This window comes from Podarcis liolepis, assembly GCF_965112155.1.
Source record: "Podarcis liolepis genome assembly, chromosome: 17".
In the NCBI taxonomy this organism is placed as follows: domain Eukaryota; kingdom Metazoa; phylum Chordata; class Lepidosauria; order Squamata; family Lacertidae; genus Podarcis; species Podarcis liolepis.
The window spans coordinates 34,713,185-34,782,263 of record NC_139571.1 but is presented as its reverse complement, the minus strand read 5'-3'; the positions used below and the strand labels follow the sequence as shown (position 1 = coordinate 34,782,263).

At 44.7% G+C, this 69,079-nt stretch overlaps 2 protein-coding genes and 2 long non-coding RNA genes across 11 annotated transcripts in view; 3 read left to right on the top strand and 1 right to left on the bottom strand.

Moving 5' to 3' along the window:
• Positions 1 to 14,506: 14,506 nt before the first annotated feature.
• LOC310696660 lies at positions 14,507 to 20,676 on the top strand. Its single transcript, XR_014520679.1, has 2 exons — positions 14,507 to 14,787; positions 14,838 to 20,676. It is a non-coding gene; the product is annotated as an uncharacterized lncRNA (long non-coding RNA).
• Positions 20,677 to 21,338: 662 nt separating this feature from the next.
• LOC310696277 lies at positions 21,339 to 24,439 on the top strand. The gene is made up of 2 exons (XR_014520508.1): positions 21,339 to 21,862; positions 24,093 to 24,439. It is a non-coding gene; the product is annotated as an uncharacterized lncRNA (long non-coding RNA).
• A 1,469-nt stretch (positions 24,440 to 25,908) lies between these two features.
• On the bottom strand, positions 25,909 to 53,043 carry KEL (Kell metallo-endopeptidase (Kell blood group)). Of its 7 annotated transcripts, none has more exons than XM_083481431.1 (19): positions 51,845 to 53,043; positions 51,411 to 51,557; positions 48,908 to 49,040; positions 48,305 to 48,508; positions 46,888 to 47,012; positions 45,882 to 46,028; positions 45,047 to 45,112; positions 42,256 to 42,444; positions 40,147 to 40,292; positions 39,661 to 39,790; positions 38,996 to 39,106; positions 36,284 to 36,382; positions 35,226 to 35,303; positions 33,617 to 33,720; positions 32,261 to 32,371; positions 31,858 to 31,925; positions 30,129 to 30,295; positions 28,346 to 28,438; positions 25,909 to 27,316 (listed from the first exon to the last, which is right to left on the bottom strand). In XM_083481431.1, exons 2-19 carry the CDS (start codon positions 51,426 to 51,428, stop codon positions 27,140 to 27,142), a joined length of 2,166 nt encoding a protein of 721 aa, XP_083337557.1. In that variant the 5' UTR covers positions 51,429 to 51,557; positions 51,845 to 53,043; the 3' UTR covers positions 25,909 to 27,139. The 7 variants fall into 7 exon arrangements, with proteins under 7 accessions (XP_083337557.1, XP_083337563.1, XP_083337561.1 ...); XM_083481437.1 differs by having other exon boundaries at positions 42,256 to 42,423; XM_083481435.1 differs by having other exon boundaries at positions 46,888 to 47,009.
• Positions 53,044 to 58,571: 5,528 nt separating this feature from the next.
• The window catches only part of OR6V1 (olfactory receptor family 6 subfamily V member 1), a 30,292-nt gene continuing 19,784 nt past the window's right edge, over positions 58,572 to 69,079 (top strand). Inside the window, exons 1-2 of one of the 2 annotated variants that reach the window (XR_014520497.1) lie at positions 58,572 to 58,717; positions 65,072 to 65,249. The gene's annotated coding sequence lies outside the window, so the exon portion shown is untranslated. Of the gene's footprint in view, positions 58,718 to 65,071; positions 65,250 to 69,079 lie in introns of those variants that run through there. The other variant, XM_083481556.1, reaches the window with a different exon arrangement.

The following is a 69,079-nucleotide window of genomic DNA, read 5'->3' as shown; positions in this document are numbered from 1 at the left end:
TTACAAAAAAAATTGGTGCTACATTCCTGTTAATAGCAATCAAGATACATGTAAAAAAAAACCCCCGAATAAATATAGTAATGTTTTCCTATATGATGTCAAAGGTATTTAATATTTTTGTATCCAGTTTTACCCATGAACTGATGTAAAAGTTTTATTGTGAGATCTGTTAACTAGACCAATAAATTCATTCATTCGTTGAGACCACAGCGCTAGGGGGAAACAGTGACTTAACTCTTCTCAGTTATGGGCACAATGAAAAGCATTGCTATTAGTCTGAGAGAAGCTCTACAAATCTTTAAGCAGAGGTGTTTTGCAGACCATCCGTTTGCAGACTTCAGACTTCTTAAAAAAAAAAAAGATTAAATTAGATAATGGTTTTAGAATGTATGCCTTTTTCTTCTGCTGGAACTTATGTTGCTGCTTTATATTTAACTGCCCTGTGCTTTTTTAAAAATGGCATTGCATTGCTACTATCTAAATGGTTTTTTCCCTTATTGGACTGTGTTTTTTATTACATGTAAAAAAACAAAAACCTGCCATTTGGGATTTGTGCCTAAAAAAGGCTGCCTGGATATAAGCTTATAAAGGAAGGAAGGAAGGAAGGAAGGAAGGAAGGAAGGAAGGAAGGAAGGAAGGAAGGAAGGTCCCATTCCTGAGTCCCGAATGACTGGGCAAATGAAAGAGTGGATTGCTGGGAGACAACATTAACTTGGCTGTCCTGATGTTTGCAAGAAGGATGCCTGCTCATTGTTCTGGCACGTGAGAAAATAGAAATATTTATTTTATGTTTACATGGGTAGAGTGTGTGCTTGTATCTTTCCAGTTTTAATCCAGGGTGGGGAATGTGTGGCTTGGGTTTGGTAAATGCTGTCCTCTCTCCCCCATCTCTGCAGCTGGAAGCGAATGGGATCCATTCCGGAGCCCCGTTCACATCCTGAAGTGAACGCAACTGGCGTCTGCACATGCGCGGTCGCGATTCGCCGCTTCCGCGCATGCGCATGATGTAATTTTGAGCATCTGCGCATGCGCGAGTGGCAAAACCTGGAAGTAACGCGCTCTGTCACTTCCGGGTCGCCGTGGAGCGTAACCTGAAAACGCTCAACCTGAAGCACATTTAACTGGATGTATGACTGTACATCACAAGATGTGTCATTCAATCAATCAATCATTTTATCTGTATGTCGCCTTTCCAAAGTGAAAACTATGCTCAAGGTTGCTTGCAACGTATGAAAAAAACACATAACTACAAACATAAAAGCAGTTATAAATAATAAACAAAACTTCAAAAAGCACACAACCAAATTGAACAATTTCATTGCTAATTAGTGGTTGGTTTGATTGCCACCATTTTCCTTCTCTTTTAGATCACTGCTGGGTGCCTCTGACACAAGTGCCCCTACTTGACCCTGCTTATGAGAACTGACAAGATCACAGCTCTAAGGTGATTTTGTTTCTGGAAAATGCAGCCCCACAAAATGCCACTATTCTGGTCCTGTGTGACAAAGCCACTCAGCACATCAAGAGGGGGACTGCTGCCCTCTTGTGGAGCACGCCGGGTATTTGTCATTTTCTCCTCATCAAAACAACAAGGCTTTAAAAAGCAAGAGGTGGTTTTTTTTAACTCAACACACTAGCGTCCAGCTTGGCTCGGATTATGTCTTTATTTCTCCTTGAAATAAATACCTATTTTGGTCTTCCTTTTTTGTAATAGTATTTTATTATTTTTGCCGTATAGAAAGTTGTTTACTTAACAATTGTATTCCAATTCAACAACAACTAGTGACTTCCTGCTCAGCAAACATCGATGTTCATAAATCAAATTACATACAATTGCAGGTTATGGTTCCTCCTTATCTAATTTCATCTTTAAAATGTTTCTTAATATATTCTGCTATTTTCTTACACTTTGGACCCCACTGTGATCTTCATGTATGGAAAGCAACTTTTTATACGGACTAGAAAGGGTTTTCAGTCTTCTTTAAAAGATTCCAAATTTAGATCTTTTATCAATGCTGTCAAGTTTGCCATCTTGGTCTTCCTGATATAGCAAAGTTAACAAACTTACACTACCATAATCTGCGTGCAAATTGTTTGCTGATCTTGCAAGACTCATTTGGAGACATAAACATAGGACTAGGAACACAGGAAGTTGCTTTATACCGTCAGACAATTGGTCCATCTGTCTCAGTATTGACTCTTTGTTGTTGTTGTTTAGTCATTTCTGACTCTTCATGACCCCATGGACCAGAGCACGCCAGGCACTCCTGTCTTCCACTGCCTCCCGCAGTTTGGTCAAACTCATGTTTGTAGCTTTGAGAACACTGTCCAACCATCTCGTCCTCTGTCATCCCCTTCTCCTTGTGCCCTCCATCTTTCCCAACATCAGGGTCTTTTCCAGGGAGTATTGGAGCCTCAGCTTCACGATCCGTCCTTCCAGTGAGCACTCAGGGCTGATTTCCTTAAGAATGGAGAGGTTGGATCTTCTTGCAGTCCATGGGACTCTCAAGAGTCTCCTCCAGCACCATAATTCAAAAGCATCAATTTGTTGGCGATCAGAGTAACTCAGAGTAAGATCAGAATAACGCAGAGAAGCTATGAGCTATGCCGTGCAGGGCCACCCAAGATGGACAGGTCATAGTGGAGTGTTTTGACCAAATGTGATCCACCTAGAGCAGGAACCGGCAAGCCACTCCAGTATCCCTGCCAAGAAAACTCCATGGAAAAAAACAACAGGCAAGATCAATAGGCTTTATTAACTTCTCCCTCCCTGCTTTCTTTCTGCTGCTGAATACTTGAGGTTTGAATGGGCTTACTTTTGAAAACCCATCAACGTTTCATTTTGATGACTTTTTTCTTGCTGTTGTAGTTGTCTACAAGGTGTGATCGGAAAGTTTGGTGAATGTTCACAGAAACCGGACAGTGAGAAATATTCCAAAATACAATCGACATCAGAAATCCACAAAATGCTCACAATTGTGTACAGAGATGAAGCTGCAACTCAAAAGACAGTGTACAAGTGGTTTAAGCGTTAAGGGCGGCAAACCATCGAAGATTACGCTCATTCTGGCAGACCGCCGATGAGCAGAACGGCAGCAAGTGTCGACAGAGTTTGTGAGTTACTGATGCGGGATCGGTGTTTGTCCATCCGAATGATGGCGGAAGAATTGCATATTCCGCATGAAATTGTTACTGAGGTTACTGAGTTGTCCCATCCTCCATATTCTCCCCATCTGGCCCCACCAGATTTCTTTCTTTTTCCAAAACTGAAATCTGCACTGAAAGGGTACATATTTTCCAACATTTCACACGTCCAAGCTGCTGTGACGAGGGAACGAAAAGCAGTGTGAAAAGAGGACTTCTCCAGAGGTTACCAACAGTTCTACGAATGTTGTCAATGGTGTACTATATCAGAGGGGGCCTGTAAGGCATGTGTGTTCAAATATTTCTTGCTGTCCGATTTCTGTGACCATTCACCAAACTTTCCAGTCATACCTTGTATTTATAGTTCACTGAGACTGCACATTCTGTGTTTTGTTGACAGGACCCCCGCCCAGAGCAGCTAGGGTGATCAAATGCATAGAAGGGATGCAGGTCTTTGAGAAAAGCTGTGTCTCTTTTATGCGAGGGTTAAACATAGCTGTCAACCGTCCCTTATTTGGCGGGAAACTCCCTTATCCCAGCGCTGTGTCCTGCTGCTGCCCCTTATTGATGATGTCCCTTAAATTTCCCTGGTTTCAAAGGAAGCATCTCCCCTCCCTCCCTGCCGGCCAGGGAGGAGGGAGGCTCCAACTGTGTTGCTTGGCTGCCCGGCCCGCCCCCCCCTCCAGCCTCCTCTCCGGCCTCGGCCCCCAGGAACCCCTCCCCCGCTGGGACTGGGGAGCCTTGAGAGGAGAGTGAGGGCAACCATAGAGAAAGCAGTTCTGAGAGAGGAGTCGGAGGCGCGGGCAGGTGTTCCAAGGGCTAACCATAGAGGGGGAAAGTGGAGGAAGGACCGCAAGTGCTTCCCCCATAGATTTATAGTGGTAGATGGTCTGATCTGTGGGTCTACTTCGGGCGCTACCCCCCCCCTTCATCCTGCCCCACCTGATGGAACTGAGAGCTGCAGATGGAGCACAATAGAAAAGATACAGAATTGCAGCAGCATCTTCGTAGCTTGGACTTCGTTTTGCACGAAAAGTGGTTGCGGATTGTAGTTATTTAATTGCAGTGTTTCATCGGCTGGTGTCTTGAGCAGCAACCTCTGGAAACGAAGGGCTAAAAACCGGCGCTGCTCTCCAAAATTATCTGGTCCCTTTTAACTTCGTATTTCAGCTGGTTGACTAAAATCCCTTATTTTGGCTGCCGATCCCTTATTTTCGAGGCTGCTGGTCCCTTATTTTCAAATCTGTAAGTTGACAGCTATGGGGTTAAAGGGAGAGGAGACCTATAGAGCCTAAACCTCGAACGAACGAACTGTGCAGAAATAGGTGGACAAGGTCACATCAGACGCTCACCAGGGTCTACGGCTGGAACAGTGCCTAGCAGAGAAATAATAGGGGGTAGTTGTTTCCATTTGAGCATCCTCAGATGACCCAAAGGCATTTTCCACACTAAACCCTTTGGTGTCACTGAGTTTATCCTGAGGCACATGGTCAGCAACTTCACAGCCAGCCCACCTTGCCCCACCTAGTCAGCAGAACCAATGGCTGGCATGCAGAGTTATCAGCCAATTCTGCTGAAAGCTGTGTTTCTCAGATGTTTTGAACTTGGAACACACGCACACCTCTCTCAGAACTTACCCTGGGGCCCCAAGCCCGCGCCAGTAATGTGTTGCATAGGTAAACATGTAGGGATGCTTGCATCAGCTGGCTGCATACAGACTGCTCAACTATGCAAGGAACTGTGGACTAGAGCAACAGTCCAGCACTGGCAAATGGAGAGGAATGGAGCAAGATATCTCTCTCTCTCTCTCTCTCTCTCTCTCTCTCTCTCTCTCTCTCTCCCCCCTCTCTCTCTCACACACACCACAAAACAATGCATACTGACACATTGTACAAACAAAACTGCAGCCCTTTTTAAAAAATATCAAATTGTGAGTCAGTGAGGTCCTAGTGTTGATCAACGAAGTTCATCTGCTATAAACAGCCCAGCTCTTGGCTAACGCAAGGGTAAATGAAGGCATCCCATGCCTCAGGATCTTATCCCAACCTGAAATTTCATACAGTCTCTTCTCCACGTTCCCCTTAAGTCTAAAATGCAGCCACCAGATCAGTGGCTGGGGGTTCCTTTTAAATCTCATATAAACCCCTGTTTTAAAACAGCTGCACTGGTTGCCAATTGGTTTCCGGGCCTAATTCAAGGTGCTCATTTTTTTCAGCAGCTGTTCTTCTGTCTTCCGCCATCCCTTCCCTTCGAATGCAGGTGTCTGTAGCTGCTTTTGGTTTTTTAAAAAATTGGGTAACGTTTGCCTGCTTGCTTGCTTATTAAATTTAGATACCTCCCTTCATCAAAATATTTCAGGGTGGTTCACAGAATAAAATACAAGCTGAAACAAAAGTAAATAATTTCTAAACCAAAACATCAAAATAAAAACTCCCCTTTCTAAAGACAGATTTTAAAAGGCTGTAGGATACGAATCAGGCAAAGGCCTGGTTGAAGAGGAATGTTTTTGTCTGGTGCCTAAAATATATATATAATGAAGATTAGGGAGGTCATGTTTGCTACTTTACAGAGAGAAGCAGTTCCATGCCTTCCAACATTTCTCTGAGGAAAATAGGGGCGTCCCATTCCATAATAATAATTTTACTACTAGGTTGCCCCAGCACTCTGGGCAGCTTCCAACATACACTTGTACCTTGGATCCCAAATGCCTTGGTACCTGGATGTTTTGGCTCCTGCATGCCGCAAACCTGGAAGTGATTGATCCGGTTTCCGAACATTCTTTTGGAACCCGAACATCTGGTGGGATTTCCCCGGGAGCTTCCTGCAGCCAATCCGAAGCCGCAATTTGGTTTCCGAATGTTTTCGAAGTCAAATGGACTTCCAGAACGGATTCCATTTGACTTCCAAGGTATGACTGTATATAAAAACTTGTCTTCAGACGGCTCTGGGGTCAGATGGTCACTGGCGGAGTAAGGGGGTGCGGTGGGTGCAGTCCGCCCCAGGTGTCATCCCTGAGGGGGGGTGATATCACCCCGCTGCCCCCCTGGGACGCTCGCCACAGGCAGCTGGCCTCCCCTGGGTGCATAGCATTTGTGCCACTCCAGGTACCGGAGCAGGTAGTTCCACCTCTGGCCAGTGGTGCTTGGAGAACTGGGTGTTCAGCCAGACACGCCAAGCGCCGGAGCTGCTTTTTTCCTTTTCCTTTCGAGTCTCCTCTGTAACATGAGCGCAGCAGCTTGATGAGTTTGGGGAGAGAGAAAGAGAGAGAAGGAGGCTCCGCTCGGCAGCGGACACGGAACAGGTTGCCGCTTGCGCATGCAATTTTTGCGCACACTCAGTTTTGCAGCGAAGCCCCACCGTGCAGCCCTTTTCCTCCCAGGTGTGCTTGACGGATTTGTCAGCCAGACACCTCCGGGGAGGAAATTCCGTGTGACCTCTTTGGCACTCGGAACCTGCCTTCCGTTGTTTCTGCCTTAGGTCACATTCTCACGCCGCCAGCGAACTCGCCTCGCTCGACAGGAGGCACAGCACGGTCCCCACCCTGGGGAGGAGTTTTGCTTTCCATCGCAGGATGGTACGGACGGAAGTTGCAGCTATGGCAGCTTGTAGCAACTCTGGTTGAGGTGCATGTGCGACCAGCATATAAGCAAAGTGGAGTGGTGGGGGCTCTCCAAAGTAACCTGTGGGAGGGGGAGGCACCGAGAAGAGCTTTTTAATCAAGTTTTTTAGGGGGCGATGGTGAGATATGTGCGGTTCTGTTATTTCCTGGTGTCTGCCTTACGTCGTCCCTCCCTTCTAAAGCAAAGAATGGTGTTACGTAACGGGGAGATTTCTGAAGGTAGCAGAAGGAGACTTGCGGGGACTCAGGAAAGCAAAATGCCAAGCCCTGAATCACTCCACGGGGCGGGGGGCGGACCCCCGGGGTGTTATCGCTGAGGGGGGTGAAACTCGGTGCACCACGTGCCCACGACTCCCGAGCCATCGATGGGGGGGATGGCAAAAAAAATTCTACACCGGTTACCACATGACCTTGCTATGCCTCTGCAGATAGTTCTCTTTTTTCAAAAGTTGTCAGAGGACAGCCTTCTTGATTGAACAAGTCCTTTATTTGGTGGACTGTTTGGTCCAATTCCTGTTTAAAGAGAAAGAACCATAAGGAGAGCAGAGGCCTTGAAGTTGCCCATCGACGGTCATCACCTGAACCACAGCGCCTGGCCAGAGCCTTCCACCTTATTTTGAGACGAACTGAATTTCCATTAAAATTATAGTAACCATTTCTTCATTTCCACATGTACATATAAGCTAGCCTATGCAACTTTCGTTGCATAGTTCTGTGTCCTCTTTCATCTTCTTTCCTCGATGTGCATTTCCTCCCATATTTCTTTTTCTTTTCGGCCATCTTACGCTTCTGTGTTAACATGGCGGCAAGATCTGAGGCCAACAAGGCCAAGAACTGCCTGACCTCTGATTTCCCAGCTAAACTTCACCTTTTTTGGATTCTGTCATCACCGTTGGAATGAAGCAGCAGCAAAATAACCTGTCTAGATTATGTTGTTTCCTGGAGCAAGACTCTCAGGCAAATGATCTCAGCACAAAACCAAACAGAGGCATTGTTGTGTAGAGTGAGGGATAAAATTCTAGAAAGGCTAGATCAGATTAGATAGGGCCAATGGGCCTTAACATTCCTAAGGACACAATGGTCAGGGGAGTCACATTGGGCAATAGGCTTAGCAATGCATAGAAATCATATTTATTGCATGTTGTGGTACAGCAGTGTAACTCGTAGGCTAGGCATGGGTAGGCAACCTAAGGCCCAGGGGCCGGATCCGGCCCAATCGCCTTCTAAATCCAGCCTGTGGACAGTCCAGGAATCAGCGTGTTTTTACATGAGTAGAATGTGTCCTTTTATTTAAAATGTATCTCTGGTTATTTGTGGGGTATAGGAATTCATTATTTTTTTCAAAATATAGTCCGGCCCCCCACAAGGTCTGAGGGACAGTGGACCGGCCCCCTGCTGAAAAAGGTTGCTGACCCCTGGACTAGAGGGTATTTAGAAGAAACATGGAGCGTATTTTGTACACTTTTGCCTGTTCAATATCTATTAACGACCACACATCAGCCGAGGAGAGAGGTCTCAGATGTGATTTCTTGTTGATTTCATACATTAGTGTTTTGGAGGAGGCGGCATTGCCAAGTACTTTCTCCTTCAGGGCCATTATAACCATCTCAAGGTTAATCTGAGGCCAGAAGAAATTGAAGACCGCATGGATGGTCAAGCTGCATAATAAAATTTGAATCAGCTAGCAGTAAAAGTCAATTTGGATGTAGAAACAACGAAAGGGGGGTTGGGGGTGAGGGCCAGGACTAGAACAAAACAGAAAAGGTACAGTAGAACAAATAAATCTTGACATCATACTGACAGGCCAATTGTGTGTATGTGTGTAAGTGAAAGAGAGCGAGTGAGAATGAATCGGGCTTCTAATGAAAATGTGGAAGTCCATTATTATGGCGGCTTCCAACACACATAAAAACATAATAAAACATTAAACGTTTAAAAACTTCCTTCTACAGGGCTGCCTTCAGGTGTTTTCTAAAGGTTGTATAGTTACTTATCTCCTTGGCTCGGGGGTTGCATAACTCCAGAAATCCCACAGAACAAACAAGGGGCATTCTACGGGGGGCGTTTTCATCTGGAACTTGCCAGAACTCAGTTAAGGCACCTCTCAGGTGGGCGCCATTGCCATTATAAAAGAACAAGGGCAGAATCCCAGCACTTTTGGGGGCGGGGGGCGGGGAGGAATAGCACTGCTTACAGGCCAGATCCAGCCCTGAAGTGAATTCATCTGGTTCTTGGAGGTTCTGTCAATTATAATCAATGTGTTGTAAAGCCTTGGCCTGTGATTTCCCTAATAGGGAAGATCTGAACACTAGGAAACAGAGATAGTCTATGCTTCAGTGTTACAGCTCTTGTGTGGATTTTGTGCACATATCTGTGCACTCCAGAACCCCTTACTGCCCGTAGACTCCAACCTAACTTGCAGAACTTGATTACTCTTAGCCCCCCCAACGGTTTTATGCAGATTAGAGTTTTTGCTGAGGACATACAAGGTGGTAATCTCTGGCATAAAATAAGGGAAACTTGGCAACTAAACTGCGACTCAAACCTCCTCCAAGAAGAGCATTAATGTTGCAATGGCCTGGAGGGAGCAAAGCTCTCTGCTCGAGACAAGGAATAGTCGGCCTGTTTGGCAAGGCTTAGAATGCACAGGTCAGGTATTAAAAATAGATTCTGGCAGTACAGTGTGTGTAACACCTTGATAATAGTAATAAGCAAGACGCAGAAATGTGAGGGACTGCCTGCCTCAGGAAGAATGACCGCAGAGACCTCGCAGTGTACTCAGTGACATGAGAACGGCCGCAGTGCTGCGGGGCAGCCCCAGTCACCACTCCCAGTTATCTGTGCTGTACTTTTTTCCAGAACGTTGTGGTAAGTTTGGTGGCAATTGCAGAAAACAGCTGAATCGCTACAAATCATTACATTTTCAGCAGCAGCCCATGTCTGTGTTCCCTTCCCTACCCCAGGCCACTCCTGCATACACGCCAACATTTCTCCTATGAAAACAGGGGTCTACTATCTAATAATCATAATAATAATTTTATACCCCACCCATCTAACTGGGTTGCCCCAGCCACTAAGGTTACACGCTTGATCCATTTGGGTAGAAAGTAGACATCTCCAAAACCATCTCAACAAACAGGCTCCCCTTTAAATTAAAAATAAAAAGCCCACCTGTACCCTACTCTGTGCATTTCCAAGCATCTGATGAACACTAACCTTTCCATTTACAGATTTTCATTCGGATGCAATATTTATTCTAACGAATTGTTCTGACATGCTGCCATTTTAAACTATCAAGCTGTTTTCACGCTGCTGTTCTCTACTGTCTTGGATACAATCAGTCGAAAGGCAATTTATAAAGGTTAAAAGCAAATACATTTTTCGAGTGTGTTAAAGAGACTGACAGAGATTGTATCTGTTTTGGCAGCTCATTTCACAGCCTCGGGGCAACTCACTGAAGGTTCCTCTGCTTCGGCTATTCTAATTTCTTTCGCTGGGGGAATTCTAAGCATGTCCGCACTATCATCCATCCTGACAATACACAACTTCTGCTTTTTCTGACTGACAACAGTTCCTTGCTGGGGCCTGGGTTTGTACATTCAGCTGCTACAGCATGATGTGGAGGAATGATACAAAAGCCACATGGAAGCCCATTGTGGGTGATTCTTCCCACTCAAAAAGCAGGGGAAGATCATGTGAACAGTACCCAATTGGGTATTTGCCCTGGGGACTCGAATCAAATAATACCTGCATTGTGGAGTGGAGCCCACCTGCTTCTCCGCCATCCCAGTTTTACAAAGGAACCAGGCGCTGCTACCTCTGGCTTGCCCTGTTCATCAGAACATTCTTTTCCTGGATTTAGGGAGGCTCTTAAACCTGTCCTGTAAACCTGTAGTCACAGATGAGGTTTACAGAGATATGGGTGGCGCTGTGGACTAAACCATTGAGCCTCTTGGGCTTGCTGATTAGAAGGTCGGCGGTTCGAATCCCCATGATGGGGTGAGCTCTCGTTGCTCTGTCCCAGCTCCTGCCAACCTAGCAGTTCGAAAGCACACCAGTACAAGTAGATAAATAGGTACTGCTGCAGCGGGAAGGTAAATGGTGTTTCCGTACGCTCTGGTTTCCGTCATGGTGTCCCGTTGCGCCAGAAGTGGTTTAGCCAGCTCCCTCGGCCTGAAAGCGAGATGAGTGCCACAACCCCATAGTCGCCTTTGACTGGACTCAACCATCCAGGGCTCCTTTTCCTTTATCTTTAGTCACAGAATAGCTTTGCCTGTGATTTTTCTACAATCTCTTTTGTCCCAGCGCTGGGTTGCAAGGGGTTGGACTAGATGAATTAATCCCTTCCAACTCTGCAATTCTCTGCCTGCCCTTCCTTTGTCCTCCATGACCTTCTCTGCCCAAGTCCTGCCCTGCAAGTGGAAAAGGTCTTTCCTTGGCCTAATCCCCTCCTCCTTCGCAAGGAGCCAAGTCTTGGGCACCGATTAGCAAGCAGGCCGATTAGGATCTTTCATTCCAATTTGCTTCTTCCCTTCACTGGCTCCTTCTTGCCTGGGGGTCTTCACGCCCACTCTTGGGAATGAGCTTACACCCAAGGAGCTCGATGGGGACAGTGTTTTGATGCGGAGGGCGATAACCTCTTCTGTGCTCCGCTGGACCGGAGAACTGCGTTAGGCGACAGGCTCATGTGACTGCTTGTTTGCCCTGGCGGGGGGAGCATTAACCCATCTGCCTCATCTGCACACACCTCATTTCGGATATTAAGAGGGGAAAAGCTGGCCCTGAAATCTGGAGCAGAAGTTCTAGAAGCCAAACAGGGTTGCTTGCAAAGTGGCCACCTTCAAATGAAAACTAGGCTCCTATGCCTTTTATTGTTGAACAGAAGAGGGAAGGGCAGCATGGACAGGTTGTTTTGGAGCATGCATAGGCAAACTCCAGCCCTCCAGATGTTTGGGACTACAATTCCCATCATCGCTGACTACTGGTCCTGTTAGCTAGGGATGATGGGAATTGTAGTCCCAAACATCTGGAGGGCCGTAGTTTGCCTATGCCTGTTTTGGAGGCATGAGACCAATTCCAGTGGAATTGGAGAGCCAGTGTGGTGTAGTGGTTAAGAGCGGTAGACTCATAAACTGGTGAACCGGGTTCGCGTCTCCGCTCCTCCACATGCAGCTGCTGGGTGACCTTGGGCCAGTCACACTTCTCTGAAGTCTCTCAGCCTCACTCACCTCACAGAGTGTTTGTTGTGGGGGAGGAAGGGAAAGGAGAATGTTAGCCGCTTTGAGACTCCTTCGGGTAGTGATAAAGTGGGATATCAAATCCAAACTCTTCCTCCCCTTGCTAAAATTCGTCTCCGTTTTCTCTCCTTGGCTATTAAAGGTACAAGAATCCCGTCCTCCTTTGCAGCTGATAAGCCTATAACCAATAGTGGTGCTCTCCATCCTTTGGACTATAAGTCCCATTAGCTCCAGCCAGCATGGCCAAAGGTCTAGGATAATGAGAACTGTAATCAGCAACATCTATGTCGGATACTCTCCTGGCCTATGTGTTCCTTGATATCTGGATAGCCAGATAATGATTTCCAGATCACCCAAATAGTCTCTTTCTGATATTTATGTCTCTCAGAGTCCCCCTGAATCAACCTAGGTGATGTCTGCCTGATGTCTTTTGGGGAAGCTAGAAAACCAAACTGCAAAAACCCTGTGGATTTTTAGAAATATGGGGTTGAATTAGGAATTGGAAACAAAATATTCCTGTTAACTGAGCCGTATTTTAGCCAACCAGTACAATTTCTCCCTCCCCTAGAGCACTGAGCAACCTACCCCACAAATCCTTGCTGGTCAAGGGATCCTTGCTTGTCCTCCATTTTAAGATACCCTCATTTCATAATTTTTTTCCCTATTGAAAGGAAGTTAAGAGTTTTTTGGAATACGGACTTGTGCCAACTGGCTCCATATCATAGTGGCCGAGGTGCCTTCACCATCTCCCCAATAAAATATTTGAGGGGGCTGCCTCCCCAAAAGTTGATGGGTATTCCCATTCAAATAGTGTGTGAGCACTGTATCTTGTGATTGATTATGCAGGATTGGGTTTACCTCCCCCCCGCATTCCGCAATTTTTTTTTATTCAAATTGGCACCCCTGCTCCATATTGTACCATGAATGTGACAGGAATGGAAGGAACCAATAGGTGGTGGGAGGGATGCTCAGAATTACCCTGCCCTTTCCAATGTGGCTCCTGTTTACAGGAGTTGTATGAGAAGCCTCCAGAGATCGGCAGCTGTCAGTCAGAGACCTGGTGTCATGTCAACCAAGTAAAATGCTAATATGCTTGAAACTGCAAGGTTAATGTTACCACAACTGAAGGAAGAAGGCTTGCATTTTTAAGAAGCTATGAGTATTGACTTTTGGGAATTCCCAGGTGTCAAAAAAAAAAAAAAAAGGTTATTATGCTTTTGAATTCTGGTGCTGGAGGAGACTCTTGAGAGTCCCATGGACTGCAAGAAGATCAAACCTATCCATTCTGAAGGAAATCAGCCCTGAGTGCTCACTGGAAGGACAGATCCTGAAGCTGAGGCTCCAAGACTGTGGCCACCTCATGAGAAGAGAAGTCTCCCTGGAAAAGACCCTGATGTTGGGAAAGATGGAGGGCACAAGGAGAAGGGGACGACAGAGGACGAGATGTTTGGACAGTGTTCTCGAAGCTACCAACATGAGTTTGACCAAACTGCGGGAGGCAGTGGAAGACAGGAGTGCCTGGTGTGCTCTGGTCCATGGGGTCACGAAGAGTCGGACACGACTAATCGACTAAACAACAACTACTGTGGCCTGTGTTTTGTTAGCCCAAAAATGGAAAACAAGTGAGGTCCCAACTAAAGAAGAATGGCAACTTAAACTGATGGAATATGTGCAGCTTGCAGGCTTAACATATAGAAGAAGAGAACAAGAAGAACCATGGAAAGAGAAGAAGCGAAGTCACTGATATTTTAAGCTTTTTTAAAATGAACATTCTAAAATGTAAAACAGAAAAAAATTAATATATGTTTTTACAAAAAAGAAAGTATTGACTCTTGGAGAAGCTTCCCACCCAATTTGTGGTCTTGGGGGTTTTTCAACTAATTTTCTCCAGGTGTACCTTGCAGCTCCTGTCTATTGGTTGTCTAGCTCAGTATTGTCTAGTCTATACTGGTTCACAGGCAGGGGACTTCCCCAGCCCTAACTGAGGTGGCTGAGGGATTGAACCCTGGCCTTCTACATGCAAAGCAGATGCTCTCCCTCTGAGCTATGGGTCTTCCTAGGCTACAGGCTTAGTAGAGGACCTAGGCTAGATCATGCAAGATCTTTTTCAGTCTGGGATGACACGGAAAAATAAAGATGATGCTCTGCAACAAGGCGTCACAGAGGAGGTGCCTGTCAGACGTAAATAAAAAGCAGTACTGTATTGATTCACTTGCTGATAGTCTCCTTTCCCGGGACTAACATATCTACTATGTTAGAGCACCATCTGGAGGCTATCTTAGTGAATAAGTTACAGATAGGTAGCCGTGTTGGTCTGCCATAGTCAAAATAAAAAAAATTCCTTCCAGTAGCACCTTAAAGACCAACTAAGTTAGTTCTTGGTATGAGCTTTCGTGTGCATGCACACTTCATCAGATACACTGAAACAGAAGTTGCCAGATCCTTCTATATAGTGAGAAGGTGGGGAGGGGTATTACTCAGAAGGGTGGTGGGAATGGTAAAGGGAGATAGGAAAGGTTTCTCTCAATATTTTATTGTGTTGCTCTCAAATATTATCTACACATAGTAAATTCCTGCACTCTGCTAGGATGGTTAAAAACAGCCCAAAATTGCAGTTGCTTGCAAAAGTCTAAAACAGACAGGTCAGGAGGTCGTTTTCTGCCTAACCAGCTATTTGAAACTGCTGATATTAGCTACAGGTCAGAAGGTCGCTTCCTGCCCAGCCAGAAACTGCTGTTAACCGAAAAACCACTAGCAAGATGTTTCCTGCCTTACTTCTGCTTTTAAGTAATGCAAGAATAAGAAGAGATACGAAGGGAAAGCTTAGCTAGCAAAAGAAGACACGTGTACAAGGAGGTGGGAGGGAGTGCTTGGCTTAGCAGAAAGACAGGAATGTTTAGCAAGCAATAAAATGTGTTTAGCAAGCAATATTTGCTAGCCGATTGGGGAAGTCTGGGGGTATAAGAAAGTCTGTTGAAGTGTCTTGCTTTACAGCCAGTATATTTTTAGGAACTATCCAGTTGGCTGTCTCTGAGTACAGACCCTGACTCTGTGCTCAGATCTCAATAAACTCTTTTTCTCCAAAGAAGATTTTGCTTTCCTGGTACTTTTGTTCCCTCCGAGGTCCAGGGGATGGCGTGGCTAATGGATCCCTAGGTAAATAAGGCTTCATCTCTCTGGGGGCTCGTCCGGGATTTGCCCCCTCCCCAAATACGGACCGGAGGGCCAGGCTCAACCAAGGTGAACAGCTCCGATCGGCGTTCGCATTTCCAGTGCACACCCTGCCAGTTTGTAGGGGGAGATTGCCACACCGTCCTGGAGCGGAGACATCTAGTTGAGGGAGAACAAGAGGACAGAACGGCGCCGAGGGGACAGGTCCGCAGCGGAGAAAGGTAAGCCCGAAGGAAAGGGCTAGGGGCCCGAGGGAAAGGGCTAGGGGCCCGAGGGAAAGGGCCAGAGGCCTGATCAGCCTCACCTGGTAGTTGGCAGTAGAGTGCCCGTGCAGTAAGAGTGCCACCAGGAAAGGAATTGGTAAAGGTTTGGGAAAGGGAATGGGGCAGAGGGAATTGAGTGTTTTGTTGACATGTTGTGTGTCAGATACTCCAGTGGATGAATTGTTGAATGAGGGCCAAGGCTTAGTGTCCCCTTGGCCGAGCGATTGTAGGGTTGTGCATTTTCTGACAAACTGTAGCATGTGGAGTGTGAGAGAATTTTGAAAACCCAGTTAGGAGGGGAGTATCTGAAAAAAATAGGGTCTGGAGCAAGCCAATGTATTCCTCTGGAATGCTTTTTAAATAACTGGAAAACAGCCACGAAGAGTGATGATTCAAATTGAAAAACAGAGACTCAAAACTTTATGTGAGGTGGACTTGCCAACCCAGGGAACTGCGTGGCTTTGATTTGCAATTAATCAACCCCCTGTGGCAAATCAACCCCCTGTGGCAAAATATATTAAATGTCCACCCAGACCAGATCCCCTATATCTCTACATGGAAGACCAATGTAAAAAAAAAGAATCTACCATGGCTAAAGTCTTGCTGTGACAGCAACACACAGAACAGGATTTGTACAGTGAAGCCTCTGGTGTTAGAAGACCCAGAAGATGAGGAGGGGGAGTGATTAAGCCACCACCTTACACTCCACCAACAGCCCCTCCACCCCCCCCAGGCCAAGATCAAGAAGCACAGGGAGGTGCTGGTGTAGGGGGAGGAGGACCTGCGAAGGAGGATAGTGAGACGGAAGAAGAGGAAGATGAGGAAGAGTTTAGGAAGACACTAGATGATATGAATCAAGGAAAGAAAAGGTGGACAGAAAGACAGAAAAAGAGACTAAAGGAGTTTGTAAAGCCATTTGAGGAAGAAGTTGGATGTAAGCCCCTTGTTAGTTGAGGCAGCAGAATGCTGCACCCCTGAAAAGAGGAAGAGATGGCAACGTAAGTGGGGACAGGCGGCGAAGAGAGTTATGTCTCACAGACAGTATGAGAAAACCAGGAAGGATCAGGCAACTGGAGAAATGCCCCTTCAGAGGGTTTATGATCCACCAGCCCCTGTCCCAGCTGGACAAGCGAAGGCACCACAGACAGCATATACCCTTTTCAAGTGCAGATGTTTGTAATTGAAGAAATCAGAACCCCTCTTTTGAGGAGAATCCAGCAAAGATTGTAAAAAATTGTTTGAAGGGATTTTTTTAAAACCTATAATCCCACTTATGATGATGAACAATATCCCCTGGACTCACTACTAACTACAGAAGCATTGCTTGGCCCCTGCATGAGTCAGCTAGGGGAATAGAGAAGGATCCTTTTATATGGGGCAGGGAACAGCAGCAGGCTTTTCAGGATCTCAAAGTGACATTACAACAAGCCCCAGTGCTTGGCATCCAAACCCCAAGAAGCCTTTTACCCTGTTCACAGATGAAGACCAGGGGGGTAGCCAAGGGAGTCTCATGCCAGAAACTGGAAAATTGGCAGCAACCTGTCGAATACTTGTCAGAGAAGCTAACCCCAACAGAACAGAGGTTGCCCCCCCCCCCCCGTATGAGAGTGATTGTGGCAGTGGCTACCCTACTCACAAAGGCAGATAAATTCACGTTTGGACAGGACACTAGCTGTGTGACTCCAAGAGGAAGTGCCAGATGCTGTTATTACATTCACGCCTGAAGTTTCAGGTTACCACAGCCCTTAACCTAGCTACCTTATTACAGGTAGGAGAAGGTGAACAAGGGAGCTGCCCACTCAGTCTTACCTGTGCCTGTAACAAAACCCACAAACCAAGTGGTTAATATAATTGGAGCTACAGGTAAATCACAAAAGGCCCCGTTTTTGCAGTCTGTTACCTGCTGCCTAGGTGGCCAAGTAGTCCAGCACAATTTTTTTGTATATACCAGAGTGTCCCATTCCTTTATTGGGCCGAGACTTGTTAACAAAATTACAAGCCCAGATTTCCTTCCAACCAATGGGGGAAGTAATGATGACAACTGGACCAGCAGGAGAGTTTTCTTTAGACATGCCCCTGAGAGACCATTGCTGCTTGATGATGGTAAAAGAAGAGGAGGGAATCCTCCCTGTTAGCCTGCTTCATGATGTTGACCCTGGACTATGGGCGGAGGATAAAAACCAATACCCCATCCCACGACAGGCAGCTGAAGGAGTGTGGGTGCATTTGAAGCGATTGCTTCAACATGGAATCTTGAAACAATGCCAATCACAGTGAAACACCCCACTGTTGCCAGTGAAGAAGGAAGATGGTGGGTACTGCATATAGGCCCCAAAAGTTCTGGAAAATAGGAAAGGATGAACAGGACTTTGAAAAACCATTGACCCAAGAAACAGGGTCTAATTGGGTGTTCATGTTGCCCTTGGCTTTGCTTAGAGTCTGTAGCCTCCCATTGAAACATATTCACTTGTCACCCTTTTGAAGTGATGTTTGGGAGACCGGTTCCTTATGTGTGCATGCTTTCACCTATCCCTGCTCAAGATGTGGAATTGAACAATTATGTACAGTCTCTCTCTCGAGATTCTCTCTCTCAACCCAGGCCCGAACTCCTTGCGTGACCAGTTTGAGCCAAGTGACGAGGTGTGGATAAGACTGGTCCCAGGCACCACTGCAACCGTGCTGGAAGGGCCCATCTGCTCTCCACACCCACAGCTGTGAAGATCGCTGTCACCACCCCTTGGGTCCACCACATTCAAGTGGGGAAAGCTGCTTCAGATTGGACTGTGTCTCAGCATCCTGAAGATCCCCTCCAGTGACGACTGCCTTGCTGATATCACTCCAGAGGCTGATATCTCTACGCACGGTGAAGAATTGGATGGGAGGGGCGCCCACAGGCAGCGCCCCCAACGTAGATTTAGAGGCACCACCAGAACTTTTGATATTGGTACCAGAACTCACTCCAGACGATGTGGAACCACGTTACACCCTTGATGAACATCAGTGGACCAGCCAAGAAGGAGCAACGCTCCAGGAAGGACCAGACAGCCGTGTTTTTGTGCCCCAATATCTGGCCAGCACAATTGTAAAGAATTACCACAAGTCCACCCATTTGGGAGGCCCAGCTGCTAAAGCACACCTTGGGAGAATATTCTACCTCAACTAACTGCTGCTATATCCCAAAATATGCCCTGTGCGCCAACCAAGAGACTGAGAACTATCACCCTTTGAACTTCTATATGGCAGGCCAACCCCTTTCGTCCGAGGCATCCCCGCCAGTTTGGGGCAGATGGGAGATCACATCACCCAAGAACAAGTGCAATCCCTGTGTTTGTTGTGTGTGTTTGCTTCCTTTCCAGGTATTCCCTCGAGCGTACACCTGCAGTCCCGCGGCAGTCTCGCTGAGCCGGTTCACCAGTTCCTCTGGGTGACAGCGTCTGGCGACCCCCTCATCCCCAACTGCAGAGAAAGTAGTCGAGGTGATCCCCTGGGTACATCACACGCATCTGAAGAAGGGTGTCTGGACTTGCAAGAGAAATCCTGCTGACCCTCTGAAGTTGATCATCACCTTGTGTCTGACGCTACCAGGAAAAAGCGTTAGGCCACGGGCAACAAGATCCTGCGACTAATCATCACAAGGACAGTTACAAATACTTTCTCTTTTCTCTCTTATTTTCTTTATTGACGTGCTCTATGTCTTATTGCCCTGACCCTACCGAACCATACCAACCCTATTGGCCTGCTGGCCTCTGCTACGACTGGTTCGTCTTGCCGGTGGTAAGAGATGGCGTGCTCCTTGGCTATTGGAAACTGGGGTTTGATGAGATTACCGTATTGAGACACCCCACTGCCCCGTTGTGGCTCCTCTCCCACACCACTGACCAGCACGCGTGGACAGTGCTCTTACGGGAAGCTGCAGAGACGATCGAAATCTATCTAGTTCTGTACCGCTCTTGCTGTTGTGGGAGGGTAGTAAACTGTTATCTGGAAGGTAGAGCACTGTACCAACCTCATTTGATAGACCAGGTCCTACTCTTAACCCAGGTGATAGATGGGACGGAACCTATCTTAATGCAAGTATTGCAGGGGTGGGAGCCTTAGCCAGGTGTGCATTGAAATTACTAAACAAGTGCCAGTAAGAATTGCCACCCCAGGATTTCAGCTTCCATATGCTCTGGTCACTAGGGAGGCAGCACGAGAGTTCAATCCACCCAACAGGGCTAATCGAAAAATTGACCCACATAGTGGGAGCATCAGCTCACCGGTGGGCTCTCATCCTTGAGGCTCAACAGGTAGTCGGGCACAAATATCAGTGGGCTCTTCAACAATGAGCACACCCCCTGAATATTGGTGGGAGGAACCATGGAGATATTGGGTTTGGTGGGTAGGAGTGATATGTACCGCCCTTGTCATATGGATGCTCTCGTATTTCTGTTGGCATGAACGGTATCGTATTTGTGGGAAGAATAGGCCCAATAATGCTTCTATTGCTTTTCTGCTTCTGTATACCCTGCTTAATGCAATGCCTGCAACATATGATGGGAAAGATGATGTCTCGCATGATGGAACCTCGCGTGATTGCTGTAATGAGAGAATATAGACCCCTACCCCAGAACGAATCTAAGTAATAGATTGTTCAAAAGAAGAGGACGGAGTAAAGGGAGATAGGAAAGGTTTCTCTCAATATTTTATTGTGTTGCTCTCAAATATTATCTACACATAGTAAATTCCTGCACTCTGCTAGGATGGTTAAAAACAGCCCAAAATTGCAGTTGCTTGCAAAAGTCTAAAACAGACAGGTCAGGAGGTCGTTTTCTGCCTAACCAGCTATTTGAAACTGCTGATATTAGCTACAGGTCAGAAGGTCGCTTCCTGCCCAGCCAGAAACTGCTGTTAACCGAAAAACCACTAGCAAGATGTTTCCTGCCTTACTTCTGCTTTTAAGTAATGCAAGAATAAGAAGAGATACGAAGGGAAAGCTTAGCTAGCAAAAGAAGACACGTGTACAAGGAGGTGGGAGGGAGTGCTTGGCTTAGCAGAAAGACAGGAATGTTTAGCAAGCAATAAAATGTGTTTAGCAAGCAATATTTGCTAGCCGATTGGGGAAGTCTGGGGGTATAAGAAAGTCTGTTGAAGTGTCTTGCTTTACAGCCAGTATATTTTTAGGAACTATCCAGTTGGCTGTCTCTGAGTACAGACCCTGACTCTGTGCTCAGATCTCAATAAACTCTTTTTCTCCAAAGAAGATTTTGCTTTCCTGGTACTTTTGTTCCCTCCGAGGTCCAGGGGATGGCGTGGCTAATGGATCCCTAGGTAAATAAGGCTTCAATGGGAGATTGGCAGATAGCTGAGATGAGCCTGTTTGGATTCTGTGGCGGAAGCAGTCAATGTACAAGTCCAGTGTGGTATTGCGTCCATCAGGAGGGGTCCATGTGGAGTCCCTTTTTGTGTAACACTTTTTCGGTGGTAGTTGGTGGTCAGTGTTCTGTTGGGAGGGTGGTTGTTGTTCTCCAGTGGGTTGAGAGGTGTTGTGTTGTGAAGTTGTTGTTTGTTCTGATTTGTCTTGTTGTTGTGTGTGTTGAAAATACTCCTTTAATTTAATAAGAAAATTTTATAAGAACACAGACCCTCCAAGTGTCCCTATTTTCCAGGGACAGTCCTGGATTTACAGAAGCTGTCCCAGTTCCTGATTTGATCCTGGAATGCCCCCCTTTCCCCAGGACATCTCTGTTTTCATCAGGGTATGGAGTTAAGCGACCCCCAAACCAAGGCGATAAGTATCTATACAACCTTTAGACATCTGAAGGCAGCCCTGTATAGGGATGTTTTTTAATGTTTAATGTTTTATATCTGTTGGAAGCCGCCCAGAGTGGCTGGGGCAACCCAATCAGATGGACAGGCTATTATTAATAATATTAATATCAATTGAATAGGGTGCCCCTATTTTCATTGGAGAAATGTTGGATCGCTTCCTGTTGGATTGGTATCTACATATAATAAACACCAGCCAGTTGTCTTCCTGGCCCAAACCTCAGCCCCATTCTTTGTTCTGAGATTTTCTCTGTTCAACGACAACTGCGTTTTCATTATTTGTTGTCCCCTTCCCTTTGTGATCCTGCTCACTGGAGGCATGCAGAAGAAGTGTGTGAGCTCGTATTATGTCACAAAGGTCTGGTGATGTCATGAGCCCTGTTCAGGAGTGAGAAACCTGACACAGTGCTTCATTAACTCAAGGGGGTCCATGAGGAGGGGTGTCTCCTGTCCTTTCAAATGGTAGAGGTGGAGAAAGGGTGATCTGGTCCCAATGGTGTCCCTGGAGGGTACCATCGGCCTGTTGGCTGTGCTCTTCACAACCCACTTCCTTGTTTACTCTGATGGCTTCATCAGCCAAGCTGTCCTCCAAGCAACCATGGACAAGAGACAGGGAGGAGGTAAGTAATATGATAGAGCCACAGGGCATAGCAACCTGAGAAATCAGTGGTGTCAGGAACGGAGGCAAAACAGACAGAAGGTGGTGACATAGCAGTAGGAAGATGGCAACAGTGAGAGTGAAAACCTGTGCCTAAAAAACCCACACCACGAATGTGGAATGTCCCCCTCCCCCCACCAGCTGTCTTCATATATTGATAGGTAAAGGACCCCTGGACAGTTAGGTCCAGTCAAAGGCGACTGTGGGGTTTAGGCGCTCATCTCGCTTTCAGGCTGAAGGAGCCAGCGCTTGTCCACAGACAGCTTTCAGGGTCATGTGGCTAGCATGACTAAACTGCTTCTGGTGCAACGGGACACCGTGACAAAAGCCAGAGCGCACAGAAACACTGTTTACCTTCCTGCCACAGTGGTACCTATTTATCTACTTGCACTGGCGTGCTTTCAAACTGCTAGGTTATCAGGAGCTGGGACTGAGCAACGGGGGCTCATCTTGTTGCAGGGATTTGAACCGCCGACCTTCTGATCGGCAAACCCAAGAGACTCAGTGGTTTAGACCACAGCTCCACCCACCATCTGCAATAGCTTTCCCTGGGCTGAACGCGGAAGCAGGATGTGCTGGTAAATGGGCAGAAAGAGTTGCCTATTAAAAAATCCTTTGAAACGTTTCATAGAAAGTTTCATCTCACAGTGGATGGTGTGGCACTTACAGAACAGCTACTGCTGTTCCAAAATATTCAGCAACATTTGGATAGATTTGGATAGGCAAGTGGCCCCACTGGCCCCATACCCTTAAAGCAGGGTCATATCCCTTTAAACAGTCGTGAATTCCCCCAAAGAATCCTGGAACCCCAGTTTGTTAAGTGTGCTGAGTTGCTAGGAGACCCCTATTTGATTCACAATCCCTCCTCCCAGGGAACTCTGCCCTGGGAATAAAATTGGGATGAAGGGATTTTCTCAGGATGTTGGAGGGTGTATGTGCTGTGTCCTGTTGGCCTAGTGGTGGTGGCACTCACCCTTCTACTGATAGGAAATGCTCTGTGGGGGGACGGCAAAAAACGGGGGGTTTCGGAGGGTCAGTTGCAAGGGAGTGAGAAATGTCCCTCTTTTCATCTGAGGAATGTTGGAGGGTATGTGAGTCACAAGTTGTCCAGGCTTGTTTACCGGGCAGAATGTTTCAAAAGCCAGGATCTATCTACGAGAACCCCAGGTTTGTCCAGAAATCCTCAAGGAGATTGATTGTGGCAGTCATGCTTTTGTTAAAGACAGATCGCTCACTCGTTACCTAGAAATGGAGAGCCATTGTGAAGTGTGAACTCTGTGCCCCAGAATTTCTCCTCTGCCCCAGGATTTCGTGAGATGCATTCAGTGGTTCCTCAGTAACTGGCAATTGCTAGAATGCATAGAAAACTAAATAGGCATGCCCAGCAGAAGTGGGGTGCAGTGCACTGTCCATAAAATAAATTTGTTCACAGCTGTTTGCAAGGGGGCAAAGATTGTCTGGAGAGGTGTCAATGTGGTGGGGAAGAGGGAGCGCATTCACCTTGTGCATTGAACCATGGGTGCCATCAGCACACACTGCATTGCTTTCAGATAGGCATGCATACATGTGCATTGACTGCAGCTGGATTGGACAAAAGGCTTTCTGCGCAGTGCAGGAGAGCAATGAAACTGCCAGTACAATGTGGCACAGCAGGGAGAATTATTTCCTCCACATCAGCCTCCAGCGGTGAAGCAGCAACAGTCTGAGAGACACGTCTGCAAATAGCTATATCAAATGCACCAAAAGTAGCATGCATGTGCGTGTGTTGCAAAACATTTCCATTCCTCTTGAAACCACCACTTTCTCAGGAAAACCCGGTTCTCATGAAAACTCAATGCAAATTTGCTAGAGGTAGTGTCAGTATAAACTAAGGGACTCAAATATAACGTTTTAAGGGTGTTTTAAGTGCATGATACAAATGTGACACTAGTTGGCGATTGTGAGCGAATGGGAAATTCAATATATATTTTAGAACATTTCTTTAAAAAGCATTTCCACACCGCTTTTTTAACTATATGTCTAGATTTAGCCTAAGAAGGGAATGTAAACACATTTCAGGGGAAGGGGCAGAATGGAGTGTCAGCACACAGAGTGAATGAAAGAGTGAGAATCATAGAAAAGAGATTTTTGATTCCCCCTTTATGTTTAAGGCGGGGGGAAGATGGAAGAAACATTTGTGGCTTCATCAACAGGGGAAGGCATGGAGGTGATCGACATGGCTGAGAGCGAGGACTCGCAACTGCTGGGGAATGCGGCCGTGAAGGACATGTTGCTGGACTTAGCCGTCTCTCTGAACACAGCCAGTGTCATGCTGTTTTTTTTATGCGTGACATAGAGCCCGAAGTCTTAGCCATGGTAATGGACGAAGACAACATGAACATCTACTTGTGCTTCATGATTGCCTTCTGAGAAGCAGCTGCGGCTTCATCGCTCGTGTCCAGGGACTTTTGGGGCTCCACCGGAGAACAGGGGCTTTTGTACCAGCTACACACACCTCCACATTCATGCCCCCCCGAGAACAATAAAACCTCTGACCAAAGCTTGTAGAGTTTCTTCTAAGTGAGAAGTGTGCCTTTTGACCCTCCCCTGGTGACACCTTGTCACAGGCTCTTGGGCTTTGAAAGCTTTCTAGAAAGATCTACCTAATCATGAGGTAAAACGGTTCGATTACAGGCAAGATACTGCATGATGGAAAATACCTCAGATTTGTTTTTTACATCTTCCGCCTGCACATAGAAAACCAAACGTCCGAGAGAATTCCAGCATAGCCTCCTCACAGATATCCTAGTTTTCTATGCGCAGAAGGGTTTGATGTTTATTTTTGGAGGAGGAGTTTTCAGTCATGCAATCGCCCACCTGTAATCTGAAGTGGGACACTTCCCATAGTTTCACCACAATGTGTTAAGTTCTGAAGAGAAGATAGTTTGGCTCCATGTAAGCCTCACCATTTGAAAAGCAGCTTTGCTCCGTCTTTTAAGAATTCAGAAGGCTCCCTCCTGATTGCTGAGGGAAGTTGCCTGGAGAAGCTTGCCTTGAAGTTATACTGAGGAGGCGGGAGATGTCTAATCTCAGCTACTACGGCCATCTCTAGAGGTTTTTAGAGCTAAGTGAGACTACAGTAGAAAACAAAAGGGAGAGGCCTGCTACCAGCCTCTCACATCTCCTTCGCTCTCATTATTAGTTAGAGGTCTGCTCCTCCATCTTTCTTCAGTCCTCAGGAGACAATTCTCAGAATTCAGGTCAGGGCCAAACTAGATGGGGAGAAACAGCAGCTTCAGAGAGGTAGTTTTTGTTGGCACCATGACTCTTTTCGGGAAGAGCTAAACTGCCTCCTCATGTCTCACAGCCCCCTATCCTGGCCAGTGTGAAAAGCCAAATCACATGAGCAGACTATTTTGAGATAGCTTTTTGCCATCTGCTCCATTCCTGGCACAAATAGGCTCTCCTCTTGAACTGCCTGGAGCCATCCTCTGCCTTCACCACTACTAGGTTCTGTCCCCCCTTGACTCCACCTGAGTTACCAGACATTATTGTGGTTGCATCCCATGAGTTTCAGGCTCCATGCGCAGCAAGTTCCACAATACAGTTGCAGCCATCTAGCAGTATTGAACACAGGTGTTTGGAGGGCAGATATTCTTTGGCTGTGGCGCTGAATAAATAATTTGCTCCCTAAAAGAATGCCTTGAGAGGCAAATTAGCAACAATTTCACCCCTTTCCTCAGAATGAACATGAGTTGGCAATGCAATAGCATCCATATGAAATACACGTGAAGACTATTTTTCCCTTTAAGTGAAACTGTGAGCCTTTTGTTTGTTTGAACTACACCTTGATTAAAATTTGCTAGATCTTTAATGGACCACAGGCCAGGTGACAACCTGTTGATTAGGCCTCCAGATGATGGAATAAAGACAACACAATTTCACTCCCTTTGACACATACAAAATCTTAAGGCTGTATCTCATATATATATATAAAGTGTAAAATAAAAACACATTTAGGAAACAATGTACATTCATCTAGGTTCAAGTCAAACATCACACCAAACCTTAACTTTTCATGGTTTTGGTGCGATGTCTAAATTGACAGATGATAATTTATTAACAGTCAGCAAACCAGAGTTAGAAACCATGGTTTGAAGTGGGTTTGGAAACCATGGTGTTCCCTAACTATAGTTTAGCACAGTCTAAATTCACAAAACCATAGCTATCACCATTTTTTGGTCACTACACCATGGAGGTGGAGGAAGACATATGAAGCTGAGGGGACAAAAGCAAATAAGCAACTTTAAACTATGGCTTGCCTTTGGGGATTTAGAAGATCAAACCATGGCAGGCCTAGTTCTCAATGAAGTGGTCAACTTGTGTGTTCAGTGTACAACTTCAGACTTCGATGATGGAATACTCTTTAATATAGAATAATCCCGGAATTTATGAAACTAGCATGTAAAGGAGAAGGCAAGATGGAACTCTGTTCTGGTTTTCTATATGGAAATAATTTTTTGTATGGAGAATAAACAGTCACATGAACCCTTGCTCGCATTCTGAAGTAGTACAGACACAGATTTACCACCTTAATGAAAGGGATAGATAGTTTATCACAGCAAAAACAACAAGTTCTGTAGCACCAAGAACTAGGTCATGGTTTGTGTCTAAACTACAGTTAGCACATCCTATGTTTGACATGAAGTGAATCTTAGTGTCTCATTGTTCCATGTGGTTATAGTCAGGACTTTTTTTTAAGCCAGAACTTGGCAGAACTCAGTTCCAGAACCTCGCAGGTGGGCGCCATAGCCATTATAAGAGAACAAAGGAGGCGTTCACGGTTCCGACACTTCTCTTTCTAGAAAAATAGCACGAGTTATACTATTCAGAAAGTCTCTCACTGTTATTTTCATCTTTGATTAGAAAAGAGCCACTAAACACAGTCACCAGAGACTTGTCAACTGATCTTTAGTTCCTCAGTTCCAAATCATCCCTAAGGCGTTTAGGGTATTATTATTTTTTTAAGAAGTAGCAAATTTCTGCAACACAGTATCTTCTCTGTATTCCCTTCCTTCTTGATGGAAGGATGGAATCTTCTTCCACCTTGACCCCTTGGATGGACGTAGTGGAGGAAGAAGGGGCATTGCACATGGAAGGAATGGAGTAAGTGGCTGCTGTGCACATCGCTGACACCACTAAATCTGTCTCCATCTTTTTGCACCAACAGTCCCACATGGTCTTCAGCATCTTCTTCTTTTTACCAGATGTGGCACTTCACAGCTGGATTCACTGGTGATTTACTCGGACAGTGGAAGTGCCTGGAGAAATCTTCGCTGTTGCTTAGGGACCCAAGGACACGGAGTGGCGGGGGGCTGTGGGGATCTCTGTGCAAGAAGCTTTGCAGTCCTTCAGGGCTCTGGTGCCCACACATTGCCTGCAGAGAAGACAGGGGTGTGAATAATTGACCTCTGGTTAACAAGTGAGTCATTTCTCCTCCATGTTTATGTCACATTTCCGCTCAGCTTTCGTTGTGGGATAGAAAGTTTGGGGGCAGCGGAACCACACATATTCTAGAACAAATTGGCTTGTGGAATTTCCATGTAACGTAAAGTAGAACCTTTAGGTCCTGATAGCTGCACAAGTTAAGGTCTTCTTTTACATTACATGGAAAGTCTAGCCTTGAGAGAAGCACCCAAATAATTGTCAACTCTTTGGGGTGGTATTATGGGGCAGTTGTCCGTGTTCGTTTTAGTTTTCTGCTCCACCATGGTCTCTTGTCAAAGAAATAAGTCTTGCAGGTTTTCATCAGGCTTCAAACATTACTCGAAAATATGTTAAGCCAGCTCTGAGCAGCATAACCTACACTGGTGGAAAACACCCATGTATAAATGTTGTTAGGTCCAGTGGCTTGTATGGGTCCAAAGTAGACAAACTTTTTTCTGTCGAGGACCATATTTTTTTCAAGGGTAATCTGTGGGGAGCTTCATGCAAGTGGTGGGAAGAGCGAGAGTTGACAATGGGCAGACAAAAGGTTTTCTGCATTACATTAACTAATCTGGAATAAAGATTACCCTGCTGCAGTTTTCACAATGACTACCTCAGATTAGAATTCCCAATCCCATGCAGATCTACTCAGAAGTAAACCCCACTACATTTGATGCAGTGACTCTCAAATAAGTAAAGAGATGAAAAGCAAGTGAAATTAATCCCTTTCTGACTTTAGTGTGCTGTACTATTTTAAAAAAAATATTTTTATCATATGATATACTGCCTCTTGCTTTAAAAGCCCAGGAGAAATGAAGAGTGACTGCTGTTGCCCTACAAAAAAATAGTTTTGTACTCGCTTCCAAAAAGAATGGAGGCAGTGTGTAAGGATGTGAGAGCTGAGATGGGACTGATGTAGCTAAAAGCCAGCCAGAGCAAAAAACAGAGGAAAAAGAAAAGGTAGCAAAGGGTACATTACATGGGCAAAGCTGATGAAGAAGAGCTGGTGGTGTGAGACCTCAGGCCAAGGTAACTTCACTTCTCTGTGTTTTTCCAACCAGTTCTTATATGCCTGTGGGCAAAAGGGGAGAAAAGAACTCTCGATTACAAATCTCAAAATACATTTCCCTATTTCAAGCATGACTTTCCAACAGCATCCTCTGAATGAGAAACCTCCTTTGCACTAGGACACCCAGGGAACTTCAGTGGTTACTGAGAAATGCACTAAGAAACTCTGCAGTGGTTTGCTCCTGCCTCTTCTTTCCTCGATCCTTCTGGTTGTCGTCTTCCCCTACCTGTTGCAGCAGGAGGGACTTTTGTGGAGGGAACACCTGCCATAAACAGAAAGGCACCGGATCTTCTGAGTTGCACTCTGCTCTTCCCTGGTCTGGCTGGAAGATGCCCAGTGGGAATGGAAGACCTGAGGTCCCAGCATCATTGCAGAGCCCCTTGTTATGACCTCTCATTCCCCAAGGAAGAGAGTGCCCATTGGCAGAGTGAGAAATAGCCCTCTGTTTGCTAAGTCTTACAGGTTTACTGTATTTTTCGCCCCATAGGGCGCACCAGCCCATAGGGAGCACCTAGTTTGGGGGGGAATAAAGAAAAAAAATGTATTTCCCCCCCAGACGCGGGGCTGGGGCAGGGGAAGCCCGAGCTTCCCCCAACCCCAGCCCCCAGAACAGGCTGCTATCCAAAAGCCTAGGGAGCCCGCAGGAAGTCGCGTCGGTCTCCCCAGGTTTGCAGAGAGCTGCCCGAAGCCTGGAGCGCGCTTCTCAGCGCGCCCTGGGCTTCGGGATGCAGGCAGCTCTCCAGAAGCCTTGGGAGACTGGCGCAACTTCGCGCCGGGCTCCCACGGCTTGCAAAGAGCCGTACCGACCCCTCTCGCTCTCCAGGCTTCAGCGAAAGCCTGCATTCACCCCATAGGACGCACACACATTTCCCCTTCATTTTTGGAGGGGAAAAAGTGCATCCTATAGGGCGAAAAATACGGTATTCTCCATTTCTCCTCTGCTCCATCCCTTTTGCACGGTTCTGTTGATTACATCTGCATATAAGCTTGCCCAGTGTAATCAATCTTCGTTTTGTATCATCATCACTGTATGTCTTGTATGACTGTATAGGCAGCAGTTTGACTTCACCCCTGTAGGCATACTCCATTGTCTCTCAAGACAGGCGGATGCCAGCAACAGCAATGTACTGCCTTAGACCACACAGTCTTAAGGCAATTTACACCACGGAACAGAAAAAGATCTAAAAAACAAAGACTAAAAATGACCATGCATAAATTCAAAATTACAAAGAAGTTGGTATTTTACATGGAGTTTTCACTCCAAGAGAGCATTGTACCCAAACCACTGAACACGTGTACTTGGGTGAAATTGTGTTTCCGCATGAAAATCTCCCCCACCCAGTTTTTCTTAAGCTGAAGGGGAAACATCTAGCAGAAATGCTAATGGACAACATCATTGAGAGCAGGCACTAACACTCTTAAGATGGTAAATTATGATCCATGAAAGCATGGAAACACACACAAAAAAAAAAACCTACTCACTGTGGGGTAAACAATTAAGAAAGGTAAGTTCAAATGGATTTAGCAAGAAGCTATAAAAGAAGAAATGAGGCGGACCATAGTGGGGTGATGTGAAGAGGACCACCTACGAGACAGTGGCAACAAGGATACGTGGAGAGGGAAAACAGCATGGTGGCTGCAAGTGAGGACTGAGGAGTACCTGCAAGCTCTGATGATTATCAGATTTTGGTACCTGGTAAGCCATGGCAAGTCCCCCAGTATCAGCTGCATTCTCCAGGAGGGTGAAAGAGCCATTGATGCTGTGGCCCTTCAAGGAGTAGCTCTCGTACTGTTTCACAAGACAGTCTATACGTTGTGCCAGTGTTTTCATATCACAGGCAAGACAGTTCTCGGGTAACACTGTGAACCGAAAGGAAATCCAGGATGGTTAAGTCCCAAGTGGTGATCACCAGCAATGCGTTCCTTGGGAATCGTTCATTAGGCTAGAGTTCACATAATGAGTCCATGATTTCCATTAATTCCTATGGGGAAATTATTAATGCGTACCTGACCATGGAATTTTGCCCTCCAGAAGCCAAAATAAACCAGCAAAGCCCAGAAAAAATGCTCTCTGATTTGTTTGATCGCTCCCCCTCCCTCCGTTCCTCAGTCAACCAGCATGTGGAGTGTGTGCAGCAAACTTTGGGTACTAACTGCTCATGTTTGGATTAAGTGATTTTTTTCATAGTGAATGTTGGTAAAGCAAGACCCACGTGTATAAGCTCTGTACTCTACAGTCCCTAAAAAAAGGGGGGGGCGACTGTATCATCTATGTGGTTACAAACAAGTCAAGGCCAGACTTCGTTTCTCCTTGGGCCTCTACAAATATAGAGTCTACGCAAACCATTTACCATTCAGAGCTCAGTTATTATGACATCATCAAAAATGGAAGATGCCGGGGGGGGAGGATCTCATTCATCCTATTTTTGTTCCTCCATTTAATTGAGGTGGTTGTGAGTACCAAAATAGGGCAGCTTTAAATGCGCCTGAGGATGGGTTAAGGATTGGGACATGAGCTAGATTGCTTCTACCCAGACACCGAGGTCCAGCGCCGAGGGCCTTCTGGCAGTTCCCTCACTGCAAGAAGCCAAGTTACAGGGAACCAGCCAGAGGGCCTTCTCGGTAGTGGCACCCGCCCTGTGGAACGCCCTCCCACCAGGTGTCAAAGAGAGCAACAACTACCAGACTTTTAGAAGACATCTGAAGGCAGCCCTATTTAGGGAAGCTTTTAATGTTTGATGCATTACTGTATTTTAATATTTTGTTGGAAGAGTGGCTGGGGAAGCCCAGCCAGATGGGCGGGGTATAAACAAATTATTATTATTATTATTATTATTATTATTATTATTATTATTATTATTATTGGGTTTCAACTAAAAGGGAGGCAAAGGAGTCAATACAGAACTTGCTGGGTTTTTCAGTAGATTTAAATTCTGTCTTAACTTCAGTTTGCATTTTACACTTTTGGTTAAGAATTGCTACCTGGCTAGCTACCCAATGTACTTAAGCCTCGGCTTCTGCTTCTCCTTTGCAAAGCAGCACTGGGAAGGGGCAACGTGCAATGGCCAGGAGAAAGCTGCTTTCCCCCCTTACCTCTCCTAGTCACATTCCCCACTGCTAGGCTTCCACATTGGTGAAGAAATAAACATGGCTGGAGCAAAGGAGGCTGTGGAAGGGGCAAACAAAACCTGAGGGTGCGTTGCTGGGAGAAGGGTTAAGCACCTCCCTCCTGCCTGTTACTTCTCCAATGAAAATTGCCTCCTTCCAAAGCCACTTTGCAGTTGAGAAATTGGTGCCTTGGGTTTCAGCACACAGAACAGCTGGGCAATAATGAGTTGTTCTGGCACTTAGGGAAGTAAAACCCCACAAGTTCAAATAACTGAAGGTGCAGCAGATTATCTACAATGCCTCCCACTACATACCATAATCGTAGAAGGAGTGCAGCAGTTCGTGTGCCATGAAAAACCCCATGGCTCCAAAGTTCACAGCGCTGAAAAACACACAAGACAAGGGCTTAGTGAAACCTCCATGGCTTGTAATCTACAGGCTCTCTATGTGGGAAGCCTGCAAAACATCAGCAAAGGGATGTAGGCTTTGTTTCCCTCCCCGTGGACTCCGTATTCTAAGTAAGGTTACAGGGTTTTTTCAGATTGTTGAAGATAAGCATGGGAGAGCCATCATTATTTGTGCTCACATTTCTGTCTCTCTAGACTTTCTGATCAAACTGCTTTGGCGGGTTTTTGGCGGTTTTTTACTGCTATTTGCAGCATGGTGCAATGGAAGGGCAACAGTTCTGCGAGCAATTCTGCGCCACTTAGTCCTTACCTGGGAAATTCGGTATGGAAGAAAGGGTTGCGGAACATTCCAGCAGGGAAAACGACAGCGTGTCGCCTCAGTGAATAGTATGAATGAACAGACCACAGGGGAACTTCCCAACTGGAATAGAACATTAAAAAAAGAAAAGAAAGATGGTGAAGGAAGGAATGACTTGGGCTATGATTTTTATTCCATATCTCGTTCCTCCTGATCTACTCAACGGGCCTCACCTTTGTAGTACAGTGGTACCTCGGATTACATACGCTTCAGGTTAAAGACTCCTCTAACCCAGAAATAGTGCTTCAGGTTAAGAACTTTGCTTCAGGATAAGAACAGAAATCGTGCTCCGGCGGAGCGGCGGCAACAGGAGGCCCCATTAGCTAAAGTGGTGCTTCAGGTTAAGAAGAGTTTCAGGTTAAGAATGGACCTCTGAAACGAATTAAGTACTTAACCCGAGGTACCACTATAACACTGTAGTATAGTCATACCTCGGGTTGAATGTGCTTTGGGTTGAGCGCGTTCGAGTTGCGCTCTGCGGCAACCCGGAAGTAACGGAGCGCATTACTTCCAGGTTTCACCGCTCGCGCATGCGCAGGCGCTCAAAATGACATCACGCGAATGCGCAGAAGCACCAAAACGCAACCCACGCATGCACAGATGCACTGCCACATCTTACGTTGCGTTCAGGATGCGAACAAGGCTCCGGAACAGATCCTGTTCGCATTCCGAGGTACCACTGTACTGGTTCCAAAAGAGATGCACTCATTACATTATAGCCAAAACACGAAGGGATGAGTTGCAATTGTGAATGAGCTATCATGGGAGCTTTTATATCACTGGAAATTATCTCATATGCGACAATTTTTCACTGAAGTCCTCTCTCATCTTCCCCTTCCTGCCACCAAGTGTTAAGTCATTAAGTATATCTGATTCAAGGATGTTTCTAAAACGAGCCCTATCTGAATGACTTCACTGCTTTTGGAAGTTCCAAATTATTTGATCTTGCACTACTGAGTTAGCAATCTGCTGGACTTTCTTCAGATCACAGAGCATGAACTATGATTTTGCCGACTACCACACATGTACATTGGTTCAATTACAGTGTAAAGAAGATCTTGATGCTACCACATATATGTGCTAGTGGATTAGTGCAAAGATGCATAATTAATGCTGTAGCAAATTGTGATGTGCCAGTCCTGGAATTAATTTTTGAAACTCTCTATATTAAAACAAGACACGTAGAATGGGAGTGAATCCACAAAACAGAGAAAGGACTGAATGGAGCAAAGTCACTTCTCCTTGTTATGAATCACTGTCTGTCTTGCATTCACATAATCTCTCCTTCATTGTACAAGAAGAACATACTTATCCTGTAGATGGGGATTGATGAGTCTCAGGGAGAATCTCTTCCTCAGAGACTTCAGGCAGGCAACTACATTATGGAAGAAGTGATCTTCATAAATCTCCAGCTGAAAGAAAAATCAAGCAATAGGATTAGAAGGGGAGACGGAACAAAATTTATTGGCACTCTTAATATACAGACAAAATGTAAAAGTCAGGTGCATTAAAAACGCACTAAAAGTTTATTGAATATATTGTAGACGAGTCATTTTAAAATACGGCAAAATATAAAACTATGGAACGCAATAATAAAATATAATAGTGACTGAAAGACAGGCGGAAGAAGGACAAAACAATCTGATGTGGATTAATAGCACCCCGAGGGCACAATCCCAAACCCTGGTGGGAGCTTACATAGTGGATGAAAACTCTGGTTTGCAGCTCTTGCTGCAGGCTGGTGCAATGAAGAGTCTTGGATTGGGCCCATTTCCACAACTTGCGGGCAGCTGGGCTGACTTTGCATTCAGCAGATCCTTGACTAGCCCACCCCCCTCAACACTCCATTTTCAGAGTATATGCTAGTGGGAATATCACCTGCAGTAGCTTCAGTCAAATACAGTGGTACCTCGGGTTACATACGCTTCAGGTTACAGACTCCGCTAACCCAGAAATAGTGCTTCAGGTTAAGAACTTTGCTTCAGGATAAGAACAGAAATCGTGCTCCGGTGGCGCAGCGGCAGCGGGAGGCCCCATTAGCTAAAGTGGTGCTTCAGGTTAAGAACAGTTTCAGGTTAAGAACGGACCTCCGGAACGAATTAAGTACTTAACCCGAGATACCACTGTAGTTTAGATGGGCAGAGTCAGGTGTTCCATGGTAGTAGACACACACACACACACACACACACACCCCACTGCCTTGTCCAACTCCCACCCTGCACAGCAAACTGCAAGTTTGGATTGCTTTGTAAACTGACAAACATGTTTCACTCACAAGGCAAATATTAATAAGCAGATTAGCTGCTCCACTGTGGAACCTGAGTACGCAGTCTATCAGGCAGGCTTGTCTGAATATGGTTTCATGTTCGTCTGATTTAAGCAAATACTGCGAGAAAATCCTCCAAATCACCAGACTGTTAAGATCTAAGCAAAAAACATGCTCTAGTTGAAGTTTCCAAAAATCCACTGTAAATTCCTGGAGTATCCAGCCACACATGAACAAAATATGCCTACTCCCTGTTTTTCTTGCGCTGGATGATTTGAAACTTTAACTAGAGGATCTCTCGCCATTAGCAGTAGCAGCAGCAACAACAACATGGCTTCTTTCTTTCCCCCTAATTGTGTTGGCAGTCTGGCCACCATTTTGCACCCCCCTCCCAGTGCCCCAGAGCTAGCATCCTACTGTGTATATGTGGGTGGGAAGGTATGGCAGACGCCGTAAAAAATGGTTGAGGAGTATTTGAGGAAAATGTCAAACTCATCTCTCTTGGGGAGGAGCCACAGGCTGGATTCAAATGTCACTGGAGAAGCATGAAACAGAGTTCCAGGGCAGTGAAACTGAAACCTTTCTGTACCACGGGAACCATCTTTCAGGAGGCAATACCGTGGAACTGCAAGCAATGTTTGATCCACTCACCTCTTGATACTCATTGTCAACTTCATCTGTTTGGAGGATGCTCTCTGGGTAGCCAATCTCCACCTGGAGGCTATAAATCTAAAAATACAAGAAAATTATCAAGAGGACTGATGTTGTTTTGCTTTGAACATCCAGTGGCACCTTTTAAATTATATACATGAATGTCGGGCTTGGGGAATTCTCTCCCTCCCCGGGTGGAAGCAAGAAGCAGGGAGGAAACAAAGATAGTCCTTCCTAATGAGTTTATTCAGTCATCACAGTGGGAGACAAAGAAATCCAGTCATTCCCCATTAACGAACGCCGCATTCTGCACTCTTAACGAATGCTGTGTTCTGGGAGAAGGGGGCATCAGTTATGCTTTCCAGTGACGTGTCAGCTGGCTGCTCTGCCTTCCCCTTCTCCTAACACCTCATAACCCTGCTGTTCCATTGTGACTGAGATGTGATCTTCCTCAGAGCCCTACTGTAATTTGATACTGCTTTCCCCTTCTCTGGAAGCTACAAGAGAAGGGGAGGGCGATCTCCACCATTCCTCCTCCTCTTCAGTCCAGTCCCTGACAATGAATGTGGAATGTAAACAAATTCGTCCTCCTGAGATTTAGATATGTGACTATTACTCAAGGCCTGGTCCAGAATACACCTCCCATATCCCTTCACTAAGGTGGATAATGCAAGCTCAGAGGTACGCAGACCTCTGTCAAGGACTGTGGGGCTTGAACCAAAGACCTTAAGAGTCCGTTGCTGGAACTTAGGCTGGTGAGCAATCTAGGGCTATGTAGCTTCAAGCTCAGATATTGAAGAAAAGGAAGTATGTAATATCAGTCCCTGTGACTAGTAGACATCTAGTGAAGACTAGTATAAATACTAGGAGCCTGGTCAGCTCTTGACTTGTCAGTAAATTAACCCTTCTGCCTGCTACATTCATGGATCCATCTGTGGCCCAACCACTGATCTCAAGGACTTTGAGCTGGAGAACACGGTTGTTCTCCAGATTTGGATTCTCATGAAGCCACATACCCACACCTTAGTCCTGATAGCTATCCAGGCACACATACATACTTTCTCCTTGGCCTCTTGGCGGGCCTGACTTCCCATCCACTCCACTTGATCCAGATGGCTGTGGATGGCATCTCGGATCTCAGAGAACATCTGCTCAGCCTGGCCAGAGAAAGTACGGAAATCACACGATTAAGGAAACACAACAGTTGCGTTTAGACATAATGCTACACCATAGTTTAGTGTTACATGAAACAAACTGTTACAATATGAGAGCAATGCAGCTGCAAACAGCCAGCTTGAAAACATCACATGATGGGGCTGTCTGCGGGAAACAGTGTTACAGTCAGTTCACAGGGCAATTCACCGGAATTTGCTCAGAGTGTAATATGAGACCTTCCTCTTGCGTATGTACAGGAAGTCTCTGTCTCTTGCTGGAAGGAGTCTGAAGTGATCGGACATGTTTTATGTAGTGCTGCAAAGTCAGAAATAAAGCGATGTAAATAGATATCTGGTTATCTCCTTTCCCTGCTGGGAAGCAAGGAGGGAGGGGGTGTGCATTTTCCCACGCTGGGAGATGTCGCCTATTGAGACCTATCCTGGGCTTGCGGGGATTGCAGCCAGGGAGGTCACTGGTAAGCAAGCCGGGAGCCTGGGAGAGGAGCCAGTCTCTCCCGAAGAAGGCTTGTTTTCCAACACAAACATCAGGTTCACGAGCTTCCCATGCAGCTGCGAGGAAAGGACTGGAAGATTTTGCTTCAGTTTTCATGTAACTGCTATTTGTTTTATATATTCCGTAAACTGCCCAGAGTGGCTGGGGAAACCAAGCCAAATGGGTGGGGTATAAATAATAAAAATATTATAATTATAACTATAATGATTTACAGACCTGGACAATTTGTGGTTAATCTTTGGGGGGGGAGAGCTAACTTTAAATCATATTCAATTAACTTTTATTCAGAGCAGACCCAGGGAAATAAATGAACATGACTAACTTAGGGCTCTTAATTCCAATAGGTCTACTCTAAGTAAAACTAAGTTGACTAGCGCCAAACATTTCTGATCCTGTCTTGTTTCCCTAAGCCATAGTTAACATTAACATCAGTTCAGGGTTCATACATAACAAAAAATGGTGGTTAGTCAAAATGGAAGCAAAAGCTTGATGTTGGACAGGAAGAGGAAATGGGGAGCCATAATTCTGAGGCTCCCCATTGCACATAACCCTAAACTATGGTTCGGCCAAAGGCATTGCTATAGAAATGATGTGTCACTGACATTATTATTATTAATTTAATTTCTATGCTGTTTTATATTTTTTTTGGGGGGGGGCAATCTCAAAGCAGTCTACAACCTAAATTAAAATATCAAAACAATCCAGAACAAAGCATTACTGAAGAAAGTCAGATATAAAGTATACATTTAAAGACAATTAACATCCATTCAAACATAATTAACAGGAAACTAAAATATCCTAAACATTTGTTAAAAACCACGACAGAGGAGGTCAGTTGTAGAATGCACATTTAGCAAAAAATCTTAAACCTTTCAAAAGAAAGCATTACTGAGTGAAGTCAAATACAAAAGGAACATTTGAAACAGCATAACTAGCAAAAGAATAAAATGTTCTCATAAGCATAGAACCTATCTACTGCTGTAGGGGAATGAACCCTGTTTTACTGAGCTCGTTAACCTGCCTCATCAATTCAATATCATTCAACATCATACTGTACTATATCAGCCCACATGGCCTGGCCTACCATACAATGTTAAAACCTTCCAGAGCCACCAACAATGGCAGACACCACTGTGCACTTCCCTTTGTCCTCATAAAGGTAGCACAGCTGACTCACATCAGGATAACGTTGCTGTGGACAGATATTTTATCTAGACATAGACTTCCTGCATCAGTTCTACAGGAACCACCAGAACAAGCAATAAGAGATGCATGGAGGGATTTGCGAGTGGGCAGAGAAAACCAGGCAGGTTTTCAAAGCCCAGGTGAAACAGCCAGGAGATGGAGAGATTGTAGAAGCTCAGCTAGAAATAAAGAATAGATATGAAGCAGAGGGGAAAGGAGAAGGAAATGCTGTAAAAACAAGACTGGGAGATGTAGATGCTTGGGAGCAGAGTAATCAAGGTGACCCTGGTTGGCATAGAGTTGGCATAGAGTTATTGTTGTTGTTGTTGTTGTTTAGTCGTGTCCGACTCTTCATGACCCCATGGACCAGAGCACGCCAGGCACTCCTGTCTTCCACTGCCTCCCGCAGTTTGGTCAAACTCATGCTGGTAGTTTTGAGAACACTGTCCAACCATCTCGTCCTCTGTCGTCCCCTTCTCCTTATGCCCTACATCTTTCCCAACATCAGGGTCTTTTCCAGGGAGTCTTCTCTTCTCATGAGGTGGCCAAAGTATTGGAGCCTCAGCTTCAGGATCTGTCCTTCCAGTGAGCACTCAGGGCTGATTTCCTTCAGAATGGAGAGGTTTGATCTTCTTGCAGTCCATGGGACTCTCAAGAGTCTCCTCCAGCACCATAATTCAAAAGCATCAATTCTTCGGCGATCAGCCTTCTTTATGGTCCAGCTTTCACTTCCATACATCACTACTGGGTAGTGGATGTGAATTCCTTACTCTCCAGCGGTGTTCCCCCTGCCAGAATGTGTTCTCCCCAGACCAGTAAGAGTCAAGAGCAGCCATTGCACTTAGGTAGGATATTAGTCGAGAAGGGCAGCAGGATAAAGGAAAGCGAATCTAGGTCTGGCATTGTTGAATACCTACGAGATCCTTGGCCTTCTGGGGGAAAATCTCCTGCACAACCATCTTCCCAAGTATAGGGCCAAAGAACATGCTGGTCTCATGTAGGCATTTTCTCCAACGCTCAGCTCTTACCTAAAATGGAAAGAAAGAAAGAAAGAAAGAAAGAAAGAAAGAAAGAAAGAAAGAAAGAAAGAAAGATGAACACATGGCACAATCCACAGGGAAGCTCTCCTGAATAAGTCCAAAGATTAATAAGAGCTACGCAAGAGTCTGCTGCAGCTGTCCATGCGCCCTACAACGCTGACATTAAAATATCTAGCTTGGGAAAATGAGAGCAAATGCTGAACTAAAAGTGCCCCCCCTTGTATGTATGTGTGCGCACACACACACACACACACACACAGTCCAAGCAGTTTTCCCCTTGCCCTGCCCCTTTCTGAGCAAAAACATGCTCCTTAGTGCTAACTGGAGCAAACATCTATTTGGGGAAACCGAAATTGCTGTTTGCTCCAACTGAGCACTAAAGAGCAGTTTTCCCTGGGGGAAAGCAGTGGGGCAACAGGAAGTGTGGCTAAGCCTTTCGTCCCTTCCTTGAGCGCCAATGCCCTCTAATGCCCAAGTGGAAGTTTCTAAGCGGAACTTCCAGCTCACTGTTAAAATGTGGGAGATAAGGGAACTAAGCTCACCGTTTCTGAGTTTGTTGCCCTACTATTCAACTTGTCTGTCAGTTCCTGATGAGCTTCCTCGAATTGTCTGTCCAGAGCTGGGGACAGATTCCTAACCAGATAGAGTATCATGTAGATCTGTAGTACATCCCTGCAAAAAATTAAAATAAAATAGAACGTGAGCGGTTCACTTCATCACAGGTGCATTTCAAATGTGCAAGAATAAGAAGGCACAGGTATGAGCAGAGCTTTTTTCAGGCAGTGCTCACAGGAGCTCAGCTCCAGCACCTCTCAGGTGGGCGCCATTGCCATTCTAAGAGAACAAGGGAGAAGTTTGTGGTGAGCTCCAGTACCTCTTTTTCCAAAAAAATAGAATTGGTTATGAGGTTTACAGAACCCTAAGAGAATGGGTTTTAAGTTATCCAATAGTACTTCTGGCCCTAACTATTCCCTTACCAAAAAAAATCACTGCACACCACTGTGTAGCCCCACACACCAGCTCCTCACCTTTTGTGCCGCCATTCTCCAATTAGTTGCGACATCCCTTTCAAATATTCCATGTCATGCACAGCAACTGGTTGATACATGTTCAGCTGCACTGGGTAGAAAGCAGCCTGGAGGCACAACAGCCAATCAATGGCAGGAGCCTTTTCCTTAAAAGAGTTTCAAACAGAATTAAATGATTTTACAGGGGAAAATAATTACAAAATGCCCAGTAAGCATTGCTTAGTAATGGTTGTTGAAGTGAAAGGTTCATACTGTGGATGAATGAATGAAGAACATACCATGCACTGGAATGGGCAATTAGATCCTATGCCCGTGTTCATGTGAAAGTTCAATAGTGCATACTTCCTTGTAGGGGCAAATGGGAGAGGTAAACGGAAATCTACTCAGAGGAGACCCATGAAGTGCATGGACATGACGAACTTAGGCCCATTAATGGGTCTACTCTACTGTAAGTAGAATTTAGTTGGATGAAACCCATAAAATAGAAAGCACCCACCCAACCCTCGCAACCAGAACATGAAAATCTTATTGGGAAGTGTCTCAGTAAGATGCTGTAGGTCTATAACTTATGCCAGGGTTAGCCTCCAAGGATTGCGCCTAAAGCCAAAATCACATATAGTCAAAACCCACTGGGTTCAATGGCAGGCAGGATTGCCAAAGTCATTTTTTTCCAGAACCCTGCCCACTTCCCTCCCACCCCCATATTTATATTTATATTTATATTTACATTTACATTTATTTTTTATATTTATATTATACTGTATGCATAAAGCTGAATGCACACAAGTTAAATGCACGTAAGTCGCAGGCTTACTGTATAATGAGTGCAAAACCAAAAGAAACTTGCTGAAGCAGACCAAAGATCCTTCTACAGTGGTACCTCTGGTTACATACTTAATTCGTTCTGGAGGTCCATTCTTAACCTGAAACTGTTCTTAACCTGAAGCACCACTTTAGCTAATGGGGCCTCCCGCTGCTGCCGCGCCACCGGAGCACGATTTCTGTTCTCATCCTGAAGCAAAGTTCTTAACCCGAGGTACTATTTCTGGGTTAGCGGAGTCTGTAACCTGAAGCGTCTGTAACCCAAGGTACTACTGTAATCTAGAAGTGGCCGGCTAGATGCTTCTGGGGATCCCACAAGCGAGGCATGAAGGCAGTAGTACTCCTCCACTGACTATATGCCTCTTAACTCCAGTTTTTCAAATGAAAGCTACCTCTGAGTCCTCCTTTTCCCAGACCCATGCTTCTTCTCTTTCTCCTTCCATGGCAACCAGACACCCTTCTACTTAGCCTGCCTCTCTATGATATAAAGAAGACTCAACTGATCAGTGCCAGACATTTCAAAAACCTCCTAGTGCATTATAATATAGATTACTCATGAACAACAAAAAATGGAACCATTTCAGGGGGGGAAAGACCAGTATGTCCTGTAAGGGCAGCCTTCATCAGATCTCCATGATGGATGGGAGCGATTCAACAACACACTGTGCTGAATGTGCCATCAGCACCAGAAATTCAGCTTGCCAGATTACATGATGCCCTTTCTCCCCACATACTGGGGTTCTCCGGACACACACACAGCAAACCAGTTTGGGGGGCACTGGGATACATGAAGAGAAACTCGCATTGTGCAACCAAACATTCTTGTGCAGGGTACAGTATCTGTTGATGGGACTTGTTAGGTGAATACCACCTGACATATTTGTTATTCTCCACTAAAAGGTAAAAGGTAAAGGACAGTTAAGTCCAGTCAAAGGAGACTATGGGGTGCGGTGCTCATCTCACATTCCAGCCAAGGGAGCCAGCGTTTGTCCACAGACAGCTTTCTGGGTTATGTGGCCAGCATGACTAAACCACTTCTGGCACAACGGGACACCGTGACGGAAACCAGAGTGCACGGAAATGCTGTTTACCTTCCCGATGCAGTGGTACCTATTTGTCTACTTGCATTGGTGTGCTTTCGATCTGCTAGGTTGGCAGGAGCTGGGACAGAGCAACAGGAGCTCACCCCGTTGCGGGGATTCGAACTGCCGACCTTCTGATCGGCAAGCCAAGAGGCTCGGTGGTTTAGACCACAGCGCCATGTATGGCTGCAGGATGTATATATACCTGCAGCTCCTTGATGGTAGTGGAGTAAAATAGCATCCGTTTTTCCTTTCGCATCTTCAAGGGCGTAACTGCCTTCTGGAGGTTGGAGATAAAGGAGAATGCCAAGGCGATGTAAGTGGTGGTAACGTCTGTACGCCCTCCCATCAGGTGTCCTAGCTTTGTGAGGTACTGGAAGTACAAACGCAGAACCTGTAAACGAAACCTTGCTGTCAAACAGAATCTCCATCTCTGAGACATTTGATCCACAAGACCAAAGTATAAAACTCTTCAGATACCTCCTACCCCTTTACTATCCACCCTTACTATGCACTATCCTTGAACCCAACCCATACTTAAGATTAAAGGGAAAGGGTAAAGGGACCCCTGACCATTAGGTCCAGTCGTGACCGACTCTGGGGTTGTGGCGCTCATCTCGATTTATTGGCCAAGGGAGCCGGCGTACAGCTTCCGGGTAATGTGGCCAGCATGACTAAGCCGCTTCTGGCAAACCAGAGCAGCGCACGGAAACGCCGTTTACCTTCCTGCCGGAGTGGTACCTATTTATCTACTTGCACTTTGACGTGCTTAGGAACTGCCAGGTTGGCAGGAGCAGGGACCGAGCAATGGGAGCTCACCCCGTCACGGGGATTTGAACCGCCGACCTTCCGATCGGCAAGTCCTAGGCTCTGTAGTTTAACCCACAGCGCCACCCGCGTCCCTTATACTTAAGATTAAGCACTCTTAAATATAATGTAGGTTTCTCTGGCCAAGATTATTTGAATCAATGCAGACATTGGAAGGTGACACATGCCTTTTAGTTACACCATGTTTGGATTACTGTAATGTGCTCTATGTGGGGCTGCCCTTAAAAAGTGCTCAGAAACTTCAACCAGTGCAAAGAGCTGCAGTCGGATTGTTGGCCAGGGCTGGTTATAGGGAGCATACGACTCCCTTGTGAGAACAGCTTCACTGGCTACCCGTCTGTTTCCAGGTGCAATTCAAAGGGAAGGTTGTGACCTATAAAGTCCTACACAGTTTAGTTCCAAGCTATCTGAAAGACCGTATTCCTTCATACGAAGCTACCCAGGTTTTGAGATCTTCAGGGGAGGCCGCTCTCTTGATCCCGCAACCTTCCCAGACATGCTTGGGGGGGTCACAAAAGAGGGAACATAGCTGCTCCCAGAATTTGGAACTCCCTCCCTAGAGAAGCTAGACAGGCGAAGAGACTTCCGTGTTCCACCAGACTTTTGTGAATTGACTGGATTTAATTCCAGGGTGAGTGCTGTACTGTTTTTAATTCTCATTATTGGTATGTTTTAAGCAGATTTTATATATGTGTATAGTTTAAATTCTGCCAGTGTTTAATTGCATTTTAACGATGGACTTTTCTATCTTGTTTATATCTGTAAATTGCCTTGAGTCCCATCAGGGTAAAAATAAATAGATAATAATATAGCATATGTAGCCTGGGGTCTGAAACCAAGTTCCTGGCGGTGGGACCCCAGCATCTTATCTTCTGTGCCACAAGGTCAACCTGTTAAATGACGAGCAGCTAGCCTGCCACCTCCTGCTCTTCCAGCACTGCCACAGCTGATGGCCAGAAGATGGCACTGAAGATACAAGTTCCATCAGGTGACACCCCCAAGCCAATCCAGTTCTATTTGGCCCTGTAAAGGCCAAACTGACTCTGGCCTGATTTCCCCTATGTGCCGCTTTTTGAATTTCTATTTATCTCCAGACTAGCAGCCCTGGCACACAGGCATGGGCATAGCCAAGGGGGGCAGGGAGGGGCAGCTGCCCCCCTAAATCAATAATAATAATAATAATATTGGGTGGCTCCCAACAAAATATTAAAAACATCATAAAACATCAAACATTAAAAACTTCCCTAAGTTTCCCTAAGAATTCCCTAAGAATCTGCGACCAGAAAGAAGAGGAGTTTCAAGAGGACTGGAGGAAATTCAAGGACTATTTGAATAAATATTGTAATATAAAAAATTAGAAATTACTTGAAAGAAACAAAAATAGGCCTAGGATTAAATTAAGTCATAATTAAATAAACGGGATTTAGAATGTTAAGAAAAGTGAATAAGATGGACTATAATTGGAAATTGTTTTAGTTTAATAATGATATTGGAAAGCTGTTACTTTTAATTACAAGGAAACTCAGAAGGGAGGGATTTGAGGAAGTCAACCAAGATGGTTAAAAGGTTGGATTTGTGAAGAATTAAGTTTGTTGTTATTGTTTATCTGTTTATTGTTCCCCCTTCCCCCCCTTTCTTCTTTTTCTGTTATTGTGTATCATCTCGCTTTGTGGTTAGTGTTATCACGGTGTAAAATCTAATAAAATTTATTAAACAAAAACAAAAAAAAAACTTCCCTAAACAGGGCTGCCTTCAGATGTCTTCTAAAAGTTTTGTGCTCATTATTTCCTTGACATCTGGTGGGAGGGTGTTCCACAGGGCGGGTGCCACTACCAAGAAGGCCCTCTGCCTGGTTCCCTGTAACCTCACCTCTCGCAGTGAGGGAACTACCAGAAGGCCCTCGGAGCTGGACCTCGGTGTCTGGGCTGAACGATGGGGGTGGAGGCACTCCTCCTGAGGTTCTGCCCCCCATAACAAAAGGCCTGTCCCCCCCAAAAAAAATCCTGGCTATGTCCATGTCCAGAGGATATGTTTGCGCATGCAAATACACTTCCTCGATTCTCAGCAGTTCCATAACTTTCCAAACAATGGTTTCTCATACAACACCAATGAAGGCTGGCTGTGGAAATATTCCACCAGTGACCCAACTGTCATGTAGGACTTTTTACCTGGGAATAAGTCCCTTTTTTCTTGAACTGTGTTTCTGGAGGCAGCTCAAACTCTGGATGGTCAATCTGAGATAGGAAGACATGGACGGAATAAATATGAGTTATAGGTGGGGTAACAAAAGAAACCAATAGCCAGAAGATTGTGGGGGTTTAATGATGCCAATACGGGACGGGAATACGGTGAATATTGAACTCTATGGAAATCCCTCCAATGGAAACAGCAGGGCCCGCAGCAAATGTCCACCATGTCAGCGCACGCTGTTTTTAATTGCATTTGCACAGGTGGCCATTTGATATGCATGCACATTGCACACATGTATAGAGTGGGATCTGCCCCAGTGCTCCCTTATCAACTCAAGTCCAAATTGTACCAGAACTTGTACTTTCTCAGCGCTCTGTATGCTTGGCTGTGTATTGGACAGCACCAAAAGGTAGACAGTTCTAGACCTGCTCATTGGTTTCTGATTCGCAGTTGTTTAAAGGCTGAACAAGGCTGATGAAATGAAGGCAGCTAACCAGGCGTAGAGTGTTGGGTGAAAGGCTTGTGGGCTTAGTTCGACTTGGGTACTAAAAACAAAGAGCTAGACTCTGAATATGACCTGTCAGTGGTGCCTTGTTCTTTAATTCTAGCTCTGTATCTTTTGCACTTGGCTCAGTTTGTGGATTCTCTAAAACACAAAACAGATTCAGAACTCTGCCCACCCACAGCATGTACTGACTGGTAGCAGCTCTACGGGATTTCGGGCAGCAGACTTTCTTAAAATGCTCCCCTGTATGACTGTACTTCTCATGATCCAACTCTGACAACTAACTTTTGCCTGCTGGTGTTCCCTACCTGGATAATATTGGTGCTTGGATCAGAGGCATTGGGTCCCACATAGGCTTTGAAGAAAGGGAACGTATTGTATTTTCCCATGAGTATCTGAAGAGTCTGGTTAAAATCTGTCTCCTTCCAGGTTCCTGTGATATTCCAGCCACCAATCTGTGCAAAGACAAAATGAGAGAGTTGGGTTTTGTTTTTCACAATTTCGAATAAATTCCACCTGAGTGATGTATGAGGAATCAATGTTTGATTGATGTGAATGTTCTGATCACTTTATCAGTTACAGAAAAAGAGAGGAAGATTTGTGATTACTATAGCACCATTAATATGCATGGCACTTTGCAGATTAGCAAAAACCCAAACTTGAGAAATCCTTTCCCAAAGGTCTTGCAATCTAAATTTCAGTAGTGGGAGGCGCCGAAGGAGGGGAAGAGATGAAGGTAACAAGGACAAATGAGAGCAAAAGCCAAAAGGTGCATTAGCCTCAACTTGAGATATAACAGGAAATAAGGGTAGAAAGATAGGATAGGGCACATTGTAAGGAATGCTGGTGTTTTATGGATACATGCCAAAAACGAATACAGTGGTACCTCGGGTTACAAACAGTTTGGGTTACAAACACTTCAGGTTACAAACTTTGCTAACCTGGAAGTAGTACCTTGGGTTGAGAACTTTGCACCAAGATGAGAACGGAAATCGTGAGCCAGCAGCATGGCGGCAGCAGGAGGCCCCATTAGTGAAAGCATGCCTCAGGTTAAGAACGGTTTCGGGTTAACAACAGACCCCCGGAATGAATTAAGTTCGTAACCCGAGGTACCACTGTATTGATACAACCTACCAAACAATCACCAGCTCATTAGGGACGTGAGATGCAGGTTGAATATGAGTTGAGCTTTTCCAACTTACTTGTTGTTTTATTCTACTGCTGGTAGGAAGAGGATGGGCCTAGATATATTCAAGGACGTATCTGTGCAAGGGGGGGGGGGGTAATATGTGCACTTCTGTGTGCAGTCATCACCTTATCTATGAGCTCCTCCAAAGGCTGAGCACCTCGAGCTTCAATCTGTTCTGTATTCATGCAAGAGGTGTAAAACTGTACAGCTTTCTCCTTTGCTGAGCTGTTAAAGCCCAGGTGTGGCTCTTCTGAGGAAGAGAAGGCAGGTAACATACAAAAAACGGTTGGAAGTTAATAAGCAGAGCAAATTAACATGGAGATGGCAGAAGATAAAATGCGCAGTGAAACAGCAATGCTGGCAGCTTGATCAAGAGGCAGAACCAATGCCGCTCTTAGTTATCCTGCTTCTTGGCCAGTCTTTCTTTTGCCTCTGTCTATATAGTATACAAAGGGACGTGGGTGGCGCTGTGGGTTAAACCACAGAGCCTAGGACTTGCCGATCAGAAGGTCAGCGGTTCGAATCCCCGTGATGGGGTGAGCTCCTGTTGTTCTGTCCTGTTGTTCCGTGCACTGCTCTGGTTCGCCAGAAGCGGCTTAGTCATGCTGGCCACATGACCCGGAAGCTGTACGCCGGCTCCCTCAGCCAGTAAAGCGAGATGAGCGCCGCCACCCCAGAGTCGGTCATGACTGGACCTAATGGTCAGGGGTCCCTTTACCTTTATATAGTATACATAGCCAAGATGGGCTGCATACTACACTGGCAAGAAGGCAATAGGAAGGTATGGGGACGTGTCATTGCTAGTTCTGAAGTCTAGACCCTGATGGGGAATTTTGCCAGTTGTGGCTTCTATTGTCACTGTAGTTTTGTGACCTGACGGTGCTAAAAGGGCAACAAGAAGCAGAACACAGTGGGTGCTAATGATGGGGCTGAATTTCAAATGTAGCGTAGAACTAATTAGCTATTTCTTATGAGCTATAAGAATTCTAGCCATTTACTTAGAATAGTGCAATCAACGTGGCCAACACTTTGCACAGTTCCATGATTAAAAAAGGACAAGTCCCTAAACTGCAAAACATGCAATATAACTTTTGACAGTGAAGAAGACATCAGGGGGAGGGAAGGGGGCAAGAGGAATCAAAATAAGCAGGAATTAAAAGGAATGGATATATGGGCATGTATAGTCACATGTGCTTAGGCTCAGTATATATTAAAAACAACCCCCCTTCCCCTTAAAGTACATTTTGGTTCAGCACATCGAAACAGCAGGAAAATGTTACCTAGTGGTGGCATTACCACATCAAAAGTTAACATCTGAAATGGTTCTGCGCAAGGTATGGTTCTATTAATGATGGATGGATGCACCAGTTGGATGAACCTTCTTATGATGGCACAGGGTGAACATTATTAGTGCTAGTGGTGCATATGTGTTCTTGTGATGGATGATGTCTTGACACGTCTTATTGGAATAGGTTCCTCACCCCCCACCACAATAGTAAAGGATTCCGAACACAGCAGCCACCATCTGTCTCTTCTCCTTACCTAAGAGCCGCCTCATGATCAGCTGGTTTTCTTCCAAGAGCACATCAAAGACATTCACCAACGGCATGTTTAGCCCCCGCGTATGGTTAGCTTCCCAGTTGCCACAAGTGTAGCTGTAGAAATCGTCACAGGGATCAATGGTGTTGTTGTGGGAATTCAGCAACCTCAGCAGGAACGCAAGGCATGTTGTAGTGTTGCATGTTTCTGGAGAAATGTAGAGACAACGTTTAGCAGAGAATAGGCAACGGCTGTAGGGAGGACAAGGGAAGTGTGCAAAATCGATGTTTTGCTCAGGCTTGTGCTGACTTGTCAAAATAGTACTAAACCAGCGTTGAGGAACTATGCAGTTACACTCCAATTTCCATCAGCCCCAGCCAGCAGGGCCAATGGTCAGGTGTGATGGGTATTGTAGTCCAACAACTTCTGGATGGCCCCAGCTTCCCCAACACTGCGCTAAAACCATGGTTTAGCATTACATGTGGACACAGCACGTGGTCCCAGCCACTGGCTGCCTACATTTCAAAGGGAGCGAACAAGTGATAAGGGGAAATCCCTCATATGGACAAGAAAAGGGTAAGTCAGAGGGAAGGAGTATTCTAGTACCTAGGTTACGTGTAACAGCAGTGAAGATAATGACTAGCAGGAGGCCAAGGAAAGCGATGAACAGCAGAGCACAAAGGAACATGATTTTGGCTTTCTGATGTCTTTTCACAACCTCTCCTGAGTCCTCATATGCCTGAAATTACAAGAAAAAAAGTATGTGAAAACAGAGCCATCACTTCTTCTCACTTAGGGGATGCGGTTGTGCTCTTCTCTTCACATCACATAGAATGTATTCATGAAAATGCTTACATGAATGCTTACAGTGTTTGGAACATCTCTTTTTAGAACAATATGTTGTTGTTGTTGTTGTTGTTATCATCATCATCATCATCATCATCACCTCTGCTTCATTCAAACTTCTGCTCTTGTTTTAAACAATCACTTTCCCCCTCTTAAGGTCTTTTCTTCACATTCCCATGCAATAGTTTGTTGTTGTGCAAACTGCATTGATTTTTCCTCCCCAACCCCTCCTTGACTTCATGCAAATCCAGAATTGTGATAAGGCACTACAAACCCTGTACGGGTGGGAGGGGGGTGTGCACAGTGACATTCTTACATTTTTATTATTTAAGGAAGAAAAGTCCAAATTCATGTAAAAATTATGTTTCCCGTATGTGACCCATTCTGTACCTTCACTCATTCAGAGAAATAAATAGCTCCGGAATATCAGCAATGCCCAAGTGCACTGCAGACAGCCCCAACACAGATCTGAATGATTTCAAGACTTCCAGAACTTACCTTGGGTTGCAACTTGTAGTTTTTTCATACTTGCCCTGCAACATTTCCAAAGAAGAAAATATGGATACCCTTATGGATCTCTAAAACCCCATTCTCATACCCAAGGATCGCTGCCTGAACTCTCTCTCTCTCCCGCAATTGTGCGTTTTGGAATTTCCATCTTTTATTCTGAAAGTTGCATTTTAAAATGCAAAGACATTTAATGCAATATTTAATATCCAATACAATCCACCGTGGATCATCTGGCAATACCATATAAAAAGCAACAATATTTACTGTCCAGATAAGACCCTACTTTGTAGGGTGCGAGGCAGGACACTGGAATTTTGTAACCATGTATGTGTGCATGTGTGAGAACATGTACAGAGTCAAGATGCATCTCTCCCACCACTCAAATATCTAACATCAAGGAACCTGGGAAAGCAGGCTCAACCTGAAAAACTCAAGTGCATGTGTGTGCCTGCTAACAAAATTGTTAAAAGGTATTTCTGGCATCTTCCCAAACGGAAAAAGAGTTATAGCCTTCTACAAGAGACTGGTACCAGAAAACAAGATAAACAGGGACAGTTGGAGTGTATCTTTGACATAAATCAAATCTTTGGAAAACTAGGACTAAAGAAACTTAATAGACTACAGCAGTACCTCGGGTTAAGTACTTAATTCGTTCCGGAGGTCCGTTCTTAACCTGAAACTGTTCTTAACCTGAAGCACCACTTTAGCTAATGGGGCCTCCCACTGCTGCCGCGCCGCCGGAACACGATTTCTGTTCTCATCCTGAAGCTAAGTTCTTAACCCAAGGTAATATTTCTGGGTTAGCAGAGTCTGTAACCTGAAGCATCTGTAACCTGAAGTGTATGTAACCTGAGGTACCACTGTACTCTATAATGACTGCGCAGGTGCACCAGAAAAAATGGCAACTTTTAAAAAAAGTAAAGAAAACATTGCATTCATATATCTCTTGGAGCAAAACTATTATAAGAATAAAAGGTAAAGGTAAAGGGACCCCTGACCAATAGGCCCGGTCGTGGCCGACTCGGGTTGCTGCGCTCATCTCGCTTTATTGGCCGAGGGAGCCGGCGTACAGCTTCCGGGTCATGTGGCCAGCATGACTAAACCGCTTCTGGCGAACCAGAGCACCACACAGAAACGCCGTTTACCTTCCTGCTGGAGTGGTACCTATTTATCTACTTGCACTTTGCCGTGCTTTCGAACTGCTAGGTTAGCAGGAGCAGGGACCGAGCAACGGGAGCTCACCCCGTCGTGGGGATTCAAACCGCTGACCTTCTGATCGGCAAGTCCTAAGCTCTGTGGTTTAACCCACAGCGCCACCCGCATCCCATATTCTAAGAATACCCATTGCTTAATTTCTAAAAAGAGAGGCCTCTGGCCTAGTATGGCTGTAGATGACCCAGGGGGGTGGAACGGTATTCTGTACATGCTCAAATGCACTACCATCTTAATCATTAATTAATCTGTCCTAAAAAGGTGGGCCTGGCATTGAAAACTCACAAAATTCATTATCGACATGTGGATCGGGATGCTGAAAACAAATGCTGTTTTGAAATTTCAAATTCTGCATTCCACAACTCGCAACGTAAAATCTTAATGTCAGAAGTCTAGGAAAAGCCGTTGTCACCCCTGACCCAAGTTATTTTGGAGCACGTAGACATGTACCAGCTGGGAAGATACGCAAACAGAAGAGGAAATGCAATTGGGTAAAAATAATAAAAGCACAGAAAGAGAGGAAAGCTGGCTTTTGTACTACCTGCTGTGGAGTCCTCATGATTTCACTGCAGAGTCTTTAGCGAAATGTGTGCTCCTGAAGATTTCTTCCTTCCTTCCACCTTCCCCTCAAGGGCTTGCAAAGAATATCATTCCAGATCAGAGACAAAGCCTTCCTTTCCTTCCCTAGCTGGAGGCACAGAGGAGGAGGAGAGGCAGAGAGGGTTGGTCAAAATAACATCTTTCAAGAAAGCAGAACTTGGAAGCTTCTTCCAACCCTCCCCTTATGACACCCTTTCCTCCTAGAACATACAGCAGGTCATAGCCACTTTTTCCCCCTGCCCACCATTTCCTTCCTCTTCCTGCAGTATAACTCCATTGTCTCAGGATGGATTCAATACTGCATGGAGCCTTTGCCTGCCCCTCTCCTTCCCGTGCACAATTATCTTGTGGGTCACAAACATTTGACGTTCATACCTTGGCAGCCCGTGGCTCACGCTATCCTTCTGCTGCCTCTTGAGTCCTGCCCATCTTGCAGCAGCTTCATGCGCCTGCTTTGGTCTGATATACGGGCTGCTGCACGCTGCTTGTTTCAACCTGCTACAACGGGGCCCTCAGGCCTCTTTTAATAATCAAAGTAGGAATAAATGGGAGGTGCGAATTCCATTGATCCTTCTTTTTCTCCTCCACTCCCCCTAGAAGCAGGGGTAATAAGCTAAATGCAATCACCCAGACCTTCCAAGTGTCCCGGTTTTCCAGGGACAGTTCCGGATTTACAGAAGCCGCCCTGGTTTCTGATTTGATCCCAGAATGTCCCACTTTTCCTTAGGATGTCCCTATTTTCATTGAAGAAATGAGGGTATGGAGTCATGGGCCTAGCCAGGGGGGGCAGGGAGGGGCAGCTAAATCTATAAAAATCAATAAAAATACATAGCAAACTGTTCTGCTCTCCTAACAAAAATCCTGGCTCATGTATGGAGTTATGCAATCCCAGAGCCAAGGAGATAAAATAGCTATTTAACCTTTAGAAGACATCCAAAGGCAGACCTTTAACATTTAACATTTTATTATGTTTTTATATATGTTGGAAGACGCCCAGAGTGGCTGGGACAACCCAGTTAGATAGGCGGGGAATAAAGACAATGATGATGATTGAATTTGTTGTTGTTGTTGTTTAGTCATTTAGTCGTGTCCGACTCTTCGTGACCCCTGGACCAGAGCATGCCAGGCACTCCTGTCTTCCACTGCCTCCCGCAGTTTGGTCAAACTCATGCTGGTAGCTTCAAGAACACTGTCCAACCATCTCGTCCTCTGTTGTCCCCTTCTCCTTGTGCCCTCCATCTTTCCCACCATCAGGGTCTTTTCCAGGGAGTCTTCTCTTCTCATGAGGTGGCCAAAGTATTGGAGTCTCAGCTTCAGGATCTGTCCTTCCAGTGAGCACTCAGGGCTGATTTCCTTCAGAATGGAGAGGTTTGATCTTCTTGCAGTCCATGGGACTCTCAAGAGTCTCCTCCAGCACCATAGGATGAATAGGATGTCCCTATTTCCATCGGAGAAATGTTCAAGGGTATGCATACTTTCCAAAAACAATATTAAATACAGCATTTGGGTAGCCTCTCTCTGTACACTGGTACCTCGGGTTACAGACGCTTCAGGTTACAGACGCTTCAGGTTACAGACTCTGCCAACCCAGAAATAGTACCTCGGGTTAAGAACTTTGCTTCAGGATGAGAACAGAAATTGTGCTCCAGCGGCGCGGCGGCAGCAGGAGGCCCCATTAGCTAAAGTGGTGCTTCAGGTTAAGAACCATTTCAGGTTAAGAACGGATTAAGTTCTTAACCCGAGGTACCACTGTACTTTTCCTTCTCTGGAGATTATTTTGAAAGCATTATGAGCGGGTTTTGTTTTCCTGGTGTGGGTGAATCCACTTATTTGCAATGGAAAGAGGCTCATAAGACCTGTTGCTGGAACCAATAAGTACACTGAAGGCTTCTGGGAGTCCTGAACCTGAGGAAGGCGTCAAGTTGTATACTCTTTCCCCTTGAGCTTGGATGGTCTGGCAAATGCAGCATCTCTTACAGAAACCTCTTCCACGGAAGCAAATAAGCACAGGATTATATTTAACTGTTTTCTGCAGAAGTTGTAGGTCACACCTCCAAACCTCTCAGTACGTGCTTATCCTCAAAGTGCACATGGAAACTTGGGCTTTTATGGTTACGAGATAAGGATTACTATTAAATACAGGCAGTTGTCTGCTATGCTGAGCATAACTTTCAGAAAGGCTGCTGTTGTTGTTTTTAGCTATGGCAGCTTGAGGCACCTTTGCAGGACAGCACAGGGGAAATTGGTTAAGTCAGGCATTTGTAGCTGTCACTGAAGCAGTAAAACTGTCTTGGCAATACCACTTCAGAGGGCAGCTGTAAACTCTTGGGGTTGAATGCTTTCCACACACAAAAATCACACTACAGTACATAGAAAACCAGATGGAATCTGATCTTCTGACAGAGAAAGGAGTTTGGTTTTGGATTATTATTTTTTAATGGAGGGCTATTCAATTATGCAAACCCTCACCCTGCACCACGAAACTGTACGGCCTGGATGGAAATTCACCACCTCAGTGAAACTAGGCCTCAGTTTTTATATTAAGCACTCTTCCTACAACATTATTCTTTTTTAGGCAGATAGGTTGAAACTCAGATGTCGTTCTCTTTTTGCCCCATTAGATCCTTGTGTTTTCCCTCAGAGTCCCTAAAATACAGGCCAGTTCACAAAAACAGCATCTCTGGAGAAGTGCAGTGGTGCCCCGCAAGACGAATGCCTCACAAGACAAAAACTCACTAGACGAAAGGGTTTTGCGTTTTTTGAGTCGCTTTGCAAGACGAATTTCCCTATGGGCTTGCTTCGCAAGACGAAACGTCTTGCGAGTTCTTGCGAGTTTGTTTCCTTTTTCTTAAAGCCACTAAGCCGCTAAGCCGTTAATAGCCGCTAAGCTTCGCAAGACTAAAAACCGCAAGACGAAGAGACTCGCGAAACGGATTAATTTCATCTTGCGAGGCACCACTGTGGTCTATTTGAATACTTGGGGGGGGGGGAATACTCCCTGAATAAAGAAGAATAACACACTGAGGGAGGTCAGACTGGACTCTCCTCCCTGACAGACTACTGTTCTATGTGCAGGATAGGTTTTTCAAGATTTTCAATATGCAAATATTCTTGTGAAGCCTGAGAAACAAAACCAAGATGGCCAGAGCTCAAGAGGAAGGGAATCGCGAGACAGGGGGCATCTTTTGTTTTGATGATCAGGTCTAGCCTAAAAACATGACAGGTCCAGGGCTTAACAACTATGTTTTTCTGTGGATCTGTGCCTTCTCCTGTACAAGTCAATGGAACTATATTTTTCCCACCTGCCTTTCCTGAGGATTTATGCAATTTTTCTACCACTTTCTCCTGCTATGCAAATCAAAAGAGAGAGCTCTCTCTCCCAGGCTGTATACCCCAAAAATATGTTTGGGAGGGGGGCGAGTGAGAGAAGCACACTCTCACCAACGATTTGGGGGTAGCAGAGTTCTTGTTGGAGGGGGGTGACATTTCCTCACCCCCAAATGATAAAGTCTTCCCTAGGGGGAGAACCACTGCATCCATCATTCTGAAATTTGATATGCATGAACATTCCCCCAGAAAGGGTGACAATGACTGCAAATTGCATCAAATTCTGGTAGAAAATGAAATACAGACTTTGCTGCTATCCCCTCAAATATCAAAAATTTATCTGAAAAGGAAAAAAATATATAACTGCTTTTAGACTCCCCATTATAAAGAATGGGGAGGGAACAGAGCTAAATTCTTAACAGCTCTAATGCAGTTAGTCCCTATTAACAAACTGAATTGGACACAGAGCAGCTAAGAAACAAACTAGGCCGTTTCCCAAAGCAAGTTGAATCTTGCAGCCAGTACACACCCCTAGCATAGACTGCTAAAAATAGAGATAAGCATGGATCATATAATTTACTGAAAAAACCGCAAGTGAAAGCAGTATGCAGGCCAGAATTATTTTCCTGATTGTTGTTTTTTTAAAGGTTAACAACCATTGTGGTATTAGGAACACAGGAAGCTCCCTTATATTGAGTCAGGCCGTTGGTCCGACTAACTCAGTGCCGATGATACTGACTGTCATCAGCTCTCCAGGGTTTCAGACAGGATTCTCTCCCTGGAGATGTCAGGAATTGAACCTGGGGACCTTTTGCATGTAAGGCGCATGGTCTACCACTGAGCTATGGCTCCTCCCCTTGAATTGTGTGTCTCAAATCCATTTATTTCAATGGATTTACTCTAACACTGAATTATCACCCATGGTTTTTATGTAATACAAGTGTATACATAATTGAGCAAGTTGATAAGCAACTCAACTTACTGTACTGGAAGAAAGACAAATATCTAAACATAGATAGCACACACAGGTACACTGAAAAGTCTAAAAAAGGGGACTTGGATCTAGAAACTGAAATTAGCGCAAAAGACTGGAAAACAATCTGGGACAATAAATATTTGAAATGTATTTGCGTGGCGATTCCCGCCCCCTCCCACAGATGGAATAAATAAAGACACCGGACACCAGAATTTAGGTTAATGGGCGAAAAATGGCCACAACTTTATTGATTACAGGTAAGAGTGGTATTGGCTTTAGGCATTGGCCCTATCAGACTAACCGGTATAAAACCAGGAAGGGTTAAGCACCAACAGGGGGAACCCCTGAGATGCACATCCCTAGGCGCTCCCCGAGGGGTTACTGCTCGGGAGCGCGCTTTCGGCCCTAGCCTCCATAGGTTTCGGACGAGGTGACGTCCCCCAGAGTCCTTTAACGAACTACCCTTCATCATTTGGGGGAGGTGATGGCGTTCCTCCCCCCCAACTCATTTGCATAATAATACCCCTGCCAATGCCTAACCGCCACACGAGCCAGGCTCGCCTGAAAGGAAAGAAAGGGGCGAGCACGGGCTGCCCCGACCTTAAATGTCCCCTAGTAAGCCTGCCCCCACCGCCAGCCGATTGGCTGGCGGAGTGAATAATGAATATTAATGAGACCCGGGAATCCCTGAGTCCCGCGGGGCTGCAGCCAGCCCTGCGAGGATGTAGATGGGGGCGTGAGCCCGCAACCCCCCCTCCTTATGGCTTTACCTACATGAAAAACAATATTTAAAATGCATCCACAGGTGGTATAATGCAAGAGTTTTCCTATATAAATAACTCCTTATTTTTGGATGTGTGGGTATAACAGAGGTACCTATTACCACATACGATGGCTTTGTCCAAATGTTTATTTATTTTGAGGAAAAGGTGTTTCAAGAAAGAAAAATACTTCACAAAATGTATTATTTATCACCAGTTTGATAAATACTTATGATATCCAAATTAAAGAATTAATCATATGTTGACAGCAACAAGCTTAATCGTATCAAGACTTTGGAAAGATTTTAAAGGAACAACAGTTGACAATAGCATTCAAAATTGTGTATCTTAGCAATGGCAAAAAAAAACCTAACACAGGAAGGAAAACTAGTCAAAGGACAACTTAAAACTGATAATATATTCACTGTTTGAATAGATTTTTTTTCCCACTAATAAAAAAGGAAAAAAGCAGAAGAGCTTCAGCAACCTTTATGTGGATTTGGAACTCAAGCCCTCTGAAGAGGTAAACTGACAAATTATGTGGGCTGATCTGCGAGATAAAGCAGGAATTCTTGAAGCTTGAGACAAAACAGAAATGCCTGTAAAGAAGCAAAAAGAATACATTTTTTTACATATATAAATGTTAACAGGGGCAGCTGAGAATTGTAGTCCAAAACATCTGGATGGCATCAGGTTGAGAAGACTGATTTATATATGAAAGTTAAAATATTAAATTAAATGATCAACGCAGACGCCACCCTCAGAGCAACACAACCTAGGAGCTATTTTCACACACTTCTAGTCAGGAACTATTGCTGCTAGAATGCTTCCGAAAAATCAACCTCCCAGCATTTGCCTCCATCACTGGGTCCCATAGAAACAAGTTAGTTGCAAGTGGTACCTCAGGTTAAGAACTTAATTCGTTCTGGAGGTCTGTTCTTAACCTGAAACTGTTTTTCACCCGAAGCACCACTTTAGCTAATGGGGCCTCCTGCTGCTGCCATACAATTTCTGTTCTCATCCTGAAGCAAAGTTCTTAACCCGAGGTACTATTTCTGGGTTAGCGGAGTCTGTAACCTGAAGCGTCTGTAACCCGAGGTACCACTGTAACTTTAAGTTTTATGACTTCCAAGTGCACTTTGTTGTTGTTGTTTAGTCGTGTCCGACTCTTCGTGACCCCATGGACCAGAGCACGCCAGGCCCTCCTGTCTTCCACTGCCTCCCGCAGTTTGGCCAGACTCATGATTGTAGCTTCGAGAACACTGTCCAACCACCAAGTGCACTTAATTATGACTAAAGTTAGCTGTCTTGTAGCTATATAGTTTTTAAATGGCTGTTTGTTTGTTTGTTTTGGTTACTGTGGCAATGGCTGCCCTTGAGTAACACACATTTTGGAAAAGAAAAACAATCTGCATGCCCTTGCCCTTCCCTTTTGTAGGATCTTTCATGTTCCTGCTAATGTTATTTCTTCTGGCAAGCCTGACGAACTAATGTAGGTGTAAGGGCTTGTTTACACCTGCTGCAATCCAGTCCTCCTCCTACCGATATTCCTTGCAAACGTGCAGCATATATTGGTCCATATCAGTGTAACCCATTGCTTTGATGGGCATCCATATTCAGCAAAATATTCATGAATATTGTGCATCCGTTTGTGACAGACAGAGCAGCGAGTCATCATCTAATCATGGCAGGAAGGAGAAATGGCCAGTCCGGAGAAAGTGAGGATGGTAAATTTGACAATGGCCCTACTGGCCGGGCACCAATTCTCTCGGATCCTCAGTAAAGCCATAGCAGCTTGCAGCCTCCCACCTGCCAACTCTGCTCCCCACTCCTTCAGAATCAGTGCTGCAACAATAGCATCCACTCACAAATTGCCAGGGGATGAAATTAACGCTTTGGGCAGGTGGCTCTCTGCATCCGACAGGCAATACATTCACACTTCCTTTCTGTTACTCAGTATGTCCTGTTGACTTCTTCACTTTCAGGTATGGCGGCCAAAAGAATTTGGATAGGCGGCCATTGTTCATTGGGCATCCACCTCCCAAGGCCATGGACTCAGTTTGCCATCAGATGTCCAGATTACATGGTTCAGCTGCAGGGGTATGCGAGGGGAGCAGCTGATGCCACTCTTGCCATCCAAAATCAAGGCATCCAGTCCGCCTGATCTCTTAGTCAGCCAGAAAGGTGAGAATGACCTTGGCCCTAGGAAGGGCATAGACCTCACCTGGGCCATCGTTGCAGAACTGGGCTCTCTTAATGGATTTTACCCCCAAATGACCATCTGCTGGTCCGAACTATTGGAGAGATGTCAGTGGTGGGATATCCCAGCTCCCTCAAAAATCAACAAAGTGAGGTAGAAGGTTAGCCACACAATCGGGTGCAAAGGATAGGCTATAGGTGGAAGGGTGATATGGCATCCAAATAGCACTTATGTTCAGGTCACCTGTCTGATGTCATTGGCAATGATGTGTGGCTCAATGACATCCCTGCTTTCCTCCAGGAAAACCCATGGGTTAGCAGTGAATTGGAGCAAACACAATAAGGTTTCCTGCAGTTTAATGCTTATTCTGATTTATTGCTAAAGAGTGGGTTTTCCAGGGGAAGGCAGTGGGACAAAGGCAGAACCACTCAGGCCCATGTTTTATAGGAAATGTGGTTAAGCCCTTAATCAAACATTTGGTCAATCTCTCTTTCCCATCCTGTCTTCCTCGTATATTGGGGTTAGAACTGAGTGACTGACGTTCTGTAAAAAAAAGAAGAAGAAGATTTCTTTGTGCAAAGAACCCAGAGAACAAATCTTTACCTAGTTCGTGCTTTGATGCAAAAATACAAATACATCTGTTTCTTAAGGCAAAAGAAATCTGAAGTGGTTCAGACTAAGACAATGAACAGAAACAGGAGCGAATGGCGGGAACAGTTACTGACTATGCAGTCACACCAGCTTGTTCCCCAAGCTATATCTTGTGATCAACTAGTACAGTTTATACCAAATCCTGCATTGACAAAATTTGGGACAGTGTACTGGCATACAGTTCTTTCCTGCCATTTAAAATTGAGTGTGATATGCCCGTATAATGTCTCAAAGAATGATTCACCCATGTGATCCATTCATACAACTTACTACAGTGGTACCTCGCGTTAAGTACTTAATTCATTCCGGAGGTCCGTTCTTAACCTGAAACTGTTCTTAACCTGAAGCACCACTTTAGCTAATGGGGCCTCCTGCTGCCGCTGCGCCGCTAGAGCACGATTTCTGTTCTCATCCTGAAGCAAAGTTCTTAACCTGAAGCACTATTTCTGGGTTAGCGGAGTCTGTAACCTGAAGCGTATGTAACCTGAAGCGTATGTAACCTGAGGTACCACTGTAATATAATTCTGCACTTCCAGAACCAAATAGCCACTATCTTTTAGGTTCTAAAAAACAGAGGATCAATTTTATTTTATTTTTTTGTCCCAGTAGTCCAGGATATCCTTACACTCTACAATTCATCTTAAGAGGCAAATCCTGTTATGACTGCAAAAGATCTGTATTCCAGTTCAATATGCTTATAAACTGCAGGCTTCAGATTAACTGCACCCCTCCTAACTCCTTGCTTTTTAACATTCTACCTGATGAAGGGCTCTGGAGAACTTGAAAACTTGCTCACTATATTGTGGCAGTTCAGTTGACCCTGATAAAAGTAATGCCTTATTGTGTGTTTTGGTTCCCGCCAAATGTACTTAACAGCTACTTGTTCTTCTGTAAGTTTCAACTTTTAAGCAGGAAGGGAGTTGAAACATTTCCTTATTGTTGCCTTAACTAAAACAGGATGTAGAATGGATAGCCGCTGCATGCCTTAAACAATATATGGTCTCCAGTTGCAAATCATCTTGCCATGGGTCTGGAGTTGATAATAATGGGTAACAGAATACGCAATGCTTGCACATCCAAATTAGAAGCTTATTTCCCCCTGGGAATTTTTATTAGCCACTGAGAGGGCCAGAGGTATAGCAGCGAAAGAGACGTCACAAAAACTGTTATCAGCTGACTTATTCTTTATCAGTAAACTGCAGATGGCAGCTCTTTTGCGTGGTGGCTTAGGGCCTTTTCAAGCTCCCAAGAACAGGCATGGCCAGCACTGCTATGCTGCAGAATGTGAAGCAAGTAACCTGCTTCAGGCAGAATCATTGGGGGTAGGGAAGATGCATGAAGGCAGGTGCTGAAATCTGAAAGGTGCAAAGACACTTTTGACAGTAGTGCCTCTAGCCAGGAAATGGGGGTACCATTTGGGCTCCATTCTAGGCAGCAATATGTCCTGGGATGGCACTGAGATGGTGCTTCATTGCAAGCAGTTCCTAATGTTACCCAGTCCTGATTCCTCTGCTATAAACAACAAGTGGAAAGGCAATGGACTTTCCACGCTGCAGAAGGTTTAGTGCTATGTCTGCATGTATAGATAGATAATGTCAGATCTTTAGCCAGCTGCAAAACCAAGAACAAGAACACAAGAATTGGGGTCCATTTGAAGGAATACAGGTAAATTGGCCGAATGTATAAGTTTGTTACTTATAAAACAGTAAATGCTCTTAGACAACTTATACCCTTTGAGCAAATATTGCAAGAAAACTCAGTCCTCAAAAGGTTTAGATTCTAGAATTATTCTTGTTCTTGTTATTATACACTACCCACCTTTCATCCTAAATTCCCAGGGGCAGGTTACAACATTAAAAAATGGAACGATGATATAATAGATATATTGTGCTAAATGTTTAGGGTTAGTAAACATTGGGATTCAATTAGAACTTGTATAACTGGGATATGTTATAAGACAGTCTCTATGTGTATTAGAAAGGGAGTTTTGCAAGGGGTGTGAGGTGTTTAATTCGTGTTGATGTGTGAAGACTGTGTGTCAGACCTTGAGAATGTTAACAAGATCCATGTGCATTGGAATGTCTGGACCTACTTCTGAGGATCAGCAATTAGCATGGGAAGAGTTACTTAACCTAGGCAAGTGTCTTGAGTGTGTACCAGTCTTTAATCCTAGTCAATCAACAAGTGTTGATGAAGTCCGGAACTCCTTTTTTCAGTGAGGGCCTGGGGAGATTAACTATTAGTACTGCAAAGCATCAAAAGGACTGGCCATTAAAATGCAACTGAATAAAGAAGGCTTAGTTGTCAGAAACAGCAGAAATCAGGAGAGATGCCTTAGACTGAGTGTTGCACTTCTGTGGGGAACAAGCCCCTCTTGAAATGGCCATGCTGTAGGATCTGGGACTCCCTCCATGCAGGCTGAAGGTGCAAAGATGTGAATAAATCCTATTTCTTAAAGCTATGACAAGTCTCCGTCTCGCCTTCAGGTCTCCAAAGGAGCACAGACCCTGGCTGAGTGCCTGGAACCCCCTGGAATCTCGCTACCTCTCAGCAGAGAGCAGGGGTGGCACCCAACTTTTGTAACAATATATTGGTGGGTGGGAAGGCCAATGAAATCAGCATCTGTCAATATAAGGGGAAACTTGCTGAAGCTAGCCCATAGGTGGCCATAGTCATCAGTTGAAATAGCCAACATTAAATAAATTTGGGCATTTAATTGCTAGAGAAGATGTTCTTACAGCAGTATGTGCTATCGCTTAGTAGGAGAACATGTGATTTGCTTTTGCAAAGGATCCCAGATTCATTCCCAGCCATTTCTTGTAGAAAAGGCCCATTTGATTCAGTCCAGTGGAGAATAATATGTATTCCATCTGAGCAACAAACTGTATTATCTTCCTAAATAAAAGAGTTCAGGTTCAAGAAATACACGTGGTGTTTTTTTTTTAAATACCCTAGGAGGTGATTACTAAAGAAAAGAGGAGGGATAAAACATCAAGGATGCAGTGAATTTTATGTTCTCCAACTCATCCCCCTTTTAGGTAATCACATCCTAGGACATTTCTACACACGAGACTTATATTGATTTTGCATTATATAAGCCGCCAATACAAATGTAAACCTGACGTTGACTGCCAACAGCAGATATTTGATTACTATTCTGAATTCTTTCCTCTATTAAATAAAAAAGAACAAGAGAGACTGAAATGTTTTTCATGGAGACCTGTGCATTTCCCCCCTTAGTAGTTAAGTCCCACTGAATTTTCTGCCAAGTAAGTGTGCATATGATTGCACCTTTCGCCACAATCCAGTGTGCATTCACATGGGAATAATCTCCATGGTACATAGTTTGTATGAACATGCTTATGACTGCACTGTTTGTGTTCCTCTAAACCAGTAGTGGTTCTCAACCTTCCTTTTTTTTAAAAAAAAAAAATTTATTGCGTTTCTTTTCATAGGTTCACAGGTTCATTTACATAGCAACATACAAGAAACAATTTTTATAAATAAAGAAAAATAGAGAAAGAAAAAAGAGTTGAATATGTTTCAAATCATCTTTCAAGAGATTACTTTCTATTAGACCTCCTCACGTCCTCCCAACATTGCATTCTTTAATCTAACAATAACAGCAATTTATTACCTTGTTTCACCGCTTATTGTACCTTTGAATTTATTATGTTACCAATTTCAAAAGTTTGTAATTTGATTTTAGTACCTTTATAATAAACATAATATATTTGTTTCAAATTTGTTTCCTTTTTTTGTCTTAACTTACTTTATCATTTACTTAATCAAGTTGCAGAAGCATAACGTTTCCTAATCGTGCACAATCTTAACATTCAAACAGCTTATAGTATTTTTGCAAATAGTCCTTGAATTTTTTCCAGTCCTCCTCCATTGTTTCTTCGCTCAGATCTCGGATTCTGCCAGTCATTTCTGCCAACTCCATGTAATCCATCAACTGCGTCTGCCAGTCCTCCAGTGTGGGTAAATCTTGTGTCTTCCAATGCTTTGCGATAAGAATTCTTGCTGCTGTGGTTGCATACATAAACAAGGTTCTGTCCTTCTTTAACACCTTCCGGTCCACCATGCCCAGAAGGAAGGCCTCTGGTTTCTTGGGGAAGGTATATTTAAATACCTTTTTCAATTCATTATATATCATTTCCCAGAAGGCCTTTACTTTCGGGCAGGTCCACCAGAGGTGAAAGAATGTCCCTTCTGCCTCCTTACATTTCCAGCATTTGTTATCAGACAGATGGTATATCTTAGCCAACTTGACTGGGGTCATGTACCACCGGTATACCATTTTCATAATGTTCTCTTTCAAGGCACTACATGCCGTAAATTTCATACCGGTGTTCCACAGCCTTTCCCAGTCCTCAGCCATAATGTTATGTCCAACATCCTGTGCCCATTTTATCATAGCAGATTTAACTGTCTCGTCCTGTGTATTCCATTTAAGCAGCAAGTTATACATTCTCGAAAGTACTTTAGTTTTTGGTTCTAATAACTCCGTCTCCAGTTTCGATTTCTCCACCTGGAAACCAACTTTTTTGTCTATTTTAAAGACCTCTTGAATTTGAGCATAATGTAACCAATCTCGCACCTTACTTTTTAGTTTATCTTGGCTTTGTAGCTTCCAATTGTCTCCAACTCTTTCAATTAATTCCCAATATTTTGGCCAGTAGGCCTCCATATTGGGCCTTTTTTTGAGAACCTTGGCTTCCACCGGTGATAGCCACCTTGGGGTCTTACTTTCTAGTAAATCCTTGTACTTCATCCAGACGGCAAAAATTGATTTTCTGACAATATGGTTTTTAAACAATTTATGAACTTTCGCCTTGTCATACCACAAGTATGCATGCCAACCAAAAGCATTGTCAAACCCTTCCAGATCTAGGACATCGGTGTTCTCCAACAAAAACCAATCCTTCAACCAGCAGAAGGCTGCAGCTTCATAATATAACCTTAAGTCCGGCAGGGCAAACCCCCCTCTTTCTTTTGAGTCAGTTAGTATTTTAAATTTTATTCGGGGCTTTTTGCCCTGCCAGACAAACCTAGATATATCCTTCTGCCATTTTCCAAAACATTCCGCTCTGTCCACGACCTGTAGGGTTTGAAACAGAAATAACATTTTCGGCAAAACACACATCTTTATAACTGCGATTCGACCTGACAAGGTAAGTTTCAATCTTGACCAAATATCCAAGTCCTTTTTAATTTCCAACCAACATTTTTCATAATTATCTTTAAATAAATTTAGGTTTTTGGTGGACAAAAATACCCCCAGGTACTTGGTTCTCAACCTTCCTAATGCTGCAACCTTTTAATACAGTTCCTCATGTTGTGGTGATCCCCCAACCATAAAATTATTTTCGTTGCAACTTCATAACTGTAATTTTGCTACTGTTATGAATCGTAATGTAAATATCTGATATGCAGGATATATTTTCATCGTTACAAATTGAACATAATTAAAGCATAGTGATTAATCACAAAAACAATATGTAATTATAAATTGTGAAATATTTATTTCTAATTACAAATAAATGAAATTTCATCTTGAAGCATGGTGTTGCATGGGTAACAGTCTTAATATAACAACAGTAAACTACATTGCTACATTTTGTGACAGTATGCGTAAAAAGCCAACGTCAGTACAAAGGTTGAGATTGCTTCTTTCTCACCAGATCAGAAATTCTCGGGGCAATCTTTGCAAGAGCACAACAAAGATCATCTTCCACAACAAGTCTACTTCTGTATTTAGACTTGATAACCAACAAGCTGGAAAACCCTGTTTCACAAAGATATGTTGTTGGAAATGGAAGGAGGCGCAACACAGTCTCAGACAGAACAGGATATGACTGCATAAAAAAATTCCTTCCAGTAGCACCTTAAAGACCAACTAAGTAGGTCTTTAAGGTGCTACTGGAAGGAATTTTTTTTATTTTGACTGGCAGACCAACACGGCTACCTATCTGTAACAGGATATGACTGCAAACACTTGAATTTTGTAACTGGCATTGTAGAGAAATCAGTTCTCGCTGCATCGCTGTTAATAAGTTCAATGGTCTCCTCTTGTACTGTCTCAGGAACACCTTCAACTTTGACTGTGAATGGGCTTCTGACAAGTGCAAATGGGGTGTCAGGTAGATTTGGAAGTTCAGTGAAATTTTGCCTGCAAGCATGTGCAAGTGTTCTTTCACAGAAATTATCATCGTAATCCTTTTGTCTGTTTCAATGTCATGTTCCTCAAAGAAAGCAGGTACGGTAGGCAACATTTAATTTTATTTCCATCCTTTTTTTTTTTTTGCCAAAGCTGAAGTTTCATTTGGAATGATCGGATCTTTTCAGACAAATCGAGGCATGTTGAATTTGGCCCTTGCAGTGATAAATTTAACTCATTCAAGATGACAAAGATGCACGATTTCTGTTCTCATCCTGAAGCAAAGTTCTTAACCTGAGGTAATATTTCTGGGTTAACGGAGTCTGTAACCTGAAGCATATGTAACCTGAAGCATATGTAACCTGAGGTACCACTGTAGCTGCTTTCGACACAGCAGCTGCTCTCTGCACATTAGCTGTTCTCAGTAGCTGTTCTACACAGTAGCTGTGACGGGTCCGCATAAGTACATTATGGCGCCAATCCTATCACATACACCTGTATTTGTACGTGGTGTGTGTGATGGGGTTGGCACGGTGATGTCCATAGCTGTCAACTTTTCCCTTTTCTTGCAAGGAATCCTATTCGGAATAAGGAAATTCCCTTGCGAGTGGCAGAAGCTGTTGGTGGCAGAGGAGCCCACCCCCCCAAAAGCTTGCTGACCCCTGGTCTTAGGCGACCCCTGTGAAAAGGTCATTTGATCCCCAAAGGGGTCGCAACCCACAGGTGCTCTAAACAATGCCAATACAATCCATGGACAGGGTTTACCCAGAGAAAACTTCCTGATAAATTACACTCAAAAGGAGAATAACAACTTCCGCTGATTTTGAAGCACATCTTGTATTCCTCATGCAGCTGCTCACTCCATACAAAAATGAAAGTTAATTGAGCTGTTCTGCTGCAGGCAACAGTTTCAAATTCTTGCCAATCAATCCTAATTTAATCATGTGCCATCCTGTTGAATGCTTGCATGCCAGCACAGTGGTGAGAGAGATTGCTTTTCCAGAGGCAATTTATGACATAGATGAAATGTGTTTGTCTTTAGGCAACAGTTCCCCACCCCCAAGAAAACTTATCTAATCATTCCCTAAATTTTGTTTGGATTTTGGGCACAGTTCAACTCTCTATATAACCTTCTTATGAAAATAACAGCACATTTATTGGCAAATAGCGGTCAGGTAGGAGGTGATTTTTAACATAAAACCAGTGCAGGGTCGACTTAGATTCCAGATTAAAGGTTCTCCCGTTCTTTCTCCCCTCCAAAATAAAAGCAACCAGTTGTTCTTTTTTAAAACATGTGATGGGACATCACATACAGTTTGGCCCTAAAAGCTCCCAAGGGCCTCAGAATATAAGATACTGACTTTAGCTTTTATAAGTGTGTCCATAATTTATTTTATTTAAATACTGCTAAAATATTTATGCTAGTCATAAAAAATCAGAACTGGTCACCACAATATTGTTGCATGCCACCCCCAATTTCTGAGCAGTACAAGATTCCAGGGAGTTCCAGGTACACTTATTCAATTAGTGTTTCCTTTTGGAAAATGAGACACAGAGGGAGACTGTGGTGTCTTTACTATATATGGTTTACTTACATGTATCTACAACTTGAGCCGGTTCCCAGCATCACATTCCAAGAGGGTCTCTTGCCTTCTCCCATAGCTGCATCCCTGGAGTCAAACAGACATCAGCCATTGCGCTGCACCTCCTGTTTACCTGCTTCTCCACTGCCTACCCTAAGCTTCTAACTCACAACTAGCTTTTAAAACTTGGCTTAATTAAAGGATTAGAAGTGTCTGGCACATATCCCTTTATCATCGTAGTCGTTCTCCTCTGCGCACATTCCAGCCTGTCAATATCCTGCTTAAATTGTGGCGCCCAGAACTGGACACAGTACCCCAGGTGTGGTCTGGCCAAGGCTGAATAGAGCGGTACAATTCCTTCCCTTGATTGGGGACACTACTGTTGATGCAGCCTTGAACGGCAATAGCTTTTAAATAGTATCACACTGTTTTCTCATGTTAAGCTTGTGTTCTGCTAAAATCCTTAGATCTGTTTCACATGCTGAGTCTTAGTAATCACAGCGTTCTTTTCTAAGTGTTCACAGACTGATTGTTGAATTATCTGTTCTATGACCTTTCCTGGTATTGATGTCAAGCTCACCAGTTAGTAGATACCTGAGTCTTATTTTCCCCCTTTTTGAAGTTGGGGGCAGCATTTGCCGGCCTCCAGTCTGCGAGGATCTCACCTGTTCTCCAAGAATTCTCAAAGATCATAAACAGAGGCTCTGAGACTACACCCGCAAGCTCCTTTAGTACCCTTGGGTGCAGCTCATCAGGTCTTGGAGAGTTGAATTCATTTAAAGTAGCTAAGTGTTCCCTTAGGGACGTGGGTGGCGCTGTGGGTTAAACCACAGAGCCTAGGACTTGCTGATCAGAAGGTTGGCGGTTCGAATCCCCGTGATGGGGTGAGCTCCTGATGCTCGGTCCTTGCTCCTGCCAACCTAGCAGTTCGAAAGCACGTCAAAGTGCAAGTAGATAAATAGGTACCGCTCCAGCGGGAAGGTAAATGGCGTTTCCGTGCACTGCTCTGGTTCGCCAGAAGTGGCTTAGTCATGCTGGCCACATGACCCGGAAGCTGTACGCCGGCTCCCGTGGCCAGTAAAGAAAGATGAGCGCCGCAATCCCAGAGTCAGCCACAACTGGACCTAATGGTCAGGGGTCCCTTTACCTTTAAGTGTTCCCTTACTACCTGTTTTCTTATCTTGGGTGAAGACGGGGCAAAGTAGGTGTTGAGCAGTTCTGATTTTTCTTTGTCACCCAATAGCATTTCTTAGTCTTCTCCCTGTCAAGGACCTAATACTTGCTTGTTCATCCTCTTGCTTTGACCTCTCTTGCAAGCCTGAGCTCATTCTGACCTTTGGCCCATCTGATCTTCTCCCTGTAACTGTTGGCTACTTATGTATACTCTTCCTTCGGGTTTCCCCCTTTCTTCCATTTCTTATACATGCCCATCTTAAATCTCAGCTCATCTGTAAGCTCCTTATGCAGCCACACCAGTTTCCATAGATGCCTCCCACTTTTATTTCTTGGTGAGGTTCCACGTTGAACTGTTGATAACACGCACCTGTGCCATTATTCGGCCCTGTTCACCTCTGAAACAGGACAAGCATGCTTTCTTAGTTATTGACCTGTAGCCAAGGCTGTCTTGCCATTTTTCTGTTTCTGATATTACAGAGCTGTGCTGCCACCCAGTGGATGTTTCCTATGACATCCTCCTCCTCATCATTTACCTAATACTAAACTTGATAGTCCTATGCCTATCAAATGCAGTCAAATGGGGCCACCTTACAAGCAAGAAAGGTAGGGAGTTGCATATATTTAAGGGACACCCAGGTATGTAGAAAAGTATTAGCTTGTAAATGTAAAAAAATAATAATGGAGCAGTGGACCCAAACAGCTTGTGGAGGACTGAGAATGTGCATTACCCTCATGCAATGCTGCGAACAGCTAAACATCAACTGAAGAACTTT

Coding starts and splice junctions, on each gene's coding strand:
- KEL (XM_083481431.1), bottom strand. Junction 39,791..40,146: donor GGAGAATGGCGGCACAAAAG/GTGAGGAGCTGG, acceptor AATTTTTTGCAG/GGATGTACTACAGATCTACA. Junction 30,296..31,857: donor GCACTCCTTCTACGATTATG/GTATGTAGTGGG, acceptor TTCGGTTCACAG/TGTTACCCGAGAACTGTCTT.